The sequence below is a fragment of the Euphorbia lathyris genome, chromosome 2, assembly GCF_963576675.1.
Source record: "Euphorbia lathyris chromosome 2, ddEupLath1.1, whole genome shotgun sequence".
Classification (NCBI taxonomy): Eukaryota; Viridiplantae; Streptophyta; class Magnoliopsida; order Malpighiales; family Euphorbiaceae; genus Euphorbia; species Euphorbia lathyris.
The window spans coordinates 108,099,765-108,171,853 of record NC_088911.1 but is presented as its reverse complement, the minus strand read 5'-3'; the positions used below and the strand labels follow the sequence as shown (position 1 = coordinate 108,171,853).

The following is a 72,089-nucleotide window of genomic DNA, read 5'->3' as shown; positions in this document are numbered from 1 at the left end:
TTCCCTTCCCCTTGCCTCTCTTCAGCTTGACCTATGATAGGCACCACCACCTCCTCAACCACTTTCCTTCTTTTAGGGCAACCATCATAAGTGTGGCCAAACATTCCGCACTCATAGCAGATATTGTGAATACCTTCGTATTCGATATGAAAGACCTTATTCCGAACTGAGAATTTGGACAAAAGAGGCTTAGCTAGATCAATGTCAATACAAACCCTGGCAAATTTGCCTCTCTCTACCCCAACGGTAGTTTTGTCAACATGGTGAACTCTCCCAACCAGGCCACCAATCTTATTCAAAAATCTCTCATTATAGTACTCAATGGGTAACCCTGGGAATCTAACCCAAGTAAGGATCCTATTCACAGAGCAATCATGAGGATTAAAATTTGGGACCCAAGGCCTCAGTGCCAAAACATGGTTGGAGATGATATACGGTCCACCATTCACCACATCATTATAATCTTCTGCTCTTGTGAATTTAATGACATAGTAGTCATTTTCTAAATCCGTTATAGTCACCTTCCCTTTCTTTGCCCATTGAGCCTGGATCCTTTGAGCAAAGTAATTAAAGCTGATTCTTTTTCCAAGCACAGTGACAATTAATGCTAATTTCCAATTCGCTCTGAGGATGCGTTTGTCTTCAGATGACAGACGGATCACCGGACACAGTGGGTCCTCTTGCTCACCATCCTCCACATCAGAATCGGAATAGAATTCCTCAGACTCATCCCCAATACATTCATCTTCCAACATGGGTTCTTCCTCAATCACCCCCATTACCTTATCTCTCTAGGAAAATTTCCCCTGGCCAATTTCAGGGTGGACAACATCAACCTGATTAGCCACAATGCCAGAGGCAAACTGACCCGCAGCCCCCTGGACCATCTCCCCGCCCAATGGGGAGGTCTCAACCTCCCTAACTGAAATAGTACCCATAGGCACCGACAGGGCCCTCACTTGGGCAGCAGCCCTCCCTGCCTGCTCCCCCGCGGCTTCGCTGCCCGCAGCTGCACCAGCGCCCGGTGCCCACGTGCCAAGGTCCCCAACCAGGCCGACTCCTACCGCAGCGTTGGCTATCTCCTCACCAAGGCAAGGAAGCCTCGCATCAACCAAACACGGGCCAGCGCTCCGCTCCTGCCCACCCTCAATCACTGCCGGAGTCCCAAGCACACCAGCAGCCGAGCTGCCACCTCCATCCAAACCGTGTGCCGCAGCCGGCCCGTGCGCCGCGGATAGCCAGATCCGCTCCCGGCCCCGATCCAAACCATAGATCGCCTCCCCCGCTCCAGCACCCGCCGGATCTTGCCCCTCTCCCTCCATTCGCGCAGCCTGAACCCGCTCCCTAGATCTATCCCGCTGCCGTTCGCCGCTCAACCTACAACCCCGCGGAGAGACCTCCGATTGCCTTCCCCTTTCCGCTGACCAAACATCTGGCGCTAGATCCACGTCCAAACCCCTCCCTGCCGCACACACCTCCGCCTCCTTCGCCAAACGACCACCCGCGCCGCCCAAGATCGTCGAAGCCCTAGGTTTCGCCTTTTCCTTCTCTTTCGCCATTGATCTGCAACTGCAAACAGCTAACAACAACCGCAACAGTTATTAGCTAACAGCTGAACCAAACAGGCCCTAATTATTTATTTAATATTATTCACGAGCTTTTATCGAACTAAACACTGAACTGCTATAATTGGTATCTTTAATAATATATATTCAATATTATTTATTATTATTATTATATTATTATTTTAAAGTATAATATTATTATTGTTGAGTTCAGTTGAATTTAATTAATTTAATTTAATTTCAGTAAAAAAAACTATCTATCTAGCAACATTTAAAAAACCAAAAAGTAAAATAGAATTGTGGAATGGGTGATGTGGCTTGCCTACTTGTGTTTGTTTCTTCATTGAATAATTAGGAAGATGAATGGAATGGGTTTTCAATGCCAAATGCTTGGTCCGCGGGCCAAGGTTGCTCCGTCAACCCCTATTTTTTCACTAAATTTTGTTTTTCTTATATAAATCGGAAAAAAAAAAAAAGATTCAGTTGGCATCCGTGGTGGAAAACACGAGTCTTTTTGGAATTTAAAGAATGAAATCCTGAATATAACATTTTGTTTTAGAGTGAAAAGTCAAGTTTGGACCTCTTTGTTCAATGTTACTAGACTAAGTCACCTACTTTGAATATAATTATGTAGGGTATCCACTCTTTCATTTTAACTCTCAATCAAATACAATTCATTCCATTATCATCAAGTGGACATTTGACATATTTAAATCAATATTTAGAATTTTGTAATTTATTTCAGCTTTTTAATTAATATAATGTTTGATTATATTTATACAATATAAATGTTTAATATATTTTTTTTATGGAAACTTCAGTTTTTTTTAAACTTTTTGTAAATTTTTTCATCATATATATTTAAAATTGAAAAATTATCTTTCTAATTTTTAAACATATTTATTTTTTTAATATTATTCTTATTTCTATAATATCAGTGCTGAAAACGATATTTTTCTCATTCAATAAAATTATTATTTAATTATTTAAATTATTTTTATTAATTTGTATTGTAATTTTTATTACACAAATTCCTGATATAATCATGTGGCTTTGCAAATCAACAAATGGATACTTGTGGTTTTTGTTGTTCCTAAAACATGACTAAAGTCCTTTTTCTTTTATTAAAGACTGGTTAACGAGAAAGCGCAAAAAACAGACATCCCAGTTATACTGGTACCTCTGAAAATCACAGCAAACCCGAACCAATATTATTAAAATAGCAAAAAAAAAAAAAACAAAGAACCAAATACAAAAGCTCAAAACAAAACCATGTCAAGACAAGCGGTAAAAACCACGCCCCTCAAGATCATGCAAAAAGGTCGAGCAACAAAAACCTGGGATCAAATCCCACCAATATAAACTATCATTCCTACGACCAAAAGAGGCAAGAGAATCAGCAACCGCATTTCCTTCACAATAAATGTTAGAAATGACAAATTGCATTGAATCAATTTTTGACAAACAATCAATTCAACTCTGTCGATCCACCCAAGGAACACTATACGACTTACTACGCAACAACTGAACCACATAGACCGAGTTACTCTCTAACCATAGGTGACGCCAACCCTTGTCAAAAGTCGTATGAATGGCATAAATGGCAGCCTTCAACTCGGCTAAAAATGCAAAAGAAACATCAAACGGAAAAGCAAACATGCCGCTAGCAAAATTAAGAACTTTTAAGTTGACTTGCCAGTTTTGATCATTGATAACCTCAAATTATAAAATTTTAAGAATTAAATTAGTTTACCATCATATTTACCGTGAAACTAAATTTTTGATTTTCCAAAATCATATTTTCTGAGTTTTTTTCTCGCCTAATAAAAAAAATACATAAATGACCTCAAATTGAATAGTTGAAGCATTAAAACTGCTTAGAATATAATCAATTCTTGTAATTTTTTTTATATGAGTTCATCAATAGCTAAAACTGAGAGTGTCAATCTAAAAATCCATAGTTTTGCAAATGACAAGGATCTTAATCCTCGTTTTACAATAAGAAAAAATTCGTAGGCATCAATTTGCAAATCAGTAAAACCACATTGATTATATTTGAAATTTGAAATTTTTATTTTATTTTATAATATTTTACTGATTATTTTAAAATACGTATATATTAGATATTTTACACACTAACATCAACAGTTAATCACAGTTTTACCAAACACTAATAATTAATCAGCTAAGAACAATAACAAACAACAAACTACAACAACTATCGGCTAAGAGGTAAACCAAACAGACCCTTAATATTATGTGAAATGAAAACTTAATAAGTTTAGCTAATTATTTTTTAGGGATAAGGATTAAATTTGATGCTATCGTTTTTTTAAGAAGCGCGGATTTAGCCATAACGTATAAAATTGTAAATTTAACCATAATATTTTTACCCAAGATCAACTTTAGGCATACGTTACCAAAAATTTGAAAATCTAGTTCGATTGTTATTTAACAGTAACATCAGACATTCTAAACAAGTTTATCGATCAACCGAATCAATTTCGTACATTTTAAAAAAGTTTGCAATGGTAACTATAATAGTCATTTGCATCCTTCCTCTTTTAAAAAGTTTCTCTCCCCGCTTTTGCATATGTCACCCATCCTTTATGACCCGTGTTGTGTTCACACACAACCGCCTTCCATGTCATCAATATGTGTGTGATACAATCAGCCAATCATTGAATATATTTAGGGGAAAATTACAAATCTGGGTCAAATGGGAAGCCCATTTACATATTAAACCCATTTACTAATTCTACTACATATCTAGACTGATTTTGTGTGACTTTCCAAAAATACCCCTGACCTTCCCACTTCCCCCCTATCTCCGCGAATCACCGCTCTCCCTATCTCCTTGGTTATGCGAAAAGTTGCTCCTGCATTAATGATTTCAAGACTTTTGATCTTCCTTTCTTTCTTTAAATTGCACGAAATCTGCACCATTTCGTCAAAATCACAATAAATTTCTCATTTTCCTCTTTTCATCTCTTGATTCTGCAACTTCCGAACCCTAGAAAACGAAGCCATGGTTTTTCATCTTCATGTTCGTTGCTTGGTTTCTTTCTTCTTGTTACCATCAAAGAAATGGTTTTTCTACGTTATTTCCTTCGTTCTTCCCATGTTATCATATTGTTATTGTCGCTTTTGGGGGTGAAAGGGGTGAAAAATGTAAGTATCTGTTTTTATTTCTGCGTTTTTTCATGAATTCACTTCGCAATCGATGGTTTCGCTAAGCTTTGCGAAGAGAACGAGCCTGAAAAGTGATGATCTACTTCGTGTATTGATGATTTCGCGACGTTCTGTGAAGAGAAAGAGTCTGAAACGTATGGATCTACCTCGCGAATCTATTAGTTCGCGAAGTCTGCGAATAGATCCTCACGTTTCAGACCTCGCAGACTTCGCGAAAGCATCGATATGCGACGTAGATAGTCACATTTCAGACCTCGCAGACTTCGCGAAAAAATCGATATGCGAAGTAAAATCACCTCTTCCCCTGCACATTTACATTCGCATGCTTCGCTAATTTTCATTTCGCGAAGCCAAAATCGTCCTTTTTCATAACTAACACGGTTAATTTTTTCTGTAGATGGTTGAATACGTAACATCCCTTTCTGGAAGGCGGCGTACTGGGCTGCAGGGAAGATGATTTTCCTTCCTGTATAGGGATGAACTTCCCCAAGATTGACACATTCACTCCTGAAATGATTCGTTAGGAGAGGTTGTGTCAATCTCGGGGTGCACCATGGGACACGTCCATCCCATGGTGTCAATCTTCAAAGTGGACCTAACTTAATCCGGTGCCAATTTTGAAGCGGATGCGTAATCTTAGTACCGGATTAGTTAGTTTCACTTTGCAATGATTAGTTAGTAGAGTTCATTGTGGCAATCTTGTTGTAAATTTTGATAATGTTATGATTTGAATGTTGTTATTGTGGCAATCTTGTTGTAAATTTTGATAATGTTATGATTTTAATGTTCGAATCCGTTGTTGTTTGCCAATTTTTGTTATATACCACTTCGCGTATTAGCTTGAAATCATATCCAGCATTCGCATATGCGAACTAAATTCATCAAGCAAAACAAATTTCAGCTTCGCAGGCTTCGTATATGCGAACTAAATTCATTAAGTAAATCAAAACATTAACTTCGCAGACTTCGCATATGGGTGAATATGCGAAGTCAGACGGGATGGGGCGAGCTCCGCGTAAATATTGGGGGTATTTTTAGAAAGTCACATAAAATCAGTCTAGATATGTAGTAGAATTAGTAAATGAGTTTAATATGTAAATGGGCTTCCCATTTGACCCAGATTTATAATTTTCCCCATATTTAGTCACACCTTTTTTTGCATGAATCATTGACGTAATCATTTGCATTGGATTCCGTTTTCCTTTCTGTTAATTCCTTCTTTTTCCAGTTGCTTTGCTTTGCTTTATTTTATAAAAATAAACTGCAATCTTCCATGTAAAAGCAAAATGAGAAATATATCGAGAAATTTTCTCTACTCATTTAATTTTCTACCCATTGAATGGCGTCAAAGAGCTCCCTGTGAAGAATGTTGAATGCTTTCCCTTATAGTCTGAGTTTCATCTTTGGTTTCTTGACATCTTCCATTTTCTTTTCAAAGGTTTCCATGGGTTAACTTAAAATCAACAAAAATTATCAAGCTTGAATTGATTAAAACCCCCCAAAGATACAAAAGAAAATTTATTCTTCAAACAATAGTTGAACTTTTAAAGGATAATTTTTTATTAATAAAAGAGCGTTCCTCTTCTCAAACTTACATATTTATAGGGTTGATCCAAAACCCTATACAACAAATATGAAAAGCCAAAATAAACTAGTAATAACAAAAATAGGCCTAATACATCATTTGTCCTTTGAACTTGTCCAAGAATTTTCTGAACTTTTAAAATATCCCGATAGTCTCCTCAACTTGCATAAAATATCCAGTTAGCTCACTGAACTTGCGTAAAATATAATCAATTGATCACTCAGTCATAAGAAAGTAAGTTAAATGCGAAAGATGTATTCCAGACATCTTAGAATGTTATTACATAATTTAAAAAATAGATTAAAAATGAAGTTATTGCTTGTTTAACTATACAACTTGTCTTCTCTAGTATTAGAACCGTATATCCCGATTTTTGTCGTTCTACTTTTTCTAAGACTCGTGCAATATATCTTCCGTATTTAACTTACTTTTTTTTTACAACAAAGTGATCAATTGATTACATTTTGCATAAATTCAGGAGGCTAACTGAACATTTTATGCAAGTTCATGAGGCTATCGGAATACTTTAAAAGTTCAGAAGGCTAATCAAACTTTTTAGACAAGTTCACGAGACAAATGATGTATTAAGCCAACAAAAATATTTAGAAAATCTTAATATTTCATTGGGGAAGTAAACAATGAAATCAGCATAATATATACCTAACAGCATTTGTGAAGGAATATGCTAGCATCTAATTCTCCTTCAGTAAAGCATTTGCATCTAAATATTTCTTGGTCACGTTATCTTGCTTTATCCGGATCTCCACCCTTTTGGCGTATGGATCCGGTCTTTTACGGCTCTTCTCTTTTTTAATTGTATCTCTTCACAAGAGATGTCCCTATTATCTCGAGCTTGAGTTGTAATATGCATAGAAAATTTTAATTGGTTAAGAATCCACGTAAATGGTGTTTGATCCGTCTCGAACCGAGTAATCAGAAAAATTATAAAAAAATATCAACAAATAATAATCGGTAGATTCCCTTGTTCACATATATATCATCCAAAATAATATTCACCTGGACATTAAACGATCAAATAAATTTTATCATTAACCGTTAAATTTAAACTCATTTTTAAGCTCATTAGAATCTTAAAGTGGATCATAATGTTTATATTTAATTAGTTTAGATCCAAACTATAAGGCTACTCTCACATGAATCAATATATAAATTAATAAAATACCAACCACCATAAGTAAAAAAAAAAAAAAATTACATATATATCTAATATCAATGCCATTGAAGTTAATTGAAAGGTTATTAAATCACGAGTAGCTTTCCTTAGTTCACCAAAAAAAGAATTACTAATTGGCATCTTATTTTAATTAAATATTGCAAATACAAAAACCTATAAAATATATAGTTCCACCAATTCCATCAAGTGATAAAAGAAAAAGTTAATAAATTCGTACCTAATCCACTCTAGTTAAAATGAATTTTGAAAGAATATAATTATTTCATACTTATAAATATCTCATTACTTTTTATAACTAGCCAATACGAGAAATTTAACATTTACCATACTGGTCCAATACCATATAGATATTGTCCGCTTTGATTCAAATCTAACACTTTGGGCCGTACGATTTTAAAACATGTCTACATGTATTTGATTTTTATCTTACTAATAAGCTCCAATCAATTCCTGTCCATTTTCAATATGGGATTCAGTTCATTCCTAACCTATTATCATCCTTTTTTGTTATTCAATTTAAGTGCAATCGCACAAATTAAAAAAAAAATCATAAAGATGAATAATTAAATTAATGTTGATGATCATTTGTTTTTTTTTTTTTTTTTTGACTTGCAGAAACATTTTAAAGGAAAAACATGAGATTTCAAAGCACTTAAATTACACCTACCAAAGGTAAGTAGGAAATAGCATACTCATGAGAACTATATTATATACACATTAATTTCTACGATATGTCTTTATATATATATATAATTTGGTGGACTATAGTCTATAGTAGATTTGATTTGGCGAGCAAATATTTTCAGTTTACTATTTATATATATATATATTTTGTTACAAATGTCTTATATTATATAGGTAATTTCAAAATAAGTATTTAACAGATTGCAACTACCCTTTGAAAATATAACACCAAATTTTCACAATTAGCAATTTGACTATGATTTCTGCTTCAAGAGTTGGCAATCATACTCTAAAATGAGATGTTTCATGCTTGGATCTCTTGCTACATATAAACAAAATTTCTCCGAGTTTGGCGAAAAATAATTTATGTTGAGAAAATATTTTTAAGAAAGTACTTTAGACAAAAGCAAAAAATTTATCACCCACAAATGAATTTATTATTTTCAAAAAGAATAATAGCATAATTGCATGAGTATCGCACGGTTTCGACTAGTAATATGTATTTCTAACAATATGTATACAATTTTTTTTTTTTTGGATATTCTAGTATTCCAACCACCGATTGATGGATTAGAATTTAGAATTAGTCATATGATCATATCCCAGCAATATTCATCAGATATTATTATTATTATTATTATTATTATATCATTTGTTTTGAAATTCAGAATTTCCTATTCGCTTAAAAATTACTAATTGGTAGTAATATTTGTCCAATAATTACGCAACATTTAGGCCCTGTTTGGGAATTAGCTGTTCGCGGTTAGCTGTTAGCTGTTAGCTGATTACATTAGTTGTTAGCTGTTAGCTGATTACATTAGCTGATTTGACTAACTGATTTGATTAGCTGTTTGTGTAGATCTGTTTGGTAAAAATTAGCTGATTGATAATAGCGGTTTGTGCAAAAAGACGAATAAGGGCATTAATTTTGGCGCAGGAGAAGAGGAAGTCTATCTATTAGGGTTAAAGAAATCCATTAATTTTAATATTACAAAACGCTAATTGAAAAAGCTCATTTTAAGAGCTTTTTCTAAATTAGCGTTTTCAACCCAAAACTCTCTCCCAAACCTCTATCCACCAAACACTTCAATTAGCGGTTTCAGTGGTCAAACCTCTAAAGTTGGTCAAAACCGCTCTTTTTATCTCAAAACGCTCTTTACCAAACAGGGCCTTAGTGAAGGAAAGTTTAGTTAAGAAAAATGAAAGAAAAGAACAAAAATATTTTCCATAAATGACGGGACGGGATCAATTAATTCAAAAAGAACAAGTATTTGTATGCTTCACGTTGGATTTTGAAATATAGATTGTAAAATTAATTGAGAATTGAGGGTTAAATGAGTCAAATAAATTTAAGAAATATTCAAAAATTGTAGCCACCATGACAAGGACTTCAACTTCACATTTTAAAGTTAGTTGGCCACGAATCTATCAGAGACTTTCCAAGACTTTAGTAGTCATCATGAGATACAGGTTCTTCTACTTCTATTTAGTTTATCCTCAATAATAATTATAATAATAATAATAATAATAATATTGAGAGCGGTGGCAAAAACAACATAAAAACGATACGTAATTTTAATATTTATGTTTAGTTTAGTAGGTGGTGTGTTATTTTTGGTTTCGCATGATATTAACACGTAAATATTTGGATTGAGTTCAAATTGATATGCTAATTAGAAAATAACACAGATATTTAAAATTATTATCATATTCCCTCATGTTTTTACTTACGCCTTAATTAATAATGAAAATAAAATTACAATTATGATATGCAAACAAGATTTGAACCTTTTGTATTTTTACATGTCATTTTTAATAAAAATAGTCAAATTACATGTAACACATAAACACATTACCCCAACTCAACATATGGTTAGCATTTCAAAAATGACATAAATTCTTAAGAAACAATACCATTTCTTCTTATATTTTTAACTATCACTATTAATATAGTTACATAGTAAAATTACAAGTGACCTGAAAACATAATATGAAATCGACGCTAATCCGATTAGATTAACGCGATTATAACATAATTTTTTTTGAGTGAAACTAGATTGACTTTGATATTGACCAGGCGGTAGTTAGATATGTGCAAAGTGCTCAACTGCACAGGCTCCAATTTGGGAATACTCCATTTTTTTATTATGAAATTTTATGGTTGTTTAATTGAATATATAAGATTTTGTATATTTTTATTAAGGTAAAAATCATTATTAGGACCATGATCTTTTATTTTTTTGGTTTATTAAGGTGTTAATTATTTATTTAGATATATTAAGTCTCTGATTTTTTACTTTTTATCATATAAAGTCCTTGATGACTAAAAAAAAAATCAATTTTGAACATAAAACTCGGTTAATAGAGAGTTATTCATTGCACATGAATTTGAAATCTGTATTTTTCACAGTTTGAAAGCAGTTTTGATGTGTAATATGACTATAAGAAAACTGTAAAACATTAATTCAAACTGTAAAAAATATTCTTTTTATAATTTCAAATACAAATAAAATCAATAATATCTTTTTAGCAGAATTATATGTTCACAACTTACTAATTTGGTAAGCAATGATTTTTCAATCGAGCCTGCTAACGGGCGTCGCGGGGCGCTAGATAAGAAAAATAATTGTCATTAATTGTTACATTAAAAGAATAAATAAAAGGATGTCATTATTGGTCATTAATCATTTTTTTGACTAATTAATCATTAATCATTTTTTTGATTAATTGATCATTAATTACTCAATTTCATTCCCTCTATTTTCTATTCCCACCATTTCATCTTCTCTTAGAATTTTTACAATTTTTTCAATTTTTTTCCATCTTCCCACTATAACATTTCATTCCCTCCATAATATTTCGCACCATTTCACATTCCTTTTGAGATTTTTTTCTTTAAATTTATGCAGATTTTTTTAACGATTAAATGATTAGATCAATTAGTAAAAAATCAAAAAAATGATTAATGATCAATTAAATGATTAAATGACTAGTAAAAAAATGATTAATGATTAATTAGTTAAAAAAATGATTAATGATTAATTAGTTAAAAAAATCATTAATGATCAATAATGACATCCTTTTATTTATTCTTTGAATGTAGTAATTAATGATAATTATTTTCCTTATCGAGCGCCCCGGGATCGCTCGTTAGCTTTTGCCTCCTAAAGTATTTGGTAAACAAGTATTTTTCAATTATGCCTCCGAAAGTAAAAAAAAAAAATGAGTTTGGATGTGAAAAACACATGAAAAAATATTCAAGTGTAGCATAGGCCCCCCAAAATCTTTAAAACGCCCTGATACTGACCTAATAATTGACACGATACAAACCCAATAATTATCACCCGACACCTATTATATGTACATATATCAACTTAACTTGAGCAGCGGTTCAAATAGAAAATATATACTGTGATGTATGAAATGTAGAAAAAATGTAATTTTTTTTTTCTGAGAGATGCATAAGTTTTTGAATTTATAATTATTGAGAACATTAATTCCTAGTGACTATATATTATATAGTACAAGAGATTTTTGACCTTGATTTATTAGACATTTCTACTGATGTCCAAGAATAAGACTACTATTATTGCAGTAGAATTAGAACTATTCTTCTATAACTATTCAATAAATTTTAGTTTCATTCTTAAAGTCAAATATTCATACGTAATTCACATTCCTATCTAAATTTTCAATGAAGATACGATAAAAAAAAAAAAAAAAAAGGTGAAGTAGAGATCATTTAAAATATCATCTGTTTTATTTATTAATAACGCAAGTGGATAATTGTTTTAATTGATCTCGATAGATCCGATTTTACATTCTTTAAATTTATTTTTATGTAAGGCAATGATATAGATTGCTCGAATCGAAACTACTGGTTCGATGTCTAAATTATTTCTAATCTAAGAGAAATGGAATGATAATAATAAGGGTAAAAGTGTATTTTAGGACTCTTAATATATATAAGAGTAAAAATTCATATTCTAAATAGGAATAAATTGACCATAATCTATTTAGGAATGAATTTTAGGTAGGCTTTCATAAATTTGGTAGATAAATGTGTCTGTCAAAAACTCCTAATTAGAATAGGATCGGAATACCCTAATCGAGAAGAATCGTATTTCTAGATGGACGAATCTGAATATCTAGCAAAGGTGAGGAGGATCCAGTTAATGGCTATATCTGGTTCTGAGTTCAAAATATTCACTTTTATCATCAAAAGCTTTAATATGAAAGGTAAATGTTGGAAAATTTATACTATTAAATAACAACTTCTATCGTTAAATTCATCATAACTGCTTTCTTTCTCTTCTCTTCCATTTTGTAGCGCGGCCTTGTTTCTTCACCAAATTCATCAATCGATTGTTGTTGTTAATTGAGTATTCTTTTCTTTCGAGTTGTAGTTTTTATTTTAGGAGGAAGAAGGAAGATTATCTTCCTTTTTCCTCCTTGCACCGTTCTGTTTTTTTCTTCTTCTTTTCTTTGTTCTATAATTTTTTTGTTTTTGGATTTCATATATTTTACCAGATCTTTTAATCCGTTTGAATTGCATCTGTTGTTTATTATCTTTTTTATTTGTAATGTTTTCTGATTTAGCAAGAGCAGAAATGATAGATCTTATATGTAGATCACTGCATCTACGTGGTTGCAAAAGAAAGGAATTCGATCCAAAAATTCGGAAGAGTTTAAATGATGAAGATTGGATTCCAGATGTTTCTCTGCGAATTTGGAGTTTCAAGAAGTATATGTATATGTTTGTGTTATTAGTACCTGTAATGGTTTGTTTTGCTTTTTGTAGTCGTTTTCTTACCTATATGGATTTTGCTTTAGGCATAACCTCGTGTAAGGTTTTATTCCTTACTTTTCTTGTTGTACTTGCAATTTTCTTATCAATGAAATGATGTACTCATTTTCATCAAAAAAAAGAAATACATCAACATATTTTATGGCATGAGATCTTTTTAGCGATATAAACTCGGAACGAACAAGTGATAAATGAGAAATTGATACTCAAAGTGAACCACTTGAAATTGTTTTAAAAATGATAAAGGAAATTAACATTTCTCATCCCAGTAAGAGTTTCCACTAGTTTATAAGTAAAGGGCTTTTACAAGCTTTTGACTAATTATTAGATGAAATGCCCTCTCACGACGTGGATGATGTGAATATAGCTTCAAAATGGGAACCTTTGGGATGGACTACTTTTGCTTCGGTCATTAATTTTTTATTATGCAAATACTTCAGTTCTGTTCATAAGCTGAGCTGAATTAATTTTTTATTTCACACATTTTAATTCCAACAGTCACCTTTGTTCATGAACAATCATGTTCGTTCATGAATAGTCGTGTCTGTTTGAATTTTATATATACAGAAGTCGAACTGTCAGTATACATACACAATACTGCAAAAACAAAATTTACAGATTTTTGCTCTTTGAAATTATTTTGCTTTCTATTCTGGTTGAAGTACCATTTCTTCCTCTATCCGGTGATAGCATCTTACACACAATAAGAGTTTTCTTACCTATCTTTATATCCTAGGAGACGATCGTCAATAATGACGAAATCTGTTTTAAGAAGACTGTTAATACATACCTCATATTTATGTTCTTCTCTACATTGTTTCAGGTTTTATGTTTTAAGTTTTGTTCTTCTATTTACCGTTCCAGTGTTACAATACACTTTCATTTAATTTCTGTTGCCACAAATTTAATATTTGTGTATTGTTTTTCAAATTGTTAATTACAGACAGCATTCTTAAGACATATTCATATTGTTTTCCTCTGTGGAAAAACATCATAAATTTTTTATCTACTATTATATAAATTTGGTTAATTGAAAGATTATAAAGTCATTCTTAAAAAAAACTATCAAATTAATTCGAAACAATGTTTATCAATCAACTAATAGTTAATACAGTATTAATACTTGTCCGGTATTCTTTAATTCTTTACCGAGTTTTATCTCACCAAGTGTATTATATTCTTGCCAATTTACGGCTCATTAATTCATTGATTCGTTTGTGTTCAAAAAAAAAAAGTTAATACAGTATTTTTCACATGGACTCTGATGACCACGTGAATTTAGTCATTCACCGTTAGATATAGGCTGATTAAATCTAAGCCTTAAGATGCTTTGAATCTCCACCTTAAGATTTTAATCAGTCTACATATAACGGTGAATGACCAAATTGATACAGATCGGATTTATCTGAAAACGTGACGTGTTAGTTTTAATCGTAAACTAACAAAGATCAACAACTTATCTAGCTAAACTAGAAGGAGTGGATCCCAATTCATGGACTAAATCCATAGGAATAACAAAATCCCCATTGTTGAAGGATAAACCTTAACAAAGCTTCTTGAAGAAGAGTTTTAATTTGATTGATAAAAGTTCAAGACAATTACAAGAAAGAGATGAATTTATATCATCTAAAACCTAATCGGCAAATTACATAAAAGGCTAACCTAACATAAATAGCTAAAGAGTAAGGTTAGCGATAAAATGGGGTAATAATAAAGGGGTGGCATGGATGGTAAATAGGGAGTGGCATGGATTGTAGATAAGGAGTGACAGGATAGTAAATAAGGAGGAGCTGGAGCAAGGAGCAAGTTCCTGAAAAGTGAAAGTACTCGAGGCGTGCCCAGAAGTACGCGGGACGTACTTTGGCTGATGAGCCCTTCTCTGGATCAGTAGCCCTTATACTCGAGGCGTGCCCAGAAGTACGCGGGACGTACTTTGGTTGATGAGCCCTTCTCTGGATCAGTAGCCCTTATACTCGAGGCGTGCCCAGAAGTACGCGTGGCGTACTTTGGCTGATGAACTTTTCTCTGGATCAAACCCTCAAGTACGCAGGACGTGTTCTCTTCCACGCGGAGCATGCCCAATCCAAGCCTTGCATAGGTGACCTTCCAGACCTTCGCCGGATCAATCTCAAATACACGTGGAGCATGTCCAAGTACACGCGGGGCATGCCTGAGCAGATGTGTTGTATTGTTTGGGCCTCTTTACTCGCTTGTTGCTCGCACTTGGTTCTTCCTCCGACTTCCCTCGCTCGGACTCGATCCTAGGGAAAGATGCCCCTCATCATTCACTCTCTCTTAAAAAGAACTTGACCCCAAGTTGCTTGCTATATATTGGTGAGACGTGTTCAATGTGAATGAACCCAAGCCCTCAAATCGAACCAAGGTGTTGTTCGAGATGAATTCAAGGAGTCCACTCCAAATATTACCGGACTCACCTTCTCCTCACGAGCTTTTCCCCATACCTCAACAAGTGCTTCACCCCGGACTTCATCTTCCGTGGTGCTCACCTCCCAATCTCTACCAATATCGGATGTTCTACCAACATCAAATGGTATGTCTTGGCGAAGCTTGTCAAACCACTTCCCATTGAATGCTTGGATGGTCTTCCAACGCCCCTCATTTGGTTGCACGAACCACCCATAGACCCTCTTGATCTCCCCATCACGAACTTGAGGAATCAACATAACCTTCTTCCACTCATGGCCTACCTCGAATGGAATATCCCGACGACACATATCAACCCAACTAGAATCAATCTCACAAGTATTCTTCAAAACCCCAACATGATCTTGAGTCGAATATGCCCAGACCTCAATGTACCTCACGCCATCAACCCGGATGCTAGGCTCAACCTCCACTCGCACATAGCCAACCTCACATGACATGTCCCGATGCCATATATCAACCCAAATTGGAGCGATCCCTTGAGTACTCTTCACAACCCAAACATGACTTTGAATTGAATATGCCCGGAGTTTGCTATCACTCATTCCACTAACTTGGCTATCATGCTCATTATCTCCTTGCCCATGGCCCACATCAAACGGAATATCCCGGCGACATTTGTCAACCCACATCATAGTGAACCCAAGCTCACACAAAGTAGCTCCTCCCTCACCTTGGGTCAACCATCCCGGAACTTCAAGACTTGCCACTTTACTAACTTGGCCATGGTTCTTCAAGTCTTGAATCCCGTCCATCTCCTCAACATCTCTCGAGCGGCTATTCCCATTCATCAAAGACTTCACAAACCCCACTCTCGTCATCACAATATCGCTTCTCATTGACTCCTCATAGGGTTGATGCTTCTCCAACAAGCACCACATATACCCCCACATATACATAGCAATAAAGCGCAAAATAATGAGTTCCGAGTTTACCAAGCCTTGACCTCCTTCCATCTTTTCTATGTTCCCCGGGAAGCCATTCCCCTTCAATAAACAATTGCTAAAACCCACAACAAGATCAACCCTCACGGTCCCATCATAGGAAGTGTTCTCCCTCAATATAAAGCTCACATTCTTCACCACAAGCTTGCTTCTCATAGGCTGATCATAGTGAAGGCTCTCACTCAACATAGAGTCCACATTCCTCACAACAAGATCACTTCTCATGGGCTCCCTCAACATGAAGCTCACACTTCCCAAAACAAGATCATCCCTCATAGGCTCATCATAGGAAGGATCCTCCCTCAACATACACAACCAAGCTTCCAACACAAATACTTCAACAAAACACAAAAGAGTAAGTTCAGATTTTACCCAATGAGTGACTCGATTCTTTTGCATGTTGCATGTGCTAGGAATCTCGGTGCTATCAATAGGCTTCATAGAGCAACCTCCCTCTTCCTCTCTATAGCTCAACTCACCATATGTAGAGCTAGGTGCACTATCTCTCGGATCCCATGCTATGTCTCGTGGTAGCTTTTTCAAAGGTGGCAGCCCTTTAGGAAGCCCTATAGGTGGCTCGTTGAAAGACACGTGCTTGACACCCTTGAGCATCGGCTCTACTTCCCCACTTCCAACTTTGCTACTCCCCATCTCAACTTCATTCCCCTCTTGGGATTTGACTTCATTAGGAGAGTGGCTAGCTATTTCAGCCATGGAACCCAAATCAAGATGACTCAATGTCTCACCCGTTCCACCAATGCACCCATTCACATTCAACTCCCGAGTTGGACAATCTCCCAAAGTGGTCTCCATTTTCTTACTAGGAGAACTCTTCAAAGGTATAAGGACATATCGGATTCCGCCTTTGCGTATGGTGTAGGTGTTGCTTCTTCCCGCATGTGAGGCATCATAATCAAATTGCCATGGCCTACCAAGTAGCACATCACAAGCACCCATCTCCACAACATCACACATAGCTTCATTCCCATAAGCTCCAATAGTGAAAGGAACCTTACACCAATGAGTAACTTGAAGCTTTTCCACCTCGTTGACCCAACCAAGGCGGTAAGGTCTAGGATGTGGCTCAGGAACCAACCCAAACTTGCTCATGGTGAACCGACTAATGATATTCACCTGGCTTCCTCCGTCGATCACCATCTCACACTTCTTCCCACGAACTAAGCATCGAGTTCTAAATAATCGATGACGTTGGCTAGGCTCTTCTTCACTAGGCATTGGCACCTTAGTCACCAAATACACATTGTGCTCATTGCCATCATCATCAACTTCATAGGTGTCTTCATACTCAACAATTCCCGACTCATCCTCAACTTGGAACCGATTTTCTTCATCATCATAAGCACCTTCATTTCGGCCCCAATCTACATTTTCCCACCCATAGTTGTCTTGGAACCGATCTTCATCATCATAAGCTTCTTTGCTTCGGCTCCACTCTATGGTTCTCGACTCATCGTCATAATGGACCCTACCTCCATCATGCTCATAAATATCTTCGTTATAGGATCGGTCAACATCCTCCAACTCATTATCACAATAGAATCTACCCTCATCATCTTCATACGGAGCCCCGTGTCGATCCCGCTCAACACACCGATGCTCATTCTCATCAAAGTAGACCCTATCTTCGTCCTCCTCATAAGCGGCCCCATATTGGTTCCACTCAATGCCTCAACGTTCATCCTCCCCATGGTACTCTACCATCTTCATCATAATCAAACTCCTCTACTAACTCCTCTTCTTCGTGGTCATACCCAAATTCATTTCCATCTTCATCCATGATCCGTCTTTTCCCATGACCTTTCGTTTCCTTCCACTCCTCTCCATAACTCGAACCGACTAATTCACGTTCCAAGTCGTCCGACTCAAAAGACATGCTACAACCCAACATGGTAGAACCACCAACATCTCTCCCATCACCATAGCCATCAATCTCCACACATAAACTAATTTCATCTTTCCCCTTAAAGAGATTAATAAGCCTAAACTCCTTCTCCCCCTCTTCAAGACAAATATCCTTAATGTCCTTAAGCATACATATGTGGTTATGCCTAAGGGGCATTTCATCAAACACTTGGGGAGTACCCTTCTCAACATGGGTTTCCTCAAAACTTCCACCTCTCAATCCCCACTCCTCCTCATTCACACATGCATTTAAATTCTCATCAACAATTTCATTAACAATAAATCCACAATGAGAACTTAAATCTACTTCTACATCACAAACAACCAAATCATCACTAATAATAGGCATACCCACAACTTCCACATCAAGATTTGAAAGCTTTGGATTTACCTCCTCCTTGTGTAAAATGGGACAGATTTGGGATGAATCTTTAGGAGGTGAAATAGTGGTTTCTCCATCTCTTTTCCGTTGGGCTCGACGTTGTCGTCTCCGGCTATTTCGGGTTCCCCTTTGGAGCCTTTCCATATCTTCTTGCTCCAAGTTCTCTCTTGTCTTTCTTATCATCTCAACATATTGGAGCCTCATCTCCATTGTCTCGGCTTCAAGACGTTCCTTTAAGGCTTGTGAATAACTCGGTTGAATCATTGTCGAAAGAAGTCTCCGTTCAAGGAAAACGATCGGCTCTGATATCAACTGATACAGATCGGATTTATCTGAAAACGTGATGTGTTAGTTTTAATCGTAAACTAACAAAGATCAACAACTTATCTAGCTAAACTAGAAGGAGTGGATCCCAATTCATGGACTAAATCCATAGGAATAACAAAATCCCCATTGTTGAAGGATAAACCTTAACAAAGCTTCTTGAAGAAGAGTTTTAATTTGATTGATAAAAGTTCAAGACAATTACAAGAAAGAGATGAATTTATATCATCTAAAACCTAATTGGCAAATTACATAAAAGGCTAACCTAACATAAATAGCTAAAGAGTAAGGTTAGGGATAAAATGGGGTAATAATAAAGGGGTGGCATGGATGGTAAATAGGGAGTGGCATGGATTGTAGATAAGGAGTGGCAGGATAGTAAATAAGGAGGAGCTCGAGTAAGGAGCAAGTTCCTGAAAAGTGAAAGTACTCGAGGCGTGTCCAGAAGTACGCGGGACGTACTTTGGCTGATGAGCCCTTCTCTGGATCAGTAGCCCTTATACTCGAGGCGTGCCCAGAAGTACGTGGGACGTACTTTGGCTGATGAGCCCTTCTCTGGATCAGTAGCCCTTATACTCGAGGCGTGCCCAGAAGTACGCGTGGCGTACTTTGGCTGATGAACTTTTCTCCGGATCAAACCCTCAAGTACGCAGGACGTGTTCTCTTCCACGTGGAGCATGCCCAATCCAAGCCTTGCATAGGTGACCTTCCAGACCTTCGCCGGATCAATCTCAAATACACGCGGAGCGTGTCCAAGTACACGCAGGGCGTGTCTGAGCAGATGTGTTGTATTGTTTGGGCCTCTTTACTCGCTTGTTGCTCGCACTTGGTTCTTCCTCCGACTTCCCTCGCTCGGACTCGATCCTAGGGAAAGATGCCCCTCATCACAAATTCACCGTGGTCATCAGGGTCCATGTGAACACTACTGATAGTTAATAACAATAAACAATAATAAAAACAAGGCTTAAAGTACTTTTTGGCCCCTGATCTATCCAAAATTTGTGCATTTGGCCCCTGACCTATTATTTGGCCATATTTGCCCCCTAACCTATCAAATTAGATAAAATCCAACCCATATGGAATGAAAAATTAACTCTGTTGGAAAATTAACGGCAGTAACCAATACAAAAATGACACATGACACATAAATAAAATTAATTTTCATTCTATAGGAACACTAGAAAAGGTTTTTAGGATTTTTTTACTGTGTAAAATAGTTACTGTTGCCATCTCCAGTTGAAAATTAATTTTATTTATGTGTCATCTGTTGTTTTTGTATTGGTGACTGCTGTTAATTTTTCAACATAGTTAATTTTTCATTCAATATGGGTTGAATTTTATCTAATTTGATAGGTTAGGGGCCAAATATGACCAAATAATAAGTCAGAGGCCAAATGCACAAATTTTGAATAGGTTAAGGGCCAAAAAGTGCTTTAAGCCTAAAAACAACAACTATAAGAAATTGAACAAAAGGCGGATGCCTTTCTTATCTTCCCAATTGGGTCTAAAATTTTTAATAGTTGACAAAAAGAAAGGTAAATTACATACATGGTCATTGAACTTTACACATTGCATGATATGGGGACTAAACTTCAAAATATAATATAAAAGTCACTCAACTTTACTTTTCTAATAGTATAACCACTAAACTTTAATCAATGCTTCAAAATAACCGTTAACAATCTCAAATTAAAAAATTTCAAGAATTAAAGTTGTGTAGAACGATATTTTCCATGAAAGAATATTTTTTATTTTTCAAAATCATAATTTATAGAGCTTTTTCTATCTTAAAATTTATGTTCTCTCTCATAACCAAACAACATCTAAACGGTCTCAAAACGAAATTTTTAAAGAATCAAAGTTTCTTAGGATATCATAAATTTTTGAATTTTTTTTTATTTTTAAATCGTTAACAACGGTCATTTTGAAACTTTAGTTGAAGTTTAATACTCATAATATTAAAAAATATAAAGTTTAGTGACTTTTATGTTAAATTTTAATGACCATACCGTAAAAATTTGTAAACTTCAATACCTATAAATGTAATTTACTCAGTAAATGAATTAAAATGTACGCTTTTTTTATAAATAGACATCATATATTACGAAACAAACGTAACAAAATCATTTTGAAGACAAGAAGAAATACAAAAAGAGAAATCTTCGATAACAATTTCCATATGTGAAAGAGATCGTGCCTATACAACTAAGAAATGTGCAACAGTGTTTGCTTGACGTCGCTCAAACACGAACTCGATGTATTCAAAAACTCCGGCCACCTCAAATATATCACCTAAAATAACACTCAGCCAATTTGATAAAATTCGATCACCTTTTAGCAATAGAATGGTTGAGGCAGAGTCAGTCAGATGTCACGATAACAACACAATAACCACAATCACGAGCCACTCGAATTGAATGAAGAATCACTAATAATTCAGCATGTAATGTTTGTACCAATTGGTCCACCACCAGACACTGAAACTAGACCATGACAATCTCTGACCACCATCCCAAAAGTAGCAGCCTTTGAAAGATTTGAAAAGGCTGCATCACAATTAACTTTATAAAAGTTACTCATCGGAGGCATCCAAGAACAATTTAAATTGGAGCCACCAAGGTCTACAACACTGTTTGAACCAGCAACACCCTGCAAATCATTAAAAGATTCGTTAATTTGTCTATTATCTGCATCTGCTGCTCCTCTCGTACCAAATCCGAGTCCCGCACCATATATAGGGATATACCTATACGTACGATATGCAACTACATAATAAAAAAAGAAAATTCTGAAATATATATATATATATATATATTGCAAATAAAAAAGAAAGGCTTAATACATCATTTGTCCTTTTAACTTGTCCAAAAAGTTTGATTGACCTTCTGAAGTTTCAAAGTGTCTCGATAGCCCCCTTAATTTGCATAAAATTTTCATTTAGCCGCCTGAACTTGCATAAAATGTAATCAAATAATCACTCGGTTGTAAAAAAAAAAAGTTAAATGCGGCATATATATTGTACACGTCTTAGATTGCTATTACATAACTCATAAAATAGATTAAAAAATGAAGTTCTTACTTGCTTAACTATAAAATTTGTCTTCTCTAATATTAGAACCACATACCTCAATCTTGATCGTTTTATTTTTTTAAGACGTATGCATTTTTTTTTTTTTGCAATCGAGTGATTAATTGATTACATTTTACTCAAGTTTAGGGGGCTAACTAAATATTTTATGCAAGTTCAGAAGCTACCGAGACACTTTGAAAGTTCAGGGTATCAATCAATTTTTTTTTTTTTTGTACAAATTCAGAGCAAATGATGTATTAAACCAAAAAGAAATAGATAATTTAAAACCATCATCTATATATAGACCATGATTTTTCTGAAAATACTTTTCGCATCCTTTAATGTTTTATTTTAATTTACTTTTCAACATGTTTAAACAATTTTGAATCAGTAAATTCTTTGAAACAAACAATTTTAATTTATTGTAAATTTATAGCTTTGAACAATGTCAAACTTTTATTCCTTTTTCTCATTCTTTAAAAAAAATGATTAAACTCTATTTACATTCTTATTATCAAAACGAATAAGTGATTATCACTCCTGTATATTTCTTCAAACAAAAAAAACAAAACGAACACATAAAAAGTATATAAATAACAAAACTTGAAACTAAAGAATATAATTAAATAAATATGAGATTTGTATTAATATTGGTAAGGCAAATTTTTATTTTTTGATTTTCCAAAACACACATACATAGTTAGGCTTTTACAATGGTTGTGGAATATTTGTGGGTTGCGTAGACTCTAAACAATTAATGGATGCAAAAGATTGGCAAGGCTATTGACCCGTAAATTAACTTGAATAATTTTGGCTTTAATCCGGATGATGCACCGTAAGATCAAATTTTTGTGGTGAAGAGCAAGTTCCACAAATTTCAGACATCTTAAATAAAAGGTCAAGTAAGAACCGCTATCATCTGATAAGTAACGGTCAGCGGTCAGTTTTTGAGGTGGATAATTATATGACAAAACCGATAAAATTGTGTTTATCACTATTGTCGGTGGCTCTATCGTTGAGTTTGCCGTGCATATGAATATATCTATTTTGGGTATATTTTCTCAATATCTATAATTAACATCAACAATTAATACAAATTATATTTTTAATATAATTTTTTTTTATTCTAATTTGTTTGTTTGGAATTTCATTAAAAAAAAATAAGTTTAGAAAATCTGGACAATAATAGTATTTTTTTTATTGTTGTTAATTGTCTTGATTCTATTTATTTAAACAGATTAATTGTCTTTTGGCATGTGTTAGTATATGTAGAATAATTAAATATGGATCAAGTTTTAAGAACACAATCACTTCAGAGGCTTTAGGCCTACTTGTACTAGTGGCGACATCCGTAAGCCAAAATGAAAGTCCAGAAAAATTCATTAATGTGAATTTTAAGACTTAGCCATAAAAGAAACTATATTTTCTTCAGAGATGATGATGATATGCGGAAATTCTATATTTTTACATTCTCATGCGCAGATGTTGATTTCCATTAGAAATGTGATATGTCACAAATTGAAAAATCTGAACTATGATGTTATCCAGCCAAGCTAGACGTTGGCTAGAAATTTAATTTGTGAAAGTGAATGACAATGTAGAAACCAAATCGCCTTAAAACGAGTACGTCACAATGATGGAAGAGAAGCAAAAATAGCATATCTATTGGTGAGCATGCGGTATAAGAAACTTTTGTATGATGAGATGCGGGAAGAAAAACTTCTGTATGATAACACTGTCAGTCAATCAAAGGATAACACGGTGGATCCGTTAACCTAAAGGTTAAACTGAGATCAAATTGAAAAGACATCGAGAAAAATAAGACTCAAGCTCATTAACTATAAGGCGTTATGTGAAGAAAAACGCTATCTTGTTGACTGGAGATCCCAAGATTTAGGTTCAAAGGGAAAACCTAGTTGCATGAACATTGTGCGGTCACTGTGGGGTTTAAACCCAAGACCATTCCAATGATGTAAACAATAACATAAAAATGAGAAAAAGGTTAAGCTATATGCTTATAATGATACATTGTGCGTCAATATTCTGAGCAAATAAATCACATACGTGTGAATGAAGTGGGTTGCTTCAAATGAGACTAAATGGGGCTTTGTTCTCTGAAACTCTTGCATAACCATGTTCATAGCCATAACGAACATTACCATGAGAACCAATACCGTGTTATGTTGGTATCTGTATAGAGTATATCATCGTTTACATAAACGATAGAATAGTTCAAGGACATCGTGTCTACTAGTCAGCCAGTAAAGTAAATATACTTTCACAATGGAAGGTTCAAGAGACACTGTTTACCTATCCTATACAGATATCGACTGTAGAAAGTTATCACCATGTCGTAGGCGTCTCGTTTCCAATTTTATTCATGTGGAGAATTGTTGGACAAAATGAGTGAAGTTCTTAAATTAATTTAAATACCAACAAACACCTCCCTTCATGAATAGTCGTGTCTATTCGTGATTAGTAGTGGCCATTCATGAACAGTCATGTTCGTTCATGAACAGTCGTGTCTGTCCGTGAACATTCGAGTTCATTCATGAATGGACATATCCTTTCGAGTTCTATTTATATAGAATGGAACTGTCAAAATTCAGTGTAAAGACTAGAAAAATAAAAATATTCTTTGAATTTTTCTGCTCTGTCTGTTTATATTGTTCTTATTTTCCTACTCGAGTAGTAATGAATTTACACACGGTAAGAGTTTGTTTGCATAATCTGTTGTATCCTGACAGACGATCGTCAATAGCGATGAAATCTGTCTTAAGGAGATTGCTAATACATGTCTCAGAGTTGTCTAACTCTATTCTTTTGATTCTAGTTTTAGTATTCATATATTTTTCTGTGTTCATTTTATTTTTTTGGTTTAATCACATCTAACACACTTTTCAATTATTATTACACAAAAATGACATCGAAAATAAATTCAAAAAATCGAAAAAATCCTTGGGTAGATATAAGATTTAAGCATACAATATTGAATCTCCGGGAAGTGTCTCAATCGCAATTAATATTTTTTAATAAATGTCATATAAGAGACAAATAAAACAACAAAATATAAATCATATCCTTTTCATAAGTTGAATCTCATTGAAAAACAGCTGCAATTTATTCTTCATCGTGTACGCTTTTGCGGGCATTCGGATCTAAATCATTTATTTGTTTGCAACCACGCAGATTTCTAAATCTACGAACAAGATGAACATTTTTCGTTCTTGCTAAGACCGAAAAAATTATAAACGAAAGAAGTATAGCTAACAGATGTATATTCGATGGAAAAAAGAACTTCGATAATGAATATAGATTTCAAACCAATTTTCTAATAAAATAAAACTAAAACTAAAACATGACGAGTTTTTTCACCTCTAATAGAACCTGATTAGAAATAAGGAAATAACAGTGGCACCATGATGAAAAATGACTGAGTAAGCGGTGGTGTGAAAATATAGATTTATAAATAAGAAACTTCTCAATTTCTTTTCGGAAGTTTTTTCCTTAGGGCATCTCACCGCGGTTAAGACTTTTAAGAATACATGATTTCTTTCATTTTAAAAAGTTTTTAAGTTTTCTATCATTATAGATCAACTATTTTCCATATTTATTATTTTGCTAAATTTCAAATATTTTTGTTCTATTTCTACAAAACAAAAGAGAACCTCAAAATGAATGTAAGGCCCATTTTAATCTAAATCTGAGAAAATGGGCCAATAGCATAACGGAGCCCTTCCTCTTTCACTTGTAGCGAGGTTCTCGTGCTTTGAATCACACAATTTTAGGACTTATTCCAATATTAACAATCAAATCGTAATTAATTATTGAATTTAAGATTTTTAAATACTTTGATTTTTTTTATTTTTAAATACTTTGAATTTTTTATTTTCAAATTTATATTAATTATACTTTGTTGCGTAGAAATTTGTACAAATTTATTCCGAACTTTTCTTATTGTACTTGATGTTTTTGTATCTATAAAATAAAATGATGTATGCATTTTTATAAAAAAAAAAAGTTAAATTTTCTTAACTATTTTTTAAGAGATTTTTTTTAACTATTAAGCCTACTATTTTTTTTTATAATTATCCGATTGCTTAATAAAAAAATATAAAAAATTATTAATTGCAATAAAACTTTTTTATTTATGTAATTATGTAATAGAAATAGAAACAATGTTAAAAGGGATAAATATTGTGTGGAAATAAGAAAAATAATTTTATCAATAATAAATAACTACAAACAATTGTTCATGAAAAGCTTCAAAAAAAATATTTTATGGAAATAAGAAGGGTTATCAATCAACTATAAATATGTAAATTGCACTAAAATTCACTAAAGCTTCGAAGTGAGTTCTTTCCAATGTGGTTATTATATTATTATTCTAATAACTTTATTTCTGAATTGGTTAAAATGATTTTACTAAAATAAAAAATAAAGTTCATTGATTTTATTAAAACAAAATAAATTCAATAATTTTTTTAAAACTCACTTCAAATTTTAATGACCATTAATCCAATTTATTCAATAAATATTATACTTCATAATTAAAGAATGAAATTTAGTATAACTGAAAATTTGACAAAAATGGTGAAGAATTTTTATGAAGATTGAGAGTTTTGAGATCTATCTCTTCTCTTTTATATCTTTCCATCTCTTTTAGATCTATCTTCTCTTTTTCAGATCTGTCTTCTCTCTCTCAGATCTGTTGTCATGGTGAAGAATTTTTATGAAGATTGAGAGTTTTGAGATCTATCTCTTCTCTTTTAGATCTTTCTCTCTCTTTTAGATCTATCTTCTCTTTTTCAGATCTGGCTTCTCTCTCTCAGATCTGTTGTCATGGTGAAGAATTTTTATGAAGATGGAGAATTTTGAGATCTATCTTCTCTCTCTCAGATCTATTTCTCTCTTTTAGATCTATCTCCTCTCTTTCAGATCTCTCTTCTCTCTCTAAAACACAGGATCAATTTTATAACTCAATTTCTCTCTCTCTCTCTCTCTTAATTAGTTATAACTAAATTAACTATAACTAATAGTAGAATTTAAGAAAAGTAAATCTATCTCTCTCTCTCTCGGCGATGACCAAGGCGATCGTGAAGGTTAAGGGGGATGGGTCAGTGAAGGCAGGCGGCTGGCCTGTGTCGGATCTGGTGGTGGCGGGGCGCGGGCGGGGCAATGACTCCGGGATCGATGAGGCGTGGGCGGCGGCGGATGATGGGAGATTCGAGGGATCTCCTCGGGGGAGGAGGCGGAGCAGCGGGATTCGGAGGGATCGGTCGAGGGATAGGAGTAGATCGAAGTGGGTGGATGGTGGGGAGGCGGATCCGGCAGTTTCGACGGGGGGTGCTAGGGGTGCGTCGGTGCCGTTGGGGGCTTCTAGGGATGCGGCGGCCGATCGGGGGCTGGAAGGTGTTGGTGCCGCGGCCGCGGCCCTGGACTCGTTTTTCCCGGAGGGACACGCGCATGATTCCGGAGTTAGAGGGCCGCTTTCGGTGCTTGGGCCACAGGGAGTACCGGCCGTCTCTCCCCAGCAGGATGAGCATGCCGTGCGACTTTCGTTGGCCGCGCATGCCGTGCAGGCCGCGCTGGCCGCACAAGCCGCTCAAGCAGGAGTTTCCGTGGATTTGGGGGGCCCCTCCTGGAGGGATAAGTTGTTAGGGGTGTCAGAGGAGGATCCCATGATGGAGGTGGATGCTTTTGAGAATGATTCCGGGGATTTTCTCTCTGATTTCGATTCTGAGGATGGAGAGCCTGATAACCCGCTGTGTCCTAGGATCCGGCTGTCCTCAGATGACAAGCGGGTCATGAGATCGAAGTGGAAATTGGCGTTAATCGTCACTGTGTTGGGGAAAAGGATCAGTTTCAATTATTTTGCCCAGAGGATCCAGGCTCAATGGGCAAAGAAAGGAAATGTTACTATCACAGACCTTGAAAATGACTATTATGTCATTAAATTCACAAGGGCTGAGGATTTCAATGCTGTTGTGAATGGTGGTCCGTATATTATCTCCAATCATGTGTTGGCTCTGAGACCTTGGGTCCCAAATTTTGATCCCCATGATTGCTCTGTTAACAGGATCCTTACTTGGGTTAGGTTCCCGGGCCTACCTCTTGAATACTACAGTGATAGGTTCCTGAACAAAATTGGTAGCCTTGTTGGGAAAGTCCACCATGTTGATAAGACTACCATTGGGGCAGTGAGAGGCAAGTTTGCCAGGGTCTGTATCGATATTGATCTCGCTAAGCCTCTTCTTTCTCAGTTCTGTACTCAAAACAAGGTCTATCATATTGAATATGAAGGTATACACAACATCTGCTATGAATGTGGTATGTTTGGCCATACCCTTGAGGGTTGTCCTAAGAGGAGGAAGGACGTGGAGGAGTTGGTGCAACCTATCATAGGCGAAGCTGAGAAGAGTTAAGGGGAAGTAAGGAGCTTTGGCCCATGGATGCTTGTCAAGAGGCCAGTGAGAAGGAAGCCACGGGCTAATGTTAATGCTAATCATTCACCAGATATCAGTACGAAGATGACTACTCTCCAGATTGCTCCTGAGATCAAGGTCAGACCCCCGGATATTAAGAAGGGGATTGAGACTGGAGTGGACTCAGCTTCGGGTTCCGGGTCAAGGTTCGGTGTTTTGTCTATGGAGGAAGATCAGGACTCGGATCCTTCTGATAAGCAGATTGATTTAAGCATGCCTGGTCTGGAGTCGGTAGAGCATGCCTCTAGTCTGGGTAATTCTATTAATCCTCTCTTTGTCTCTAATGCTTCTGCTAAAGGCAAAGAGATTCCCCAGTCTATCCTGTCAGCTGGGAAGGGTTTGGGTAGGGAGGCGAGTACTCTACATCCTCCTGTTGATGCTCCTATTAGTAAGACTATAGGAGTGAGTAAGTTAAACATGAAGAATCCCAAAGGGAAACCTAAAAAAAACCTTCATGGTTTGAATTCTTTGGATAAAAGGGGTCCTTCTGGGACCGCCTCTAGGCTCTCCGGAGCCCCGAACAAATACATGATCTAGGGTTTGGGCCTGCGTCTGTAGTCTCCCCTTCTGATGGACTTCTTCGTTTGGAATGTTAGAGGTGCGGCGAGCAAGGCTACCCGCATTCATGTCAATGATCTCATTAAACAGTTTAACTCTTCCTGCTTTGTCCTTCTTGAGACCAAGGTTAGTGGAGCCAAAGCAGATGAGGTGGTTAGAAAGTTTAAGAATTGGAATTGCGTCAGGTCGGAGGCTACTGGCCGGGCAGGGGGGATTTGACTCTTTTGGAAGCCAGGTCAAGTCAATATTGATATTGTTACTATGGACAGTCAATTCATCCATAGTAAGGTGTGTTACCCGGGTAATAAACCCTTCTTTATTACCTTCGTCTATGCTGATCCTGTTTCGATTAACCGAAGAAGGCTGTGGGAGATCCTTCATTCTTTTAGCTCTAACATGGTGGAGGCGTGGTTGGTTGTCGGGGATTTTAATGACATTGCCCTCTTGAGTGATCAGAGAGGAGGGGGTAATCATTATGTGAACCGGTGTCTTAATCATAAGCAAAGTATGGATATGTGTTGGCTTTCGGACCTGGGTGCTGCTGGCCACAAATTTACCTGGAAAAGGAATAGTGTGTTTGTTAGGTTGGATAAGGTGTACGCTAATGTTGCAGCGATTTATAGGTTTCCTAAGGTCAAGGTACTTAATCTCCCTTTCCGTCACTCAGACCATTGCCCTATCCTCATTAATTTGGTCAAAGGAAATCGGCTGAAAGGTAATAGACCTTTTAGGTATCTGGTGGCTTGGGAGTCTCACCCCGAGTTTAAGGATTTCGTTAAAAGCAATTGGCATCCCCACTCTGATGTTCTCCTCGCTAATAAGGAATTCAGGAGGAATGTGGCTGTTTGGAATAAAAATACTTTTAGTCATATTATCAGGAGGAAGAACAAACTCTTGAGGAGAATGGAAGGTGTTCAACGTTGCTTGGAGGTTCGTTTTGATCATAGCCTGAATGGTCACCTAAGAGCTCTTCAGAACGAGTTAGAAGCTGTGCTTAGACAGGAAGAGCTTTTGTGGTTCCAGAAATCTAGGAAGGCTTGGATTCAAGACGGGGACCGGAATACCAGGTTTTTCCATCTCTCAACGATCATTAGGAGACATCGAAATAGGATCGAGGCTATTAAAGACACCAGTGGTGAGTGGATTTTTGAGGAGGAGGACATTCGGCGCCTTGCCCTTGATTTCTACAAGGACCTGTTCAGAGAGGAAGCTGTGGACCTAGAGAGTGCCCACTCTGGCATTTCCTTTCCTCGTTTGGGGGAGGATGCTATTAATTATGCTTTCCATCCCATTGAGCTTAAAGAGATTGATCTGGCCTTCTCCAGCATCGGTTCCACTAAGGCTCCTGGTATTGATGGTATCCCCGCTAGTTTCTATCATAAACACTGGGACACTGTTAAAGAGGGTATATACAGCTTTGTGTTAGGTGTCTTTGGTGGTTCGAACGATATCAGTTTGGTTAATAAAACCCTCATTGTCATGATTCCTAAGGTTGCCAAGCCTTCTTCCTTTCTCCAGATGAGACCCATCAGTCTTTGTAATGTCTTGTATAAAGCTATTACTAAGATTGTGGCTAGTAGAATCCGGAAGATCCTTCCGGATATTATCAGCCAAAATCAAGGGAGCTTTGTTCCTGGAAGACAATTGATGGATAACGTTGTTATTGCCCAGGAGGTTGTCCATTCTATGAAGATTAAGAAAGGCAAGAAAGGGATCGTGGCTCTCAAGCTGGATCTGGAGAAAGCCTATGATAGGTTGAACTGGAGCTTTCTTCTGGATAGTTTAGCCAAAGCTGGTATCCCGGAGAACTGGAGGAATTTGATTGGAAAGTGTATCTCCTCTCCTGTTTTCCAGGTTATGATCAATGGGGATATGTCGGACGAGTTCTCTCCATCCAGGGGTATTCGTCAAGGGGATCCTATGAGCCCCTTCCTTTTTGTTATTGCCATGGAAAGATTGTCTCACCTGATCCAAGAGGCGGTGAGCAAAGGGACTCTCCACCCTGTTTCCATCAACAGACATTGCCCCCCTGTTCCCATTTACTCTTTGCTGATGATTTCATGCTTTTTATGGAGGGTAATGAGGAACAAATTAAGGCTGTGATGGATATCCTCGACTGCTTTTGTGAGGCTTCTGGCCAGAAGATTAACATCCATAAATCCCGTATGCTTTGTTCCAAGAATATGGATAATAGCTTGTGTAGAAGACTGAGTGAGATGTCTGGCATTCCCCTGACTCAATCGTTTGGGAAATACCTTGGGGTCCCTCTTCATAGTGACAGGGTGTCCAAAGCCTCTTTTAAAGACATTTTGGACAAATCTAACGGTTTGTGTGCTAGCTGGAAAGCTAATTCTCTTTCCCTTGCAGGTCGCCTTACTTTAATCTAGTCTATCAACTGCGCTGCTCCAAATCACATCATGCAAGCCTGTAAGCTCCCTGAGCCGGTCCTCAACGACCTTGATAAAATTAATCGGCGTTTTCTGTGGGGAGAGTCTGGGGATGGGAGGAAGATTCACCTGGTCCCTTGGAAGGAAGCCTGCCAGCCTAAGAGCAGGGGGGGTCTTGGTATAAGGCAAGCTAAGGACAATAATAAAGTCCTGTTAATGAAGCTTCTTTGGAGAATGTGGCAATCCCCCTCCTCCCTTTGGGTTCGTCTTCTGTGCGGCAAGTATAGGAAAGATAGAATCTTTGGTGGCCCGAAGGAGAGGGTTGTCAGCTGTTCCTTCCTCTGGAAAGGGCTTAGTGCTGTTTTTGTTGAGTTCTGTACGGGGATTGGCTTGGAGGTGGGTAATGGGAGATCCATTAGTTTCTGGTATGACACCTGGATTGGTGACAAACCGTTGATTGAGGTGTGTATCGCCCCTCCGCCGAATGATCTCCTCTCCTGGAGAATTACTGATGTGGTGGACTCGGAGGGAGACTGGATCTGGTCTAAGTTCGACTCCTTTCTTAGCCTGGAGACCCTCCTTAATATTAGAGGTGTGAAGATTAGTAATCAGGAGGAGGATAAGGACAGACACTGCTGGGCCTTGACTAATAATGGTTCTTATTCTTGCAAATCGGCCTATGAAGCTTTTACCCCTAATAGGGCTGATCCTCCCTTGGAAATTTGGAAGTACATTTGGGCCCTCAAAGTCCCCTACCGCATTAGGAGTTTCCTATGGCTGGGAGTCAAAGACAGGCTCCTCACGAATGCAGATAGACACAGAAGGCACTTGGCTGTATCTGGTGCCTGTAGCAGATGCAGCGGCCATGTGGAAACCTTGTGTCATGCTTTGAGGGATTGCCCGAATAGTAGAAAGGTTTGGGAAGGGGTCTTTCCTCACCACATCCTTCCTTCCTTTATGGGGTTCTCTGATATTGACTGGTTCTCTGAAGGCGTTAATGGGAATTTGTTGGCCAGTATGGAGCATGGGGCTATTCTCTTCGCTATTATTTGTCACCAAATGTGGAAATGGAGGAATGAAGAGTTATTTGCTGAGAAGACTGTCTTTATTCCTGACCTCTGGTTTTACTTCTCGAAAAAACTCTCTGTTATTACAAAGAGTTTTGAAGGAGAGCCCCTGGTTCACCCCTCCCCGGTTAAAGAGGTCCAGTTAGTTGGTTGGAGGAAGCCCAGGGAAGGGGTTGTCAAGTTGAATACGGATGGCTCCTGCCTTAGTAATGGCAGAATTGCTGTTGGTGGAGTTCTTCGGGATGCTGGTGGCGCCTGGCTAGCTGGGTTTACCCATAACTTAGGTACGGGCTCCTCCTTTACTGTGGAGCCCTGGGGGATCTTGTCTGGCATTAAACTCGCCATTCGCATGGGTGTTAAAAGACTTTCGGTGGAGTCTGACAATTTGGAGGCTATCAACAGGATTTCGGATAGACAGGCTGTTTGTCTTAAGAGTCAGAATCTCATTAAAGCCATCTTGAGGCTTCGTCCTGCCTTCGATTCTCTTACCTTCTCCCATATTTATAGGGAGCAAAACCGCGTGGCGGATCGCTTGGCAGCTGCTGGGCATGGGGGGGATGTTAGGTGTTTCTACCCTTTCCGTTCCTCCTTCTTTTCTGTTACCTTCTCTTCTTGAGGATAGGATTGGGGTCAGTCTTCCTAGACTGATCCCGTGTTAGGTTTTTGTTTGTTTGTTTTTTTTCTTCCCTTCTTACCAAAAAAAAAGAATGAAATTTAGTCGATGAAAGAATATATTTATTTTATTTTAATATGTTTGTCTCAATATGTTGATTGCTTAATACTAATTTATGTTGTTTCGAAATATTAGATTTTAAAATTGTAGATAGCGCGTTCTTTACTCTGGAAAGAGAAATGCGAGAGAGCTACAGGGTGAGGGAGCGGTCTAGGGAGAGGGCGGCGATGGGCGGTGGGTTGGCGCGGATGTTGGTGGAGAGGCCGGATCTGGCTGAGGGGATAGGCTGCGGGGTGGATTTGGGGGCGGAAGGGGAGAGGGAGGTGGGAGGAAGGGGATCGGCAGGGATTGGGAGAGGCGAGTTATTCGGATCTGGGTCAGGGGATGATTATGGATATCCTTAACTGTTTCTGCTCTGCTTCTGGTCAAAAGCTTAATATTCAAAAATCTCGGATGTTGTGTTCTAAAAACACGAGTCAAAGAGTCTGCAAAAGGTTGAGTGAGATTTTTGGTATCCCTCTGACTAATTCTTTGGGTAAATATCTAGGGATTCCCCTCCACAGTGATAGAGTTTCTAAAGCTTCCTTTAAAGAGACTTTCGATAAAACTAATAGTAAATGTGCCAATTGGAAAGCTAAAACCCTTTCTCTTGCGGACCATCTTACTTTGATTCAGTCAGTCAATTGTGTGATTCCTAATCATATTACGTAAGTATGTCGGCTGCCTGAGCCTGTTCTTAATGATCTTGATAAAATCAATCGTCGGTTCCTGTGGGGGGATTCTGAGGAGGGGAAAAAATTCACCTTGTTCCCTAGGAAGAGGTTTGTCAACCTAAAAATATGGGAGGTTTGGGGATTAGACAAGCCAGTGACAATAATAAAAGTGCTATTAATGAAACTTCTGTGGAGGATGTGGCAACTTCCGTCTTCTCTTTGGGTTAGGTTATTGTGCGGGAAATATATAAAGGATAGGATTTTTGGGGGTCCAAAGGAGAGAGTTATTAATTGTTTTTTTCTTTGGAAATGCCTTAGTGCTGTGTTTTCAGAGTTTTGCTCTAGGATTGGTTGGGATGTGGGTAATGGTAAATCTATTAGCTTTTGGAATGATACCTGGATTGGTAAAAAGCCTTTATTAGAAGTCTGTAACTCCTCGCCGCATTTAGAAATTCAGAATTGGTGGATTGCTGATGTGGTGGATTCTGAGGGTGATTGGCTTTGGTCGAGGTTCGACTCTTACTTAAGTCTGGAAACGCTCCTGAAAATTAGAGGAGTGAAAATTAGTAGCAAAAAGGAAGATAGGGATAGTCATTGTTGGTCTTTAACAAACAATGAGGCTTATTCTTGTAAATCTGCTTTTGAGGCTTTCAATCATAATTTGGAGACTCCGCACCTAGAAGTTTGGAAAAATATTTGGGCCTTGAAAGTTCCATACCGCATTAGGAGTTTTCTGTGGCTTGGTGTTAAAAATAGGTTGCTTACTAATACTAATAGAAAAAGACGTCATTTGGTGGAGTATGGTGCATGTAGTAGATGCAAAGGGCATGAAGAAACCATTTGCCATGCTCTTAGAGATTGTGCTAAGAGTAAAGAGGTGTAGAGGAAAGTTCTCCCTAACCAGTTGTTGTCTGCTTTCTTGTCCCATTCTGATCTCGATTGGTTTGTAGATGGTGTTAGTGGGAAGCTGTTGGCCGATCTGGAGCATGGTGTTATCATATTTGCGGTTGTTTGTCACCAGATTTGGAAATGGAGGAATGAGGAGATTTTTGGAGGAGAAACTATTGTTATCCCTAATTTGTTGGATTTCTTCTCTAAAAAGTTTTGTAATATTACAGATAGCTTCAAAGAGGGTACTTTAGCTAGGTCTATCCAAAGGAAGGATATTCATCTCTTTGGCTGGAGTAGGCCTAGTGAAGGGGTGGTGAAGCTAAATACAGATGGTTCTTGTCTAAAGGACGGTAAAATTGCTGCTGGAGGGGTTCTGAGAGATGCTGGTGGTGCTTGGGTGTTTGGATTTGCTCAGAATTTGGGTATGGGTTCTTCCTTTTCTGCAGAGCTTTGGGGGATTTTTTCTGGCCTCATGCTGACTATGAATCTGGGCTTCAAGAAGCTGCTTATGGAATCTGACAACCTCAAAGCTGTCAGAATGATCTCTGATAATAATGCTATTTGTTTAAGTAGCCAGAATTTAATCAAAGGGATTAGAAGGGTTTGCTCTTCCTTTGATTCCATCAGCTTCTGCCATATTTTCAGGGAGCAGAATCGGGTAGCAGACCATCTTGCGGCTAAGGGCCATGTGAGGATGTTGGGAGTCTCAACCTTCTCTTCACCTCTTGAGTTCTTGTCTTCTTTTCTTTTGGATGATGTGGTGAGGGTTAGTTTTCCTAGACTAATCTTGGGTTAGGTTTTTTTTGGCTTTTTTGTTTGTCTTTTTCTTTTCTTTTACTACCAAAAAAAATAATGTTGTTTCGAGTGGTTAAACGTCTCAACCTAACTTAGAGATCTCAAGTTTAAATTACACAACAAAATTTAATTAAAGAGAATACACTTAAATATGTCAGACGAATCTCATTAAGCTTTGTATAATGTATTTTTTATGTTATAATTTTTTTATTGATTAATTTAAAACATGTACATATTAGACATTTTAAATATTAACAACAACAGTTTAATATAATTTTATTAAATACTAATAATTAAACAGCTAATAACAAACACCTAACAACAATAACAAACAACTTACTACAACCGCAAACAGTTATTAGCTAACAGAATCAATAACATTTTTTTTTATGGATAATCAATAACTTCGGGCTTAATATATCATTTGTGCTTAGAAATTGTTCAAAAAACTTAATTAGTTCTCTAAACTTTCAAAGTGTATCGGTAACTCTCTCAACTTGCATGAAGCGTCCAGTTAGACCCTTGAAATAGCGTAAAATGTAATTAATTAATCACTCAGTTGCAAAAAAAAAAAAGTAAGTTAAATACGGAAGATGTATTGCATGCAACTTATCCAAAGTCGGGGTATGCGTTGCACACATTTTAGAATGTTATTACATAATTCACATCATAGATTGAAAAACAAGTTTTTAATTGTTTAACTCTAAAACTTATCTTTTTTTAATATTAGAACCGCATATCCCGATCTTGATCGTTTTATTTTTTAAGGTGCGTGCAATACATCTTCCGCATGCAGTTTACTTTTTTTTACAACTAAATAATTAATTGATTATATTTTACGCAAATTTAGGAGGTTAACTGAATATTTTATACAAGTTAAGGGAGTTATCAGGACGTTTTGAAAGTTTAAGGGTAATCAAGTTTATGAGATACATGATGTATCAAACCATACTTAAAAAGTCAAGGTCTCACAATTTCTTGTGCATTTTCTTTATATTTTTTTTACCAACCAATTTGTTGTGGAAAACCTATCAATATGTATATTCTGCCCGAGAATTCACCAACAAAATTAACCGTAAAAAACTAGGGGTTCTAAAGAAATGATACAAAAACCGAAAAACTGTAACTTTTTACTTTTCTTTCCTCCCAACCCATCAAAGAATTAGGTAAAAACTTCCCTAGTTTTCAGTGAATAGTCTAAATGCAAAAATTGCTGACCAACGCCAAACAATAGAAAAACCTGTGTTCATCAATCAGTTTGATCCACTTAATCATAATCAAGAAATTGGACAATAAAGAAAAAGAAAGAAAAATGTCGTGCCATGCAATTCGTAATTGGACGTTTAGTGAACTTGTGGGTGCATTTCTTGATCTTGCTATTGCAACCCTTCTTTTATTTGCATCAACACTTGCTTATTTCGCCTCCGCATTCCTTTCCTTGTTCGGATTGAATCTTCCCTGTTCTTGTAATGGTTTATTCGGGAATTCCAACGGCCAAAACTGCTTGCAATCCCAATTGCTCCGTCTCCCTGCTCATAAAATATCCTTCGTTCAATGCTCTGTCAAGAACAAATTCCCTTTCCATTCTTCCTGGAACTGCAATCTCCCTGAGGGAAGGAATGGAAAACATGAACCCGGCGATGAGGCTGCCTCCTGCTTGTCATCTTCAGATAGGACGGAAGATTTGGCCAAGATGAAAGAAAAAGGATTTGTAATAGGTGCAATAAACTTGCCGGATTTTAAAGAAAAAAAATTCCCCAACCGTAGATCAAGAAGTCACAATAACCTTAGACGCCGGAAAAGAGGTAGTGTTAATGATAACCGGAAATTACCTTGGAATTTTTCTAATAGATCCTTATGTTCCGACGAAAGTCCTCCTCCTTCCGTCACTAGATTAGCGGAAGACACAGCTGATAGTTTCAAGGATGATGCTAATTTTAGAGGTACTGATTAATTTCTTCATAATCTGAACTCTTAATTTCTTGCATTTCCACAAAAATTGAATTATTAAATGATGAAATTGTAGATGGGAAGGAAGGTTTGTTGGACATTGGATCGAAGCGGAAAATTTCTCATGGATTTGATTTGAGTGAATCGGTGGATGAGAACGAACCAATTGATGATCAAAATGCAATGGATAACAATCCTAAGCATACGATAAGATTGTTACAAGAAGCGCTAGAAGAAGAGCATGCGGCGAGATCTGTTTTATACGTGGAATTAGAGAAAGAAAGAAGCGCCGCTTCTACGGCTGCCGATGAGGCAATGGCGATGATTCTCCGATTACAAGAAGAAAAAGCTTCGATTGAGATGGAATCGAGGCAGAGACAGAGGATTGTGGAACACAGATATGCATATGATGAAGAAGAAATGGACATACTTAAAGAGATTTTAGTAAGGAGAGAGAAGGAAAAGTTTTTTCTAGAAAAAGAAGTTGAAGCCTACCGGCAATTGATGTCCAACGAACAATTTCTCGAAGCTGATACATCCAGCGCCGCCGCCGCTGCCTTGGCTAAGGGAGACTTCACTTTATACTTAAGCGACGACGAATCGGTGGTGGTGATGCCACAACAGAACATCAACTCCGAAGATTTTCCAGTTATGAAATTGATCGAAGATGATAATAGATCTACAGTTATAGAAGAAAGTGAACCGTCAAGGAATAGCAGTGCTGTAATCACAGAGATAATTGAGTTAAATATTTCGGATGAAATTGAAAATCAAAATAAAGGAATAATTCATGATGTTCATGTAATTGATGATAAATGCATTGTTTCTGTGGAAGAAGAGAAGACTACCAGTAAGATGATTCCTATTCCGATTCCAATTCCGACGAATTCTCCTTCCACTTCATCAAACAGTAGTACAGTGAAAACAACAAACACTAGTCCGGTGATTATTTCGGCCGGATTACCACCAACCGGTAAAAGTAAATCGTGGCGATCAGAAATGAGGAGAAAATCCATGTCTTCATTTGATGTAGAAAGGTTCAGAATCGACAACGAGATATGTTGGCTAAGAGAGAAGTTGAAATTTGTGCACGAAGGGAGAGAGAAGCTGAATTTCAGTAAGAGTACGAGAGGAAGAGAAAAGATTAATCAGGTACAAATATTAGAAGATATAACGAGCCATCTTCGGGAAATTCGTCACTTGACTGAACCTGGAAAGGCATCCCGTCGTGCCTCTCTCCCCCCTCTCACGTCTCCTTTCTCGTCGAGTAATGTAAGTTTGTTAAATCTTTTGTTCATTTCATAAATGATGAAAATTCTTTATCTAGATGGAGACGGACGGAGATAAAGGAAGCAGTACCGATTTATATCATGCTCTATTTATAATTAAATGTGTTAATTTTGATTTGTGTAAAAATGTTGATATTTTCAGGTAATGTCGAAGAAGAGACGTTGGAGGAGTGGTAATTTCAATTTGATGGTGCAAGCAAGCATTTAAAGATAGTGAAAAGCTTATAATCTCTTTAGAGTTGTAGGTCTGCCTTTAGCACTAGCAACTTTGACTAGTAAATTTATACTATATGTATGTATCACATATAAGTTTAAATATTGTAATAGTTTTTGCTATCTAATACTAACACTGAAGATTGGGGGAAAATGATATTAAAATTAAGTACGATAATTTTTTTAAATAATAAGATAAGTTACATTCATATTCCATAGATTTTGTTATTTCTTTCATAGTATAATAGACATATCTCAAATATATCATGTCTAACAAATTAAAGAAAAGTTCAATATTTTATTTATTCGTATTAAAAAAAAGTTAGGGGTGGAAGCCAAAGCTTTGATATGAACACTACTGACTACACTAGTTACCTCATTAATTATTAATTTTGTAGAATGTAACTTATCTTCGTTGTATAGTCATTCTTTGGGATTAATTAAGAATATTTAAATCATAATGATATGTATATATTCCTTTTTTTCCTTTTAAATAAAAAATACAAATTTTTACATTTTATTGTTGGCTTTAATTAACAAATGGACAGAGAAATGTTAGTACTGTTACTAAAAATAAAACTTTTACACACCACTAAAACTTTTGAGTTTGATCCTGCTGAGAGCCTCTCAAATGTCAATTACTTCACCATCTCTAACCGAAAAGTTTCCAGCAATACGTTTTGAGAACACACCACAGAAGAGATCAACGATGTCATTAAACACAACACCAAAGCTTAACCAGCATGACCCAATATTAATTGAAGCGTTTGTGTTTACTTTAAACTTACCAAGGGGATGTTTAGACCAAACAGCACTCCTATGGTCACCACTGTGAAAATCAAACATCCTGTGGACATTATTTTGCAATAATTGTGCATCTTGCCAGTCTCTAAGCCCATCACAAGCCAAACGAAAGACATCAGTAACGTCAGTGCTCCAGCCATTCCACACCACCCCATTCCTACAACACCAAATACCCCACACAATTGAAGTGCATAAACAACGTTGCTCTTCAGTTAATACATTAAACACAAACCCCAACTAGGCAACCAACGATTCTCCTGTAAAATTTGAAATTATCATCGGCAAATAGCAGTTCCAAACAGCTGTGGCAAAAGGACATTTATAAAAAAAAATATGAATGATAGATTCAAGTCCTCTTTATAAACAACATAATTGATCAATATTAACATATCGGCGAATTAAATTTCCAGACATAGGGATCATATTTTTACAAATTCTCGAGATTAAATTACGGGGGTTTGGTCGAATTTTGAGATGTCAAAGCTGCTTCCAATAACTTCGAATGAAAAAAATGAAGAACTTCAACACATTTCAGGCAACACATATTTTTATGTTGCAACAAACCATCTATAGTGTGATAATACCGACCATGTTAAGATTTTCCTCAAATAAAACTTAGGTAAAAATTTCCTATTAACACTTTCAACATTCGTATTTTTTAAGCCCATATATATTCTAATAAAAATGATCAATCTTAATTGGTGTTTGAAGTCCAAAACCCACAAAAGAGGACATTAATTAAAATAGCAAGAAAAAATCTCTTAAAATGCTACCACCGCAATAAGATAATGTGATCAATCCTTCAAAACCCGCTGTTAGGGCCTGAGCTAATAGCTGTTGCGGTTGTTGTTAGCTGTTTGTAGTTGCAGTAAGCTGTTAGATGTTGCTGTTAGCTGTTTGTTATTAGCTGTTTAATTACTAGTGTTTGGTAAAATTATATTGAACTGTTGCTGTTCGGATTTAAAATGTCTAAAATGGACATGTTTTAAATTAATCAACGATGAAATTATAAAAGGAAAAATGCGAAAAAATGCTCATAACGTTTACAACTAGGAATAATTTTACTCTTAATGTCTAAAATGGTGCAATTTTACCCATAACACTGGCAGCTAAGAGCAATTTTACCCATAACATTGATAAGTTGGGTCGATGGTATCTCTAATTATAGCCCCTCTGGTTTATTTCTTATTATACACCAATTGCACATACCAATGATTTTAAAAAAGAGATTTCATATTTTTTGTGATTTAATAATAAAATTGAAAATTAATATTTATTAAATCGATGAAATATTGGAAATTTTTTTTGTCCAACTCATACATAAGATAATATATTTTTTTATTTTCTTAAAAGAAAATTCACGTCTAATCATATGTTTGTGATCTATAACTAGCGATGATAAAATCGTGCACATGTGAAGTGTAGATGACAATATTTATGACCAAGAAGACAGTTTGATAGATTATTTCTCGAATGGACCCAATTGTCAATGTTATGAGTAAAATTGCTTTTGGCTGCCAAAATTAGGGGTATAATTGCATCATTTTAGACATTAAAGGTAAAATCGTTTCTAGATATAAATGTTGGGAATATTTTTGTACCTTATTCTATTATAAAATAAAAAATGTGTTATACAAATTAATAAAAATAATCTATATAAAAAAATAAAAAATTTATTGAACGCAACAAAACCTTATTTTTTCGGTAATTATGTTGTACAAATATAAATAATGTTAAAGAATAAATATATTTTGTGGAAAAAAGAAGGATAATTCTGCCAATAACAACTAGCTACAAACAACTGTTTATGAAAAGCTCAAAATATGAGCTTTTCGTGAAACGCTCCAAAACACTGCAGTTTCCAGAGAAAATGCTAAACGCTGCGGTTATATAAACCTAACCAAACGCTGTATTTCCTGCAGTTTGGAGTAAAACGCTAAACGCTCCTCCGAAAAGCTGAAACAAACACCCTCTTAGTGTCACGTACTAAAATATGAGACCGTATGTGACTCTCTTTCCTTTTATAGGAAACTTAGGACCCGTTTGTTTGAGTTGTTTCTGTTTGTTGTTAACGGTTGATATTAGTTGTTTTTTCTAAACAAAAAAAATAGCTATTTCAAAAATTTATCAAACACTTCATATTTCCTGTTTAGTATTGAAAGGCAAAACGCAGTTGTTAAAAATGGAAACAAACGGACACTTAAACATATGAGGATGTTGGTTTGGTTATTTTAAAGATGGGCTTTTTTAGCAAAAAGCCATAACTTCACTTTTCCTTACTAAAAAGCCCATGAGGCTTGCTTCTTGTGTTTCAATTTTGATTTTCCAAATCCCTCAAAAAAAAAATATATATATAATTAGGGATTTGGAAAAAGTAATAAATAAAAGGCTTAAAGCATTATTTTATTATTTTATGGGAAAATTACAAAACTAGGTCAAATGGGAGGCCCATTTATATATTAAACCCATTTACTCAACCTACTACATATCTAGACTGATTTTATGTGACTTTCCCATAATACCCTCAATATTTACGCGCGTCTCGCCCTCTCCCGTCTGACTTCGCAAATTCCATATTATGCGAAGCCTGCGAAGCTAATGTTCATAATAATTGATGAATTTAGTTCGCATATGCGAAGCCTGCGAAGCTAGAGTTTGATTTATTTGATGAATTTAATTCGCATATGCGAAGCCTGGATATGTTTTGTAGCTAATTCGTGAAGTGGTATATAACAAAAAATGGCAAACAACAAAGGATTCCAACATTAAAATCATAACATTATCAAAATTTACAATAAGATTGCCACAATAAACTCATAACAAATCATCTCATAATACATAGGCTACTATTCACTAAGATTGCCACAATAAACTCCTAACAAATCACTTCATTATACATAGCCTTTTATTCACCACAGAGGGATGGAAGTCCAGGCGGTTTCGAATGGATGTCTCTCATGGCACCCTAACACACCGGCTTCCAGGAATGAATATTTCGTATTCAACCATCTTCAGAAAAATTTAATCGTGTTAGTCAGAAAAAAGGAAGATTTGGCTTCGCGAAACGACGATTCGCTAAGTATGCGAACATAAATGTGCAAGGAATGTGACGCTCTGACTTCGCGAAACAATGATTTCGCGGAGTCTGCGAGGAGAAATGTGACGCTCTGGCTTCGCAAAACGCAGAATTCGCGGAGTCTGCGAGAGAAATTTATCGAATTACCTCGCAAACTTCGCGGAGTCTGCGAGAGAAATTTATCGAATTACCTCGCAAACTTCGCGTAATCAGCGTTTCGCGAAGTGAAATCGATAAATTTCTCCCCGAAGACCTCGTGATAACCGCATATGCTAAGTGGATTTATGGGGGAAAACGCAGAAAAAACAACATATACTTACATTTTTTGATGAACCCAATATGATAAACTGGGAAAAACGATGAAAATAACGTAGATTCACCATTTTTTCGAACGAGCAGGAAATGGAAGATGAAGAACCATGACTTCGTTTTCTAGGATTAGGAAGTTGCAGAATCAAGAGATGAATAGAGGAAGAAGAGAAATTCATTGTGATTTGGAGAAATGAACCAGATTTCGTGGAATTTAAAGAAAGATAGGAAGATCAAAAGTCTTGGAATCATTAATGGAGGAGCTGCCACCGTTTCGCACAACCAAGGAGAAGAGGGGAGAGAACGTTCGCGTAAAGGAGGAAGTGGGAAGGTTAGGGGTATTATGGGAAAGTCACACAAAATCAGTCTAGATATGTAGTAAATTAAGTAAATAGATTTAATATGTAAATGGGCCTCCCATTTGATCTAGTTTTGTAATTTTCCCTTATTTTATGGGCTAATCCAAAATCTAGCCCAATAGAAAAGATTCATTTACATATCTAACTTTACTTTTTATCTCATCAAATTAAACGCTTTCATTCGCATTGAATAAAAATACCCTTATATCTAACCCACTCTGTCTAGCCTATAAAATTGAATTACCATGAATATTTTGAACCTTATTTCTACGCTACAAAAGGCTTTTGTTAATAATGAAGAAAAAGAAAAGCTACAAATAGCAACAGAAATTTAGTATCAGACATAAGAAGAACCCCATAAACATGGGTCCAGATTGGGAAAGAATGGAGAGTGTGATATCTATTCACATATAAAAACAAACCAGAACAGAACATGAAAAAATGATATCTTCATCTTTTATGGTTTTTTCACCTGAAATGAATTCCTATTCTGTTGGAGGTAACGGACAACCTCATCCACGGACTGATTATTCCTAATCCAATCTCCAAACATGTCCCCCTTCATCTTCTCCTTTCCCAACTCATCTAGCTTTGCCTTATTCACCAAATCTGCCACCGAGTCGGATGTAAATTCCCCATTGAATTCATCTCTTGGTATCTCAACCCCAAGCTTTTTCCCCTCTAACAACCTTGCATTTAGCCCTTGATCATTCAATACTGGAAACAGTATCAAAACCTTTTTTAACGAGAGTCCCTCAACAACCGAGTTCCAACCACAGTGAGTCAAGAATACCCCAACTGCCTCGTGACTCAGTATCTTCACCTGTGGAACCCATCCTGAGTACACTACTCCCCGATCTTTAACTCGTTCCTCGAACTCGTCCGGCAGCACCGTCTTCTTACTCTGAGTTGACCCAAGCGCCCAAAAGAAAGCCGATTCCGACTTCTCCAATCCAATTGCTAATCTCTGCACTTCTTCTCTTGTCAAAGCAGCCTCACTCCCTAACCCAACATATACAACTGATTTCGCTTCCTTTTTATCTAGCCATTCTTTCATACGAATCCACTCTTTATCTTCTTCGTCTTCTTCCGTTAATGGAGGCAAGAAGCCAATCGGAATTACAGGCTTCCCGCTCAGCTTTCCGAAAAGCTCGAACCACTCCGGTTCGAATTCCGGAGAGCTTCTGATAATAACAAGATCAGCGTTTCCAATTGCAAATCCGAATCGAACAGAGTCAGAAGGGCCTGTTTTATCCTCTTCCGTTTTCTCCACATATTTTGAAACCTCGTGGACGCGATACTTGATATTGGATTCAAACGGAACCCAAGCAGGGACGACGGTGAAGTCTTCGGCGGTTGAGCGGGAGTCTCCATCTGTCATCAACAACGGCTGCGGGCCAATAAAAGACAGTGCTGCGCCGGTGAAGAGACTAAAGAAGGCAGATGAAATCCCTAAATCGGAGGTGAGAGAAGGAAGCCAGTGAGAGGCATAATCGTAAATAACCCAATCTGGTTTGGAAGATTGAAGGAAAAGAGTTAATGGAGTTTGAAGCAAATCAAAAGCCTTCTTTAGTAGCTGTTGTTTGGTGTAGGGTATATCAGAAGTGGTTTCAGCATGGGATGGCAATCCGGAGATGGAAGGTAAAGGGAAGGAAATGAGGGAAATGGAAGATGACAGTTGTTTGGGTATTTTAGGAAGCTTTTGTAGATTTTTTGGTGTTGAAATGAAAGAAATTGAATGACCTCTTTCAGCTAAAACCATGGAGAATCTAAGAAATGGTATAAGGTGTCCCATGGCTAGCCATGGAAATACCACCAACTCAAGCTTGCTGCGGTTTTCCATGCCTATACTTTCTTCTTCTTCTTGGTGGAAGATACACGGGAGAATGAATTAAGGCCCCGCACAAGTTAAGTTCAATTAATTATTAATTTAATTTAATTTAATTTAATTTAATCTCAGTTAAAAAAACATGATCTAACTATCTTCCAAGTTTTTGGATAAATATAAGTACAAAAGTCAGTTTATAATGATTCGGGACCTTGGAACTTTTGGATTTTTTCTTTTTGTATTTTTGGGCCTATTTTGATTAGAGACAACCAACAATCAAAACTCATTTTTAGCTGTGATTTTCATCGTTTTTGGCCAAATTCTATCCTTTAGGGGTGTTTGTTAGAAGGGACACAGAAGGTAAGATAAGGATAAAAAATACGAGATAAGTTATTCAGTTTTTAGTTGGAAGATAGAAGAGTGAGACGGATGACCTCAAATCCCGTATATAAGAGGGTGGTGGTATAAGGAGATGAGATAAACTTCTTCCTGCGATTTTAATAGGATGAAAAAGTAATCTTATCCCTTAAATTAATGTTATGTAGTTTAAATAGGGTTAAAAAAGTAAAATGTATTATTTTATCCTCATCCTTATCCCACGTACCAAACATTGAATAATAATTCTCGACTATCATATTTTTATCCTTATCCTAACCATTTATCCATATCCCAACTTTTATCACTATCCATATCCCAATAGAATACACAACGCTTAAGGTGTAAAAATCTCAAATTACTGTTTTTTTTACCTTTTATTTAATTTTTCTATTTTCTTTCCTTTTTGTTTTTTGGATTAGGTCTTATGTTTACTATATAAAGATCTAACTCGGATAAATTAGACAGTTTATCGTTGAATAAGAATGTATTTCGTTTTTCTCAAAATTCTTATTGAATTTTGAAGGTTTCAATTGAAATCTGTGCACGATTCAACAATTCGGGACAAATCTGTTTATTCAGGTTGCATCAGTTGGTATCTAAGCCTAACCATATTTGCCATGCCCCAAAAGAGACAAACTTTGGAGGAGGTGTATGGTCGTGAGGATCTTCAACAGATGCTTAGACAACGGGTTGAGCAAGTGATAGATCAATAGATGGACGCTATCATGGATTAGCTGACATTGAGAATGAGCGATTTGTTCGTTGAAGAGGAGCAAAGAAACTCTAATTCGCGATATCTTAATCATCGCAGAAACCCTAAGCATGACGATCAAAGGAATCTTTTCGCTGAAGAGTTCAATGATGAAGAAGAGATAGATGATGAGCATTTCGAGGCACCGAGGGGTCGTCATCATCCGCGTATTGCGGGGGATGATATATGATGGGTGGCTGGCATGACGACCGAGATTCCTATGTTCCGTGGTTTCCTTTAACTCCAGGAGTCTCTTGATTGGCTGACCATAGTAGAGCAAGTGGATAGTCTAGAGAGAGTTACCTTAATTTACTGAGTGTATTTAGAGCATCGTTAGTGGTAAGTAACAAACTTTATTACTTACCACTTCCAAATCATCTAAAATAACATCTTCTAGTTACATACTATTAGAATATCTTATCACTTTAAATTTTGGTGGACCCCACTTATCATAAAACACTCTATTAATTTGATTAATATACAATTAATAATTTTTTAACCAATAATATAATTATTTCAATACTAATTATTAATATTATAAAAATATTTATTCAATATAATAATTAATTTAATATATACTATTATTTAATAATAAATTAAAATTATAAAATAAATTAAAATTATGTGGAACACGTTGCGATAAAAAAAAGGGTTAAGGTGCAAAAATACCCCTAACGTTTTGGGTCAGGAGCAATTTTACCCCTAACGTCTAAAATGGTGCAATTTTACCCCCAACGTTGGAAGCCAGGAGCAATTTTACCCATAACGTTGATAAATTGGGTCAATTTGAGAAATAATTCATCAAATTGTCTTCTTGGTCATGAATCTTGTCATTTACACTTCACACATGCGTTATTTTATCAGTAACAAATCACAAACATATGTTGGAATGTGAAAAAAATAAAAAAAATATACTGTCTTTTGTACGGACTAGACAAAAAAATTTAAAAAATTCACCGAATTTATAAATATTAATCTCCAATTTTATTATTAAATTACAAAAAACATTATATCATTTTTTGGAACCAATTGATATGCAATTGGTGAAAAAAAAAAGACTGTATTTTATAATAGTGTCTGAAATTGACTCAATTTATCAACGTTAGGGGTAAAATTGCTCTTGACTATAAATATTAGAGGTAAAATTGCACCTTAATCTATAAAAAAATTGCTTATTATTTGAAATAAAAAATAATTACAGATAAAATATAACGTTGAGATACTTTGAACTTTTTTAGTAAATACAATGTTAGTTTTATTTGTAATACTGTGTTATATAAAAAAAACAAAAATAGTTATTGTTCAAGATATGGATTGACTTTAAAAATAAAAAAGAAATATGGATAGTGTATTATAAAAAAAATATTAAAGTAAGTGAAAATATTAAAGATAAAACAAGGGTATTGTTAAATACCGCCTCTAATTTCCGGTTCACCGCACTGTTTGGACCATTATACCCTTGCCACTTTTTTTCCCCTAAAACCTTCAAAACTCTCTCTAGTTTTCTCTCCCGAGCACAAATCCCGGATTTGAAAAAAATGGATCAAAACATTCCCGAAGACAATGAGTTCGAACACGAGGTAATATTACGAGAATTAAAAACGTTATTTAGCATTTTTTTATTTTTTTTTATTTGGTTTTTGCCTGGGCGGGTGGCGATTACCACCCGTTCCTTAGGCCGAACGGATGAACTACCCGTTCGGCCTAAGGAACGGATGGTAATCGCCACCCGCTCCACCCATGGAACGGGTGGTACGCGCCACCCGCTCCACCCATGGAACGGGTGGTACGCGCCACCCGTTCCACCTTTGGAACGGGCAGTACGCGCTGCCCGTTTCCACCTATGGTGAAACGGGTAGCCTGCCCGTTCAGGCCAATATGGGCAGAAATTGCCCCGAATTAATTTTGAACGGGAGAAATAGCCCCGAAGTATTTTTTTTTTTGTAATTTTAATGTCACTTTTTCGTATATTCAGGTACCGATAGAAGATTGGAACCACGATAACATTGATTATAGTTCGCGTTTCATAACGGATACCGTTTTCCCCTCCAGTCAGGATGTTATTGATTGGGCAAAAAAATAGCTATTCAGAATGGGTTTGAGCTTGTAATATCTTCGCACAAAAATGGGGGAAAACAAAAGTTGTTGCGCTGTTCACGGGGTGAACGATATAGAGGTGTTGTGAAAAATGATGAAGATCCTGCAATTAGGAAAAGTAAAACTAAAGCGTGCCGCTGTAAATTTTAGATTAAAGCCTATCAACATGCAGACCTTTCGGGATGGGGGATAAAGGCTAAGGCTGGGTTAACTGGAATGCATAACCATACAATGCGTATGTATCCAGAGGGAAGTTGGTAAATGAGCGGACTCAGTATCGCATCTAAACAAATTGTGCGTGATATGTCTTCAGCTCAAGCAAAGCCTTGTGCTATTTTAGCAGCAGTTAAAGAAAAATACCCAGAGGACAACTCAGTAATTAAACACATATATAATTACAGGGACAAAATGAGGAGGGACGCGTTTGAAGGTAGAGACATGGCTAGTCAATTCTACCATATTGCTGTGGAGAACAAATATGTCCATTACACACAGACTGATTCAGGTGTGATAACGCATGTGTTCATGGCACATCCAGAGTCAGTTGATATGTTTAGGACTTACCACTGGTACATCGGCATTGATTCAACGTACAAAACAAACAAGTACAAAATGCCGTTTGTTGAGATTGTTGGGATGACGCCATGCAATAATAATTTCAAGATAGCGTATGCTATTGTTAAAGACGAGACCGAAAGGAGCTATCGTTGGATTTTGCAAAGGCTGAAGATTTTGCTTGGGGATGATCTGAACCCGACCGTTGTTGTTAGTGACAGAGAGCTTGGGTTATTAAAGCCGATACAAGAAGTTTTTCCACAAGCAGCGCACTTGCTATGCACTTGGCATATAAATAAGGATGTGGAAGATCGTATGTATAGAATCATTGGAGATAAAGGCCTTGCCTCTAAATTCAAGAATGGCAAATGGAGAACAATATTAGAATCATTAACCATTGAGGAGTACGAGACCAATCTTATGATGATGAAGGAAAAGATGAGCAGGTTCAAAGGAGTTATCTCGTATGTTGAGGAGACATGGTTGGTGCATAAGGAGAAGTTTGTTGTTGCTTGGACAAAGGAGTTTCTACATTTTGGTAACACAACTACTTGTCGAGTGGAGAGCGAACATGCTAGTCTAAAGCAATGGCTCAATACGGCAACTGGGTCCCTTGACACGGTATGGCAGAAGGTTCACAAGCAGATTGAATCACAAGCAACCAATATAAGGTATTTGCAATTTTTTCTACTGCGATTTTGGAATTTGCATTTAGGGTTGTATCATTTCACTAACTAATAATAATTTTGTCTTCGTATCAGGTACATGCTTGAACAGTCCCGGCTTCATCAAGCAGTCACTTTCACCGGACGCCCATTAAGCCAACTTGTATTCAAAGTCTCTCATTATTGTCTGCAGTTGTTGAATCAAGAGTTAGAGCATATGGGAGGGTTGAGCCATGAAGTGTACGTGCGTTGCGGTTGTGTATTAAGAACATCGCATCAGATACCATGTGCATGTGAGCTGAAACGAGCTTGTGATCTGGAACAAATGATCAGTTCTGAGAGTGTTCACGTGTTTTGGAGAACACTTTTAATCAATCATGGTCACACTGATGAAAATGACGGGCGTAATGATCTGAACGAGGAGCAGCGATATTTTAAGTCCTTAGTGGACCAAGTCTCTAAAGCCGACCCATCCGTAATGCGTAATATTTCAATGTTTATCCATGATCAACTACACCCAGATCAAGCTCAGTACACCGAACCCGATGTCAAAATTAACGTGCGGGGGCGACCTAAGGTGAGCAAATCCACAAAACGTATGCCGAGTTCTTGGGAATATAATGAAACTCGTCGTGGACGGGCTCGTTCTACTAGTTCATCTAGGAGTCGTGGTAGAAGTGGCAGAATTAGCTCGTCATCCTCGGTACATAATGCTGCCTCATCAGGTAAATTATATCTGATAAACCTAACTTTTTTTATAACTGTTTTGCAATATAGAGTTGTTTTACACTAATATACATGAATGCAGATGGAAAAATGTATCATGGTTCTGAATTCGTACATTCCGATAAAATAGTTGGCATAATTAAACCATACGTCGAATCATACTACGACGTTGTAGGTGATGGAAATTGTGGTTTCCGTACGGTAGCAACTTACATTTTTGGTGACGAAGAAGCATGGCAGACAGTTAGGCATCACATTCGAAATGAAGTAATTGCTAACCGTTGTTTGTATCAAAGAGTGTTTGTTGATACTGTTGATGCAGCTCTTCGTAGAGTAAGTTGGGACGGTGCAGGTTGTACGCCGGATTATTGGATGATCGTTTGGGATGACTTGTGGCCGGTTGCTACCATGTACAATTCTGCTATCATGTTATTTGGCTTCTCAGGTGGGGACACATTAGCGTTGTGTGGTACTATCTTACCATTGTATGCCGCATCGACTGCTACAAGACCATCACGTGAGATTTGTATAGCTCATTTAGGGAATCACTGCCAGCACTACATACGTTTAAATTTATCGCCTAACTTTCCGGTGCCCCCTATAGTACACTGGTGGTTTGTGCACCGAGGCCAAAGCGTTGTAGGATGGGAGCGCTTCTATCAGGATAGGGTGACACAGTGGACCAGATTGGCCCAACTTAGGGGATATTAGTGGTTGATATTCTGTAATGTTACAGGTGAATTCTGATGAATTATGTGTGGTTCTGTAATGTTACAGGTGAATTCTGATCAATTATGTGTGGTTCTGTAATGTTACAGGTGAATTCTGATCAATTATGTGTGGTTCTGTAATGTTACAGGTGAATTCTGATGAATTATGTGTGGTTCTGTAATGTTACAGGTGAATTGTGATGAATTATGTGTGGTTCTGTAATGTTACAGGTGAATTGTGATCAATTATGTGTGGTTCTGTAATGTTACAGGTGAATTCTGATGAATTATGTGTGGTTCTGTAATGTTACAGGTGAATTCTGATGAATTATGTGTGGTTCTGTAATGTTACAGGTGAATTCTGATGAATTATGTGTGGTTCTGTAATGTTACAGGTGAATTCTGATCAATTATGTGTGGTTCTGTAATGTTACAGGTGAATTCTGATCAATTATGTGTGGTTCTGTAATGTTACAGGTGAATTCTGATCAATTATGTGTGGTTCTGTAATGTTACAGGTGAATTCTGATCAATTATGTGTGGTTCTGTAATGTTACAGGTGAATTCTGATCAATTATGTGTGGTTCTGTAATGTTACATGTATCAGCGTCTATATTCCAACGTCTATATTCCAACGTCTATATTCGAACATGTGGTATTCCAACGGCTATATTCTCCATCTATAAAATTAAACATTCTTGCTACTTCAGTTATCCACATTTACTCTTTAAATTCCAATCAACGAAAACTCTCAAACATAAATGGCTTCATCTGATTTTACCAACGAGTTCCCTAATTTTCCTCCCGAGAAAAGCATAGTATCAACTTTGAATAAGTCTGATTGCACGACGAAGATGCTTGATTACCAATACTACGCAATCCGTGTATATGGAGAGACATTTGTGAGTCCAACAATGTTCCATCCTGAAACTCTATTTATGTTTTGCTTCAAGCTTCCGTCTGCTGGTGAGTTTCCAATATACTCACTACACATGATGTGGTTCTTATGTTATATGTATTACATGCCTTTTGAATTTGCTTTAGAGGAATGGTTGAACAATTTGAATGAAGGAAATATTCCTAGTTATATTCAAACATTTCTGAAGTGGTTTATGCCTATTGATGACTGGAAAGCTATGTTCGCCAGACTACTGCGTGATAATCAGAGGGGAATTATCCCTAAAAAAAATTTCAACTCCATCATCTTTTTAAGATGGACAGAGTCTGAAATTTCTCATGAGGCTCATCGAACTTATCCTTACTCGATCGTGAAAAATTGGGATCGCTATAAATTAGAGGTTCGAGTACTACAGAGTATCAGCGCTTCAAAGAACGATTACCTGCCAGGACGAGCTTGGCCAAGAAATAGAGGAAATGCTCCATGGAACATTTTTCCTGTGGAATATGAGACGAATATTGCAGAGGAGAAAGAGATATACCTTGCAATACAGTCAGGTGTACCAGCGACATCTTCACCAAACATTCAGGTGTACGAAGAAGATAGTGACTAATGTCTTTTTTTTCCGGTTTATGTCGTTGTAATGTATTTTTTCAGTTTATGTCGTTGTAATGTATTTTTACAGTTTATGCCGTTTATGTCGTTCTAATGTATTCTTAAATTTGAAATAATAACAAAACGTACCACAAAAAAAAAACCAAATTCTGTCATAATAGTACTAAAATATCAATCCACCAAATTCAGTCAAAATAGTACTAAAATACTTCAAAATATAGTCATAACTCACTTGGCCAAATGCCAAGCACCCATAATCTGCTCTAACGACTGCCTATATACAATCGCAGCATCCTCGTCCAGATGACTCATGTGATCCAACACAGTTTCACCCCAGCCAGATAATCGACTAACCCACTGTAAAAAGTAAGGAACAAAAAACAAGGTTAATATCACTTCACATTTCAGTAAATATCATTTCACATTACTAGACCAGTCAAGAAAAATAAAAAATAACTTACAATCTCACTGTTCGAGCGAGTATAAACAGCCGGTCCGGGTGCAACAATCTCCGAAAGTAGACGAGGGTGTGAATGACGGGTGTACCAATGCATGTACTGATCCTCACAATCTGATGGAGTATGTGCTGGAGTGAATACAGACAGTATAAGGACGGACGACTGGGGAAAAGAGTCACAAATACCCTGCACCATCACAGCTGGCACCTCCACACGATACTTCAAACTGGTCCACGGGCGAACAGCCTTAGAAGGCTGCAATATCGATCTAGGAATGGTCTGCACATGTCCAAGCTGTCGAAGGCATCGCCCCGGCATGTACGGCTCGATCACATCCCGATACCGTATCCATCCAGAATATAGAGTCCTCGGGGTCTCAGTAATGGCATCAGGGCCATACGGCATCCACATGACCTACAGATGTATAAAATTACATTAACACATACAAGTAATACAAATTTGTTTTAATTGAACAGTATTTATAATTATATAGCAAGTATACCTCATCTGCTGTCAACACATCAAGCCGGGCACGAAATGCTCTCAGCCGCTCATCGCTCTTCTCCATCGATATAGATGGCCACAACGAAGCCCTAGGAAGATCCGGGTCAACTGTAACTGCCTCTCGATGTGGCCTAAAGCAAGGAAAATACTCGTAAATCCAGGACTGGAGCAATGTCATACAACCCGTCATCTGCCCGCAATCTCCTCTGGTAGCAATACCAAGATGACGGTATAGATATGCTAGTGCAGCTGATCCCCAAGAAAGTCCAACGGCTCCAGCCGCCGAGTCCTGCACCTCTAACAGACAAGAAGGTCGGATGCGGTCACCACTCTTGTCTACGAACAAGGTGGAACCGAGCATCAGCCACGTCCAAGCTATAGCCTGGGTCTCAGGAATCCGATCACCTCCACAGTGCTCCATGACGGAAGCGGCTCGTATACCACCAGAAGCATAATGACGGGCATCTAACTGAACCCGAGTCATCCCAAACAAATCCATCACGCACTCCTTAAGCTCATCAACAGTCGCATCAGCAGTCACCATGGCACCATCTACGGGGATGCGCAATATCTCCCACACATCATGCATGAAAATGGTCATCTCGCCAAATGGCATGTGAAATGATGACGTGTCTGGCTGCCACCGCTCTACAAATGCCGTGATCAGAGCAGCATCTATGTGACTGTGCATAATACCAGGTAAATGGAACAAGCCAGATGACTCGATACGCGACTGAATCATCCTGGAAGAACCACTGTACCATAATCTCAGCTTCGTGCAATACCCTGATCTGGTATGACACCTAAGGACGCCCCTATCCTGACCGGCCCATATAGCACATGCAATATGTCCCAAAAAGCTCGGGATCACAGCACCATCAAATGGACCCCCGGGGACGGGGTCCTTCACAACCCAGTCATCCTCTACACTCCTTGATCGCTTGCTGCTACCTGAAATTACAGCAAACGGTTTACATTAAATTTTTGGTATATTTTTCAATAATCACGATTAACACAAATACAAATAAAAACATTTTTTAATTTCTCTTACCAGAAGAAGATGCTGCGGTAGAAGAAAATCGTCCGTCTCGACCCCTCGTCACGACGCCACGATCTATGGGGATAGTATCAGCACTAGGACGATGCATAGAAGCATCCCCGTCCATGTCTATATCAGCCGCCTCATCCTGTCCCTCAGCACGCTCCGCCTGTGCAGCATGTGCCCTCCGGGCGTCCGCCATGAACCGCTGCTGCTCCGCCCGGTCCCGCCGAGCAGATGCAGTAACAGGACGTGAAGACGTGCGTCTAGGGTCAGCTCCCTCCTGATCCTGTAATATTATTTATTTAGTATATTCAATTTAACATAATTTTTTTTATATATGTTCGGGTCTGCCTACGCCCGGTCCGTACAATTTTTTTAAAAAAATTCAAAGTTTGTCCCTTTTTGGCCTGGGCGGGTGGTTTACACCACCTGCCCTAAGGGCCAAACGGGTGCGGTGCACCAGTCGGCCTTAGGGCCGACCAGTGCGCCGCAAACGTTTGGCCCTTAGGCCAAACGGGTGGCGCATGCGCTCCACCATAAGGTGGAGCGCATGCGTTGTACGCGTTCCACTTTAGGTGGAACGCGTACGACGAGCGATCCACCGCATGGTGGATCGCATGCGCCGCGCGTTCCACCTTACGGTGGAGCGCGTGCGCCGTGCGATCCACCATACGGTGGATCGCTCGACCCGCACCATCTCCACCTACGGTGGAACGCATAGTTCATGCGTTCCACCGTAGGTGGAGATGGTGCGGGTCGCCCGCCTACTTCAAATTTTGGGATTTTAATCCCGAATTTCAGCCCGATTACTCACGATTTTGAAATTTTTTTTTATGGAAATACTTACCGTAATACCCATGTATCCTTTGCCGATGCCTCCTCTTTGTGCCATCTCGTTTTTTGTCGGTTTTTTTTAGAATGAAAAATAAGTTGAGAGGATTTGGAATATTCAAAACTTATGTTTGAAATAATGAGAAGGGCAAAAGGGTCAATACAGGGCGGTGAACCGGAATTTTAGTGCGGTATATAGTCGCCCACTAAAACAAAACCCACCGTTTTTTTTACATCTTGGAATTGAACGACAGTTGCACATCACGCGCCTGTTATAGGCCAGTTAGCTTCTTGCGTGGTCTTCAAACAATGTCCCTGCCTTCTTCCATGCTTATTTCCGGAGAGATAAACCCTAATATTAATAACAAACCAATATTGATAACAATAGTCTTGATCACATACAACTTAATGAGCAAGTAGAATTTGCTCATTTACAATCCTAAGGTAGAGATTCAAAGTATCCTGAGACTTAAATTTAATAAGTCTATATTAATGATGAATGAGCAAATTCACTTGCTCATTAAGGTACATATGAAAATTCCTGTGGTAACAAGCTCTCTAATGCTTGTTTGTAACCAAAGTATCTTTAAGTAACAAAGAAATAATATCCACAAGAGATGCTCTTATAGGCTCTTGTAATGGGCTTGGACCTCAATCTGTACTTCAGTGAGTTTAATGGACCTGTTTTCATATATCTTATTAGAAATTATAAATATAGCAATTTTGAAAATGTAGTTTTTTTAGTAAATAAGGTTATAAATAAATTTAATTCTAGTATTTTTTTTTTTTTGACATCGTGAACTATTATTTTGTGGTCCCTTCTTTTAATTTTTTTTTTATATATAAAAAGTTTACGTCCTGTTTTGAATTTCATGTAGAAAAATGTACCATGGAGTAATTTATCCAGAAAGTTAGCCGTGATTGCGAATACGAAAGAAGAAATAAACAATTGTCAACAAGTGGGGGGAAGGCTGTGAAATCACAGAAAAGCGAGAAAGAAATACAAGCAAAACCCATAAATGGATCAGCAGCAGCAGCAGCAGCAGCAGCAGCAATTGCTTTTACAACAGCAGCAACAAGCACATCATCAACAGCAATTTTTGTTGCTTCAACAATTACAAAAGCAAGCCCAACAACAGCATCAGCATCAGCATCAACAAGCTGCGGCCATTTCTCGATTCCCTTCCAATATCGACGCGCACCTTCGCCCTCCTGGTCTCCATCGACCGCCCAATCTCCAGCAGCAAAACCCTAACCCTAATCCCAATTCCAATTTACAGCAGCAGCAGTCGCCCAATTTGGCCCAAAATGCGCAGCAAATGCAGCAACAGCAGCAGCAGCAGCAACAACAGATGTTTCAGCAGCAGCAGAAGGGGATCCGGCCTCCGGTCAACCAGGTTGAGATCCAGATGGCTTATCAGGATGCCTGGCGGGTCTGCCACCCCGACGTAAAGCGGCCTTTTTCATCACTTGAAGATGCTTGCGAAAGGTATGCACATTATGGTCTAATTATTATTAATATTATAAATGGCCTTATTTATCATGCCTGTGTACCTGTAGGAGTTTTCATTTATGTGGTATTCCATTGTTAAGAAATTAGGAGAATCTTGAGACCTGTCTTAATCTTCAGGATCATCATGAGCTAGAATTTTACAGAGATGCTTCGATTTATGCTTTTGTTCTCACTCTTCTTTTTTTTGTGTGTGTGTGTGTGAGCTGAAAAGTATTCTGGGTTTGTGTGCAATACAAGACGGGATTGAGATTGAATCACGATAACTTATTATGTTGGGTAGCTATTAGGCATTTAATGACAATACATTATCATTTCTTATTGTTATGATTGTGAATATCTTTATTTAACATATTCGTTATAGAATATGGGCGTTTGGTATTCTATTGGGATAGGGATAAATGTTGGGATAGGGATAAGGATAAATGGTTGGGATAGAGATAAAAATATGATAGTCGAGAATTATTATTCAATGTTTGGTACGTGAGATAGGGATAGGGATAAAATAATACATTTTACTATTTTAACCCTATTTAAACTACATAACATTAATTTGAGGGATAAGATAGACTTTTCCATCCTATTAAAATCGCAGGAGCTTATCCCACCTTCTTATACCACCCCCCTCCTGGGTATAGGATTTGAGGGATAAGAAGCTTATCCCTCATCCGTCTCACTCTTCTATCTCCCAAACAAACACGGGATAACTTATCTCGTATTTTTTATCCCTATCCCACCTCCTATATCCCTTCTAACAAACACCTTATTGTCTAAGCATGCTTTCACAGAGGCAGAATATCATGTTCATATGGTGGATTACAGAAAAGCATTCTACTTGGTACTTTCCAGCAAAGTGGATTATCGTGTTATAGTGTGTATTTTGGCTGGAAAGATTTGCTTTGCTGTAGACACTATGGTGCTGTTTGATGGAACTGCTGAAAAATAAATACTGAATTTTAAGTTTGAATATTATAAGTGCTGAAACTCTTAAATGATGTAACTGTTTGATAAATATAAAAATAAGTATTGAATATATAAGTATTAATTGATAAAGTTTAACTTAAAATTTTAAGTTAAATATTTTGACATTTTTAACTTTATTGAGTAATTTAAGTAATGTTGAAATAACAGTTATCAACACACTTAAAAAGTACTTAATATTTTAATTTAAGTCATTAAGTGGTTTAATCAAACGGGGTCTAACATACACACAACCATAAATACATATTGCTGTTGAAACTCGTTATGCCCTTTGAGTAGTCAAGCATGCCTTATGGTCCCAAGTTGTGGTTTCTCTACAAGATAAGGGAATTATTAATCTCTTATAACTCTTATTGTTGCTTTTGCAATTTATTTTTTATTTTTGTAGGTTCCACCACAAAGTTTGATCATGCTTGAGTTATCATTTCATCTGTCTTTGTTGTTTCTGTTGGGATTCAGTCCGGAACCTATCTACTGTTATGCATTACACACTAAATTTGCTGAGGCTTTTACTTTTGTGTCCACATGAGTGTTGTTTATAACAAATGCCTTTCATTACTAACTCTTTTTCTGTCCATTTAGGTTATATTTGGATGCTGTAAAATCTTACATCAAATATGTCATGCATGCTGCATTTCGGTTAGGTCCTTATACATATTGAAGTGGTCAGGGTGTCTATGTTTGTGTCCTTGAGGAGAGATAGAACTCTTATCCTAGGCTAATGGACCCCTTTTTTTTTCTTTTGGACTTTCATTAGACTATTCTAGGTCCTTCACTAGCAATGTCTTTGAATAGAGATAGATGTATCTAGGCTAATGAAATCCATTTTTTCATTTGGACTTCTATTATACTAGTCTAACCACCCCTTCATTGACAATATTCTTCCAGTTACTTGAACTGGATTCTTTTATCGAGGCTCCTAAGAGTACGTATAGTGGAGCCTTATAAATTAGGTTAAACCTTTAGATGAACTTCTAGATTATATACAGATTAATGCCATCTAAGTTCTAGCTAATTGAAATCTCTTATCTATGTTGCACCAAAACAGAAATAGACACCGGGAAATGCTGTTTCTAGAACACCGTCTTCAAATCATAGCCAAGAAACAGAAATGAAATGGAAGCGGACACTAAATGCTGAAACAATAGGAGTTTCCATGCAACATATTCTCTTATAGAAGAGAACTATGCTTTAGTTATGTGCCCGCGATCTTGTCAGAGGTCTATTCACAGGAAAATCCTATTGATTTCCTTGTTTTTCCCATTCTTCGAAGGAACTATCTTTGATACTCAATGGTGATTTGAAGATTTACAATTGTTTTCTTTTAATGAAAAGTTGATGCCTCTTATAGGAGACATGAAGACATTACAATATGAAAGAGTTCTTACTTGGGAAAATTACTAGCATGTCTTTTCCCAAAATAAAATACTACTGCCTAACTAATAGGAAAGTTAACATTACCATATAAATAAAATATTACTACATAAATAAGATAATACTACCTAAAAAAATAAAATAAAACGTATTTGCCTAAATAAAAGGAAAATTGTCATTGACGTTTCATAACATTACACCCCCTGTTGGACTAAGAGCTTGTCTGCAAGCTTGAATTTAGGAAGGATTTTACCTCTGTCATGTCATCCTCCAGTTTGTCCATTAACGATTGATTTCTTTTATTAAAAAGTTGCTGCCTCTTATAGGAGACATGAAGACATTACAATAGGAAAGTGTTCTTACTTAGGAAAACTACTACGTAGGAAAATTACTAGCATATCTTTTCCTAAAAAAAACCCGGTTTTGTAATTTTAACCGTTGAGAAGTTGTTGTACAAGCTTTCTATTTGGATTTTGAGGACTTGTATTCTATTTCTTCAATAATCTTCTCTCTTATTGGCAACATAGTTGTTAAAGGCGCACCTCAGGCGTGCCTCTTCTGCATTTTTATTAATGATTAGGTTTTGATTTTTTTTTACTGCTCATTAGAATAAAAGGTTGATTAACCACTTATAAACTTAAATCTAAACCATTGATCTTAGTAAAAAAGAATAAGAGACGTAAAAATAGAAGGGAGAGAAGAAGAGTAAGAGATGTAAAGGAGAGGAGCTCCTTCTGCAGTGCGATACAAGAAACCAGCAGAACAGTTCTAGTATCTTAGTCTCTGTTGTCAACACGTAATATTGGTGTTTTTGACGTTTAATATTATGTTTTTATGTGGTTTTGTCTTGTTTGTGTGGTTATAAATGTTTTTTTTAGCTCATCATAACTCGTGCCTTAACTGCTAATAGAGTATTAGTGACATTAGTATCAAATGTATTAGATTTTTGTATCTATTTTTTTCATTTTCTGCGCCTTCTGTTCACTAGGCACGCGTCTAGGCTCCAGGACCCCTGGCGCCTTAGCGCGCCTTGCACCTTTAACAACTATGATTGTCAATCATTTGCACATAGTCACGACATTGTTCTTGCTACATGATTCATATTTTGCAATTGATATGTATTCTACCTCAAAATTGAGAGATGATCGAAAGGGGTTCTTTCAAGCAGACAACATATTGTCAATGAAGCAAGAAGATATATGCTGTTGATCATGTTTTATCAGCAGGAATAACATTATGTGATTGGAGATAAGTGCGCTAAGTTGGCTTTTGATAGGATCAAATTGAGAAGGTGTTTGTGCAATTAATCTTGAAGAATTGCAATTCCAACCAAGGAAAATAAATCTTGTTTCTTATACCAATTTTAATTTATAAGTTCAGGTCTTCTGGCTGTGAAACCTTGAGTTAAAGTTATAACAGTAATAGCCTTCATTTGACATCCAAAATTGCTCCTAAGTCGTTTACCTATCCCATTGTTTCTTTTCTCTCTTCTCAATTTCTCTTCTTTTTAAAATTTTGCTCTTCCTATTGCTTCCTTTCTAGTCACTCATTCACTACCCCTTCTCTCACTAACATTACCACTAACTCGTTCACCACAAAGTGGTAGATCTCCACACCCAATTCCAGCTTCAAATTTTGTTGGAGGTGTTTGGAAATTTTCCGCAGCATTGCATCAGCAATTTGATTTAACTGGTTGTGATGGCAATTCTTTTTGTGTGGAATATTTATGTAGTAAATGTTTTTCCTCGTGGTGTATTCTTACTTTTTCATTATTGAAGTATCTTTATGAGGCTTTTCACGAGAGGCAAATACTTAACTTGAGAAATGCATGAAGTTACTCAAAGATGAGGACAGAGAATGATGATGACAATGTGAACCATTTACTCATATATAAGCACCATTTTGATACAGCTTCTCAAAGAGGAAGGATGAAAATTGACCCTGCTTGTGTTAGATCACAAATTTTTGGATATGAATGGCCAATGGTTGAATAATGAATTACAGCATTATGTGGTGTTTTGGTTTAGATTGTGGGGTTTTACTTTTGTGATTCTGGTATACACTTATGCAGTTTTATGTGGATGGTGATCCAATGGGGGACTGGGCAGGTGAGTGTCACTATGGTTGAGGAAGAAGTATGATGGAGATGGTGTTTGAGAGGGAAGAAGGATGATATAGGAAGAGTGAAGAAAAGTAGAAAAGAATTTAAATATGCAAGTTCGTTATAGGATTGATAAAACTAAGTATTATAGCTGGAGCTGTAAATTGATCAAAACAAATGCAGAATGAATTTGCCAGCAGGCCTAGATAATTTATCAGCTAGTGTTACTCATTACGTGTCTGCATGTTTAGGCATACATATAAATGTGTTTCCACTATCCACAAATATATCAAACTAACTGCTTAGCTTTTAGTATTTTGTGTGCCTTGCTGCATGTCAATAATGTAAATCAACATGTAATGGGTTGTCCGCTGCTGCTTACTTATATGCTGTAACGGGAAAAAAGGACTAGCCACTAGGAGAGGCTATCCCATTTCCTTTGAGTGCTAGCAACATGCTATACAGAGGATAGGCGGATAAGAAGTTAGGAAGCATAGGTCTCTGTCTTGAATTTTGTCTTCACAGGAAGCTGGGTGTTGGCAACTAGGATGGTAATGAGAGATCTTCTTTTGTTTATTCTTGGTTCAAACAATCAGATTCGAAATGCAAATTGCATTTTTTTTCCCAAACAGGAATAGCAAGTGTTGTTCAGTATGGCATTTTGGACATTTTTTTGCTTTCTAATGTGTTTTGTTAAATAAATTTGAAGTAATATTTCAAATTTTGTATTTAGATTGTTGACCTGTTGAGATTCATTGTTATCTTCCTTGAAACGAAATAAAAGAGGGGATTGGTGGACTATGGCATAACTTGTTTCTGATCACTCGGCTCATTAGTGATTTAGGGTAGTATGGTTGAGGGGTAGTTGTATTTTGCTTGCAGTGGCACTAAGGAAAATTTGCTGTGCTCCGTGGGAACCATTTTCACTTTTATATTTTCTGAAATTGCTGCAGGTTACTACCTTACCATGTAGTAGCAGATTATGAAGCAGAGGAGGATGACAGAATCCTTGATTCTGACACAACAGGTCAAATGCCATCTCGATGTCAGCAGTGGGATCACAATATTGCAGCAAAGGTTGCAGAGTTCACAGGCACATTTGAGAAGCAGGCCCTAGCTTTTAACATAATCACCCGCAAGCGAGCTCTAGGAGAATTCCGATCTGAGGAAAGATTGATGGCAGAGCAAATCCTTCTGCAGGAAGAGAAGCGGCTTCTTTTGGAGGTGAAAGCTGAAATGGATGCGAGAGAGAAAGCTGGGCGGGAGGCTCAGATGAGAATGGCAGCCATGGTTCAGGTAGAGCAAGCTCGTGCGGAATCACATGCTCATGCTGAGATGATGGCTCGGGCCCCAATAAGAGGAAGTGCATTTGGATCGCAAGTCAACAATGTTCCAATGGGAGAGCAGGAGCACAGTGAAAACCATGATCAGATGATGAATAATGGTTGGGGAAACAATGCGCAAAGAGACGAGAAGGAGCCATCGGAGGATTTCTTGAACGATGAGGAGACAGAAAATGGAGATAGTGGTAGCCAGGGTGAGTGGCGAGAAGTTGGTGAATTTGATCTCAACACAAGATGAATCTTGAGAATCAACACAGGCTGAAGTAGGCAAGGTGAAAAAAGAGGTAGCTCTGTAACATCTCCTGTAAAATTTGTAGGCTGTTATCTACAAGTATCATGATTTTCCCCTTCAATTTCGACTCGCTGAAGCATGACACTGAAGCTTTTCAGTTGCTGTCTTCAGAGAAATATGCTGAACCACTTTGGAATAACACATCAGCAGTATCTGAATAGTCCAGGACCAGTTCGATCTCTTATATTTATATATTCTGAAATTAGTGTTGCATTTTATTTATCTTAAGAAATTTAAATCTTCGTAACTTTTTTTTTTTTTGGTACATAAATCTTCGTAACTTTTTGGAGACAGCAAATAGAACTTTTAGTGGATATTTGACCAAATGAAATCATATCATTTCATTTTTTGTTTTTGTTTTTTGGTTACATGGAAAGCAGAAAAAAAACAAAACGAAACGAAAACAAAACACAAAGAAACAAACAAAAGAAAACAGGCCTACACTAGGTAGCTAAAAGTCGTGGGAAGGGAGTTCCCGTGTAGTCTTCTCTGAGTAGGATTTGCAGGCCGGGTGATGTAGTGTACTCCAATTGGCCATTTGAAAGCTGCTGAAGCAAGAAGATCAGTGCATCTGTTCTTCTCCCTGTGGATGTGGCACATGGTCACCCTTTCAAAGTCGTTGGATAGGAGCTGGATGTTTCTGGTGAGAGTCGTGGCAGGCAGGGTAATGAGTGAGGCAGGGTTGGCTGATAAATTTTTAACCAAAATGGCTGATAAATTTCATTTTTTGTTATTACTATTAAAGGGACAGAAGCCCATAGAATTTAATTCTCTCTATATATGGTTTGCCAGTATTTATGGGCTGCCATTGCGGTTTTGGATATTTAATCATGGATGGCAACGTTTAATGGAACCTTTTTGTTTGTCAATGTGTTTGTTTGTTTTAAAGTTTTCTTTCCTAAAAAAGAAAAAAAAACCTTTTGTTTTCAAGAATACCTTTATTGACTAATTAATTTAAGCATCCCTTCCATCTATTCTTACATTTTTAAGTAGATACAGAATTTATTGAAAATTGATCTGTTGGGTGTTTTTAATAGAAAGTCCAAAGTGTAGAATTTGACCAAGTAACAATACATTAATAAATTTGACCTACAATTTCTTATCTTGTTCTACCAGATTAGCAGCCTTCAATTTTTTAATCATAAATAAAAAAAACTCTCCCATTATAAATGACACAACAATTCAGAAAGAAAGCAAGATAAATAAAAATGAGTGGAGAAGAGATGAAGGTATTAGGTGGTTGGTACAGTCCATTTTCATTTAGGGTTGAATTAGCTTTGAAGCTTAAAGGTATCCCATATGAAGTTATAGAACAAGATCTCTCCAACAAAAGTCATCTCCTTCTTGAACACAATCCAGTCTACAAAAAAATTCCAGTCCTTGTTCACAATGGAAAACCCATTTCAGAATCACTTGTTATTCTTGAATACATTGATGACATCTCCAAAAGTAACCCCATTTTGCCTCAACACCCTTATCACAGGGCCACTGCTCGTTTCTGGGCCAAATTCGTAGACGATAAGGTAATTTTACGACGTTTTAGGTTTTTCAATTTGTTCATTTTATATAGCGATTTATGTAACTTTAAACTTGTAGTTTACCGAAGCGATAAAGGGAATATTGGTTTCCAGTGAAGAAGAGGAAGAGAAGAAGCAAGTGGAGAAAGCTGTGGAAGCTTTGGAAGTTCTTGAAAAAGAGCTAAAGCAAAAGGGAACAATGTTCTTTGGAGGAGATAAAATTGGATTAGTTGATGTGACTTTGGGTCTTCTGAATAATTGGGTTCTTGCTGTTGAAGAACTTGCTGCTGTCAAAACTCATGAAGCTGAAAGATTTCCATTTATAGAGAAATGGAGGCTGAATTTTATTGAGCAACCTTGTGTTAAAGAAATCTTACCTCAACAGGACAAGTTGGTTCAATATCTTAGGAATTTTCGAAGAGCTTGAAAATAACATGTCTTCTCATTTTATTATGGGATCATGGAAGCTATTTTCTATTGCAAGTAATGATTTTCTTTTGCCAAAATAAACTTAATTGTGGTTTGCCTAGTTATGTTTAATTAATTAAGGAAGGATGTAAGCGAAACTGCAAGTTTTAACATGTTAGTTTCATTATTCTTCTAGTATAAGAAAAATATTCTCTCTACTGTATCCTTCTTATATAATAAAGAAATTCTACTTAATGCAATACATCTATCCGATTAAATAATGTCATGTATATTCATTTCTTAATACTAATAATTTTATCATCAGAGTTCACAAACGATATTGTGTTGGTTGATGAGACGAAAGAAGGAGTGGAGAGGAAGTTGGAATTATGGAAACAAACTCTAGAATCGAGAGGCTTTAAGTTGGAACTATAGAGACAAACTCTAGAATCTAAGGGCTAGTTTAGTAATTCTCCGTAAGTTTTTCTTTTTTTTAGCTCATTAAAGATTCATGATTTGGGGATGCTTTTACATTATAATACATACAGTTGAGCCATAACATCCAAACTCCAAAGGTCCCTTGACTTCATAAAAGTAAAAGAATAATAGAGTTGAAGAAAGCCAAGACCAACGACACGATGAGTACAACTACTTCTTCTACTATACTTCCACCTGCAAACCACCCATTCCGATCATGGAAACTTGGTTGCTCTTTCTCATCCCCTTTTCCTTCTTTGCTGCTACTATACTTCTTAAGTTTTTCTTCTTTCCCTCCGCCAATAAACTCCCTCCAGGCCCTCCCTCCTTTCCGTTCATCGGCAGTTCCGTCTGGTTCACCGAATCACTCATCGATATCAACGCTCTCATTCGCTCTCTCCACTCCAAATTCGGTCCCATCATCACTCTCTACATCGGCTCTCGCCCTGCCATCTTCGTCGCCGATGGATTCCTCGCCCATCAAGCCTTAGTCCAGAACGGCGTCGTTTTCGCAGACCGCCCACCAGCCGTCGGGATGGAAGCTATTAACTCTAGCAATCAACATACTATCAGTTCTGCTTCTTATGGACCTACTTGGCGCCTTCTTCGCCGCAATCTCACCTCTGAAATCATCCACCCCTCAAGGTTCAAGTCCTACTCACAATCCCGAAAGCGGATTCTGCAAATTCTGAAAATCCGACTCGAATCAGAGTCCAAATCTGGAGGAAAGGTACGAGTGATCGATCATTTTAAGTACGCAACGTTTTCCTTGCTGGCTTTGATTTGTGTAGGAGACGATCTCGAGGAAGATCAGATCGAGAAAATTGAAGCTGCGCAGCGTCAATTTGTGTTGAATTATGTCCGATTTAACGTGTTTGGAATCTGCCCTAGCATCACAAAGTTAGTATTTAGGAAGATGTGGAAACAGTATTTGCAGATTCGGGAAAATCAAGAGAAGGTATTAATCCCTTTGATAAGAGCAAGGAAGGATCAACAAGAGAGAGAAATCAAGGACCGATCATATGTTGATTCGTTGATAGATCTTGAACTTCCTGAGGAGAAAAGGAAATTGACAGAAGAGGAAATTGTTAGTTTATGCTCTGAAATTTTCAATGGAGGAACAGAGACAACCTCCACAGCTCTGGAATGGATCATGGCGAATTTGGTAAAATATCCCAAAATTCAGGAAAAGCTATTCATGGAAATTAAATCAGTGGTAGCAGATGGAGATCAGGAATTGATAAAAGAAGATGATTTGCAGAAAATGCCATATCTGAAAGCTGTGATTTTAGAAGGTTTAAGGCGGCACCCGCCGGCACACATGGTGGTACCACACGCAGTTAAAGAAGATACAATGTTGGATCAATATTTGGTGCCGAAGAATGCAACGGTGAACTTCATGGTGGCGGAGATCGGGCGTGATCCGAGGGTATGGGAGGATCCGATGGAGTTTAAGCCGGAGAGATTTATGGAGAGTGAAGAAGTGTTTGATGTAAGCGGAAGTAAGGAGGTGAAGATGATGCCATTTGGAGTGGGAAGGAGGATTTGTCCTGGTTATAGTTTGGCGATTCTTCATTTAGAATATATAGTGGGGAATTTAATATGGAGCTATGAATGGAAGGCAATGGAAGGAGAAGAAATTGATCTTTCGGAGCAGCTTCAATTTTCAGTGGCGATGAAACATCCATTGCAGCCATGCTTATCTCCAAGGCATTCATTGAAGAAAATTATCTAGTAACTACTACTATTTCATAGTGTGAAGAAGAAAAAAACCCGGGTTTTGTAGTTTTAAGCGTTGCGAGTAGTTGTTTTTTTTTTTTTTTTTTTTTGTGTGTTTTTTTGTGTTTTTTTTTTTTTTTTTTATAAAAATGATATAATCTCCACAAAGTAATTCGGCATGATAAAACTTCCCATCCATATAGGCAATGGCCAGTATAAGATCCACGTAGGGAAGAATATAGACTATAAAGAGCAATAAAAAGACTATAAAGAGCAAATAAAAACCATAAAAAGTATAAATACAATAAAATAGAAATCATATACTTCTTGTAAGTCGAATCCCATTGAAAAACAGCCGTAATTCATTTTTCATCATTTAGTCTCTTCCGGATATTCGGATCTGAGTCCTTTCTTTTTTTTTACAACCGCGTAGACATATAGATCTGCGGACAAGATGAATTTTTTCCGCTCTTGCTAAGACCGAAAAAAGAATAAACAATAAAAGTATAGCTAACATGTATATCTGACGGAAAAGCGATTCGAAAAAGTATATAGACTTCAAACTAGGAAGAAAAGATAAATCTAAAGCTCAAAAAAACAAAGACTATAACATAAATTGGAGGAGGATCCTCTAAGGGAACCTGAATAGAAAGGAAGAACCGAGATGGTAACGGTGATGGAAAGCTTGAGAAGAAAAGCAAAGGGGAAGAAGAAAATGTAAAGAGTGACTATAGTTGAGAGAGAGAAAATGAGAGAGTGGAGGCACACTTAATTTAAGGTCTATGTGTTTTTACTTACTAGTAGATCCATCTTTAGTCCTTTTATTTATTTATATATATAAAAGTACAAGATTACCTCTAATTATACGGGTAAATTACACAATGATCATAATTAACAAATTATTTATAACTGTGTCGACTCTTAAACAAATTTATTTAAATGTCAAACAAATTTAGTTAAATGTCATATTTGGTGGTTTTTTTAAAACTGTTTTTATTTCCTGCAACTGAATAACTGAAAATTTGACAAAAATAGAAATAAAATTATGATATTCTGATATTTTAAAATTTAAAATCATATAATGATAAAATATATAAAAGCGATTTTCATAATTGTAAATAGTTTTTAAAATATGAATTTCTGTGTAATTTTCCCTAATTATACAAATAAACAACTTCTCATTCTAGTTTTCAAATTTAATCAAAATAGTTCTAATGAAGTTTGTGTAGTATATATACATCGAAATTCTTATATTTGTGTATATTAATTATAAAAAAAGGAGAAATTAATTTATTAGTCCCTATATTTTGACAAAACACACTATTTAGTCCTTATATTTTCAAAAACACATGGTAAGGTCCCTAACCTTTTTCTCAGTGAACTGTTTGTTAGGGATAATAGCCAGTTAATCAACTGTAGCGCAGCGGAATTGCGGTTTAAAATTTATTTATAATCCCTTATAGATCTTTGTCCGTTGACCATTGATTAAATAAAACCTTTTGGATCCGTTTAAGAATAAAAATTTACCCGGACTGTCTCTTCTAGAGACGGCTGAAGAATCCACAAAGTAGTAAGATCTCCGTAGTCAGGTGCACGAACAGCTATCGAGCTAAAACCGGTGCTAGCCGAAGAACGAAGAAGAACTGGAGAGAAAAGGAACTTTGCCAAAATCCTATTATGTCAATTGAATTGATTCTGGCCAAAATCAATGTATGGTGGCTGAATGAATATCAACTAGTTAATTAGGTGGCCGAATGAATGTGTTGGTTCAGTTAGGGTTTTAGTGTTTTAATTTATATATATAGTGTATTCCTAAACCTAGTTGGTTTAGGGTTAATTGGTTAATTACAAAACTAATCCAATCCTAACCTAATCACTTAAATAAATACCAATAGTATTTATTTTATGCAATTAGTTATAATTGGATTAAATTTAATTACCCCAATTAAACAAACAACACTCATTAATAAATTGTCGTATTAATTTAATTAATTATTCACCGAATGCAATTTCATTAATTTACAAATTAATTAATTACATTCTGCAAACTAATTAATCAATTAAATACTCAACACTTAAGACCATTAATCAATTACCTTGATACAAAGTATCAATTAATCAATTAATTAACCACCAATTAATTACCTTGATATTTTACTATCAATCAATTAATTAATTTTATCTCTCCAATGTACCGTTCTATAAGCTCTAACTCAGATGTTCGATGTGCACGATCCTATGGGACTGTCCTTAGCTAGCAGTGGGCTCACGGCCCACAGACAGTAAGTGGGTTCTAGCAAACCATTACTGCCCCTAACCAAGACAGAGTTTCAGCAGTCTAAAGATGCAGAGACCCTGTAGTTATCTCTTAACGTCTTTTACCATTTGATATCGATATTATAAACTAGAGGCATGGCGGCTGTCATCCTCTCTGATGTTTATGATATTTCTTGATCTTAAGTAGATTAATGAATCCGATAAGTAAACTACTTATCAGGGTGTGGCCACACACTTATCAATCTCACTTATCAAGTGACCTGTGATATCATCTCACTGTTACATGAGTGGTAATTCCATCACTTCAATATCAATACCAACATGTTCACCTGTTCACCCAATCATACCCGTATTTAGCATCCTGTTACAGACCTGTTAGGCGTATGTCAAAGTGAACCGGATCCAACATTGATATTATAATGAAATCTGGTTTGAAGACAGTTAGAGACCTACTTGAGAAAACTAATGACACAACCACCATGTAGTTTTCTCAGGCGGATCGATCCAGTCACATGTATACAACATGTACCTATATTCACAACTGACTTATCAAGTGCTATGGTCAGTATCAATTACTACCATACAGTCGTCGAATATACAAGTATGTGGTCCTAATCATTCCTATGATAGAATAGACTTGGGATATGGTTTTACGATTATCAATCAATGGATTCTCTATTCATATTATAGCACAAAATATAAATGAACTAGATTAATACCTTTATTAATGTGACACAAATACATTTTATAAGAACCAATGCCTATGAACTAGGGCACACCAACACTGTTTAGTCTTTCCGTCTGTTTGTTAAGTTTTTTACCGTTTATGACTTCGGAAATGACTAAATTACCTTTTACTATTTACCTTCAAACTTCAGAAGAGGAAATCCAATTTAGAAAAAGAAACTATTTGTATAGAGAACAAGAAAAAGAACAGATCCAATGCTTACGAATTTGAACGATAAAGAAGAAAATAAAGGAAAAGAAGAAAATCAAGAAGAAGAACACTCAAAGTTGATTTCAGATGCATTAGAGTTTAAAGGAACGGAAAATAAAGGAAAAGAAGAACGCAAATCCAAATTGGCTAACAGAATCTTCATAAGAGTCTAACACCAGGGACTAAACAGTTCACCGAGAAAAACGTTAGAGACTAAACAGTTCACCGAGAAAAACGTTAAGGACTGTACCGTGTGTTTTTAAAAATACAGGGACTAAACAGTGTGTTTTATCAAAATATAGGGATTAATAAATTAATTTTTCTAAAAAAAATTATATTTCTTATCCTCTTAAAAAATCACTTTTATAATTTTATATATTTTATACTCATATTTTGATAATTTTACAATATTAGTTATTAATTTTTTTTAATGAATAACACTACTAAATTAAAATTTATAGTTATATAAAAATTAATAAAACAATTAACTAATAAGAAAAAAAAACATAAAATAGAAAAAATATATATTTTATTATTAAAGCATATAGTAAAGGGTAATTTTGGTATTTTAAATTTTATTTAGTCTTATTTGACTATTCATTCAAATATAAAGACTAAAGAGTTGATAAAAACAAAAACTAACGGACTGTATAATCATTTCTAAAAACATAAAAACTAACTAGTGTATTATGTAAAAACATAGGGACCTTATAATTGTTTATCATTTATATATATATATATATATATATATATAATTCGATATAAATGTATAGTGAAACTATAGATTCCACCAGACCTGGCCTCAAGATAGAAATTATAAGATCAAATTACATAAAAAAAACATATTTTAAATTTTATTTATATTTATAAAAATTATTTTTATGTATTTTATTATTATATAATTTTAAATTTTAAAATATCATAATATTACAATTTTAATTTTATTTTTGTTAATTTTTCAGTTAGTAACTCATAGGAAAAAAAATAGTTTAAAAAAAAATACAAGATTTGACATTTTAATAAATTTGTTTAATAAAATAAAACACTTGTAAATAATTTATCCATCCTGACTATTGTGTAATTTCCCAAATTATAAATCCTTCCTAAAAATACAATTTCAACTCATTGATCAATAAATAAGTGGATTACTATTCATCACCCCCAATTTATTTATCACCGCCCTTTAAAAGATAATTTTACTTTTCTCATTTATTTTTACCAAAACTTTTCATTCTCTAATTCTCTCGAACTCTCAACTCACTAATCTTTCCTAAAATCAGGTTTCGGAACGAGAATCATGGTGGGAAATCACGGCAAAGGAAAAGGAACGATTTATGGCAAGGTACGTTATTTTTTAAAAATTATTCGAAAACACGAGTTCTGTTGCCGCACAAGCTGCACCATCTCATC

The 72,089-nt window shown here is 36.5% G+C and overlaps 5 protein-coding genes across 5 annotated transcripts; 4 read left to right on the top strand and 1 right to left on the bottom strand.

Moving 5' to 3' along the window:
• Window positions 1-36,735: 36,735 nt before the first annotated feature.
• On the top strand, window positions 36,736-39,279 carry LOC136220928 (myosin-binding protein 3-like). The gene is made up of 3 exons (XM_066008769.1): window positions 36,736-37,629; window positions 37,674-38,907; window positions 39,067-39,279. The coding sequence occupies exons 1-3, from the start codon at window positions 36,998-37,000 to the stop codon at window positions 39,130-39,132; spliced, it is 1,932 nt and encodes a 643-aa protein (XP_065864841.1). The 5' UTR covers window positions 36,736-36,997; the 3' UTR covers window positions 39,133-39,279.
• A 4,602-nt stretch (window positions 39,280-43,881) lies between these two features.
• On the bottom strand, window positions 43,882-45,580 carry LOC136219372 (UDP-glycosyltransferase 91C1). The gene has a single exon (XM_066006763.1). It carries the CDS (start codon window positions 45,526-45,528, stop codon window positions 44,143-44,145), a length of 1,386 nt encoding a protein of 461 aa, XP_065862835.1. The 5' UTR covers window positions 45,529-45,580; the 3' UTR covers window positions 43,882-44,142.
• Window positions 45,581-56,619: 11,039 nt separating this feature from the next.
• LOC136219371 (uncharacterized) lies at window positions 56,620-63,560 on the top strand. The gene is made up of 2 exons (XM_066006762.1): window positions 56,620-57,232; window positions 62,663-63,560. Exons 1-2 carry the CDS (start codon window positions 56,763-56,765, stop codon window positions 63,288-63,290), a joined length of 1,098 nt encoding a protein of 365 aa, XP_065862834.1. The 5' UTR covers window positions 56,620-56,762; the 3' UTR covers window positions 63,291-63,560.
• A 935-nt stretch (window positions 63,561-64,495) lies between these two features.
• LOC136219369 (probable glutathione S-transferase) lies at window positions 64,496-65,529 on the top strand. Its single transcript, XM_066006761.1, has 2 exons — window positions 64,496-64,867; window positions 64,941-65,529. The coding sequence occupies exons 1-2, from the start codon at window positions 64,553-64,555 to the stop codon at window positions 65,286-65,288; spliced, it is 663 nt and encodes a 220-aa protein (XP_065862833.1). The 5' UTR covers window positions 64,496-64,552; the 3' UTR covers window positions 65,289-65,529.
• A 138-nt stretch (window positions 65,530-65,667) lies between these two features.
• Window positions 65,668-67,613, top strand: LOC136219368 (cytochrome P450 89A2-like). The gene has a single exon (XM_066006760.1). It carries the CDS (start codon window positions 65,964-65,966, stop codon window positions 67,479-67,481), a length of 1,518 nt encoding a protein of 505 aa, XP_065862832.1. The 5' UTR covers window positions 65,668-65,963; the 3' UTR covers window positions 67,482-67,613.
• Window positions 67,614-72,089: the final 4,476 nt, after the last annotated feature.

What these genes read in the sequence shown, in the direction of transcription:
- LOC136220928 (XM_066008769.1), top strand. Translation starts at nt 36,998, where the DNA reads ATGTCGTGCCATGCAATTCGTAATTGGACGTTTAGTGAACTTGTGGGT. An exon ending in GATGATGCTAATTTTAGAGG is followed by an intron (nt 37,630 to 37,673) that starts TACTGATTAATT and finishes AATTTCTTGCAT; the next exon opens with TTCCACAAAAATTGAATTAT. An exon ending in CTCCTTTCTCGTCGAGTAAT is followed by an intron (nt 38,908 to 39,066) that starts GTAAGTTTGTTA and finishes TGATATTTTCAG; the next exon opens with GTAATGTCGAAGAAGAGACG.
- LOC136219372 (XM_066006763.1), bottom strand. Translation starts at nt 45,528, where the DNA reads ATGGAAAACCGCAGCAAGCTTGAGTTGGTGGTATTTCCATGGCTAGCC.
- LOC136219371 (XM_066006762.1), top strand. Translation starts at nt 56,763, where the DNA reads ATGGATCAGCAGCAGCAGCAGCAGCAGCAGCAGCAATTGCTTTTACAA. An exon ending in CTTGAAGATGCTTGCGAAAG is followed by an intron (nt 57,233 to 62,662) that starts GTATGCACATTA and finishes AAATTGCTGCAG; the next exon opens with GTTACTACCTTACCATGTAG.
- LOC136219369 (XM_066006761.1), top strand. Translation starts at nt 64,553, where the DNA reads ATGAGTGGAGAAGAGATGAAGGTATTAGGTGGTTGGTACAGTCCATTT. An exon ending in CCAAATTCGTAGACGATAAG is followed by an intron (nt 64,868 to 64,940) that starts GTAATTTTACGA and finishes TTAAACTTGTAG; the next exon opens with TTTACCGAAGCGATAAAGGG.
- LOC136219368 (XM_066006760.1), top strand. Translation starts at nt 65,964, where the DNA reads ATGGAAACTTGGTTGCTCTTTCTCATCCCCTTTTCCTTCTTTGCTGCT.